This window comes from Salmo salar, chromosome ssa14 (assembly GCF_905237065.1).
Source record: "Salmo salar chromosome ssa14, Ssal_v3.1, whole genome shotgun sequence".
Taxonomy (NCBI): domain Eukaryota; kingdom Metazoa; phylum Chordata; class Actinopteri; order Salmoniformes; family Salmonidae; genus Salmo; species Salmo salar.
Window position 1 is genome coordinate 12,573,204 of NC_059455.1, and position 72,089 is coordinate 12,645,292.

Below are 72,089 nucleotides of genomic sequence, written 5' to 3' on the forward strand. Positions count from 1 at the left end.
TTTCATATTTCAAACCATGCCTTTTAAGCCATGGGGCTTTGAAATCTGTAATGTCAGGATTGGTTCCCTCCAAATATCTTATTAACTCTCATCAGAGGGTCTTCTGTGAGAGAAAATACTTCATCTTTCCTCAATCCAGCATATGTTTTCCTTTGGCGCAGACAAAAGCCCTGTATTTGTTACCAGGCTTGCCCATTCCTTTGGGTTCAAAGGTGAAGCCGGTCTCAGAGAGTAGCTGTCCCTGCAGGTCAAACGGTTTGAGCGCGATGAAAATGTCCCTCTCGTGTAACCACTGTGACGTCCATGATCAGTTTATATTAAAACCTAGTACTTTCCATATGCCGCTATGCTTGAGTTCACCGTCGCCAACACCCAGGGTTCGAATATCACATTGACTATTGGGAGTGCCTTAGGCTGGACCAGTGTTGCTATTTCCAACATTTACAGGGGTGTCCTGGTTTGTTGTGGGAGTGCGCAGAACCCATGTAATCTGAATCCCCACCAACACACCCCTGGACTCCTCTCATTAACCCACACCTACAACAACATCAAGTGAGCTATTTTGTGTGAAGAGTTTCTCTTGTCAAAACAAAGTAGAGCTCGCCTTACAACAAATGGAGCAAACTACAGTGGGGCAAAAAAGTATTTAGTCAGCCACCAATTGTGCAAGTTCTCCCACTTAAAAAGATGAGAGAGGCCTGTAATTTTCATCATAGGTACACGTCAACTATGACAGACAAAATGAGGGAAAAAAATCCAGAAAATCACATTGTAGGATTTTTAATGAATTTATTTGCAAATTATGGTGGAAAATAAGTATTTGGTCACCTACAAACAAGCAAGATTTCTGGCTCTCACAGACCTGTAACTTCTTCTTTAAGAGGCTCCTCTGTCCTCCACTCGTTACCTGTATTAATGGCACCTGTTTGAACTTGTTATCAGTTTAAAAGACACCTGTCCACAACCTCAAACAGTCACACTCCAAACTTCACTATGGCCAAGACCAAAGAGCTGTCAAAGGACACCAGAAACAAAATTGTAGACCTGCACCAGGCTGGGAAGACTGAATCTGCAATAGGTAAGCAGCTTGGTTTGAAGAAATCAACTGTGGGAGCAATTATTAGGAAATGGAAGACACTGATAATCTGCCTCGATCTGGGGCTCCACGCAAGATCTCACCCCGTGGGGTCAAAATGATCACAAGAACGGTGAGCAAAAATCCCAGAACCACACGGGGGGACCTAGTGAATGACCTGCAGAGAGCTGGGACCAAAGTAACAAAGCCTACCATCAGCAAGGGCATTGAAGATGAAACGTGGCTGGGTCTTTCAGCATGACAATGATCCCAAACACACCGCCCGGGCAACGAAGGAGTGGCTTCGTAAGAAGCATTTCAAGGTCCTGGAGTGGCCTAGCCAGTCTCCAGATCTCAACCCCATAGAAAATCTTTGGAGGGAGTTGAAAGTCCGTGTTGCCCAGCGACAGCCCCAAAACATCACTGCTCTGGAGGAGATCTGCATGGAGGAATGGGCCAAAATACCAGCAACAGTGTGTGAAAACCTTGTGAAGACTTACAGAAAATGTTTGACCTGTGTCATTGCCAACAAAGGGTATATAACAAAGTATTGAGATAAACTTTTGTTATTGCCCAAATACTTATTTTCCACCATAATTTGCTAATAAATTCATTAAAAATCCTACAATGTGATTTTCTGGATTATTTTTCTAATTTTGTCTGTCATAGTTGAAGTGTACCTATGATGAAAATTACAGGCCTCTCATCTTTTTAAGTGGGAGAACTTGCACAATTGGTGGCTGACTAAATACTTTTTTGCCCCACTGTATTTCTGGAAGGAAACCTCAGTCAGTTCTGTCCTCTTTCTTCAGCTAATGATCAGTCAGTGGTTTGATCTGCAATAATGGAATGAAGCCGCCATGCTACTCTGTATCTCAAACGACAGAGATCAAATGTATCGCTTAATATAGTACTACTCTCAATAGTACTATAATAACCTGCATGAGTGACTAATATCAGGTTACAATTAGTTGGAAAGCAATGTAATAGGTAACTAGGCCATACTACTACCACTGGGTAAGCACTGTGTGTGTGTGTGTGCATGCGTGTGTGATGTTTACGCCTGGCTGTCGGTTCAGTGTCAGTGGAGCTTGGCAGACATCATTGCAGACTTGCCTTACTGGACCCCTAGCAGTGAGCAACCACATTCCTGACTGGCAGTTCAAAGGTCAAATCACCCCACCCCCAATGCACACACACACACACATGCAGGCGCTCACACTCACTCACATGCACACACAAAGCATGTAAGCACTAAATAGATTCACACACTGACGCACGCACACACACACACACGCAAACACACAAACAAACCACATGAGTGCAGACACACTAACTCAAACACCAGAGACATACCAAACATCGAGTAAAGGCTAAATGTATCTCTTCAGCATTACCTTTTGATTTACAGCAGCTATCATTGATGTGACGGTTGAACAAGCACTCTTAGGAATGTACCAAGCCCTTGCTATAGTACAAGGCTGTTGGCTGGACAAACTGCTGCTGTGGAGGTTGAAGCCAGGAATAGTGGTTTTAACAGGCTTTTGCTAATGTAAAATATATGCTGGATTTGAAGAAAGGATTGTTATTTCATGAGGCAATTCGTGTAGCTCATCTCAAAAGGATTGGTCGTAATAACGGATCTTGAAAATGTTGTGGAAGAAAAGGAAGGTCAACACTTTGAATATCTTCGGCGCCCCCATCCCCCTCCACACACACTCCCACACATTATCCACTCCCACACACATTCACAAGGAGCCATTATTTGGGGAGGCTAATCTTGACCAACAATAGAGGTGACAATCAACAGATACACAGGCTTAATTAAAGGGACTTTCATTCACCTTAACACATCTCTGATGAACCATTAGCCACACAATGGCCAGGACAATGCTACACTGTCCCAGTGACACACACACGCACACACACACACACACACACACACACACACACACACACACACACACACACACACACACACACACACACACACACACACACACACACACACACACACACACACACACACACACACACACACACACACACACACACACACACAGCCAGGGGGAAGGGTTTGGGTTCAGGAATCTCTTTGAATTATTATGTTACACTGTCCTTATTATGCGACACCGTCCTTATTATGCTACACTGTCCTTATTATGCTACACTGTCCTTATTATGCTACACATTATCTGGATCTGAACAAGGAAAAAAGTGATGTTGGTGAAATTTTTTAGGTACTTGAGAACTTCTTTCTATAGCGGTAAAATATCAACTACTCAAATAACATCATAGTAATATGCCTGATCAGATTCATGACATGTTTTTCTGCACTCTTAGCCAGGATAGTTTTTCTTCTCTCCTGCCCTTGTTTCTTTATCTAGGATGACCCTGGGTTTCGCCAGGCAGGGGTGTGAAAGTCAGCGTGACCTTTGGGGCTAACCTCAGACACAAATCACCATGCGCTTCACAAAGCAAGGGAGCAACGGGACAGAAAACCTTTGTGAAATGGCGATGACCAAAATGTGGCATTTTTTTGTTGTTGTTGCACAATGAGATGGGTATTAAGCTGTCTATTCATGGGCCAGGGGCTAAGATCAAAGTGCAGGCAATATAATTTGCCAGGTTAATGCATTACACTTAGAAAACATTTGTAGGACTACTTCATATTACTGAAGTCAATGTTTGTAGAGGAATCTGTGTTTTGTTTCAGCTATGAAATGTAAAAATGTAATGTAGCGTATTGCGTAACCTGCCTGTGGGAACAGAGTAAACAAACAAGTAGCTTAACATTTTGCCATAAAAAGCCCACACAATGTGATGGGAGCTGATACAGAGCCATGATAAGAGGTGCCTTGTTTATTTGTCGGAGGGCTTCGAGTTGTTTGGCGTGGTCGGGGGTAACTATTGCCGTGTGCTTAGAGTCAGGCCTTGGGGTCATGCCTCTCTCCAAGGAGAGTGAACCTTCACATTATTTTTCTGTGTGTGTGCGTCAGCCCCACAGCACACTCTCTGCTCTTTGACTCCAATGTCCATATAAGGCAGCTGGTGCCATGGCAACCGTAGGGCTTGAATAGCAGTGTCAAATCCCTGAGCACACACATGACCCCCTCTCCCTCCCTCTCTCTCTTGCTCCCCCTTGTTCTCTTGCTCTCTCCTCTCTCTCTCTCTCTCTCTCTCTCTCTCTCTCTCTCTCTCTCACACACTCACACACACACACACACATAGGCTGAAGAAAACTGAGGGAGCGGGAGAAACACAGACACAGAGAGAGAGAGAGGATTGTCAGTGTGGCGGCTTGCAACACTGTCTAGAGCCTAGCCTTCTTTTTTAAAATCTTAATTACATTTGTGGACTCTGCAGCCAAAGGGAGGAGAGAAAGCCCTGTCCCTTCCCCCTTGCCTCAGCCACGGGAAGCACCCACACGGACTGAGCTCAGGGCTAGGCCACAAGTCATTAGTGCTAGGTGGGAAAGAACTGACAAAAGACTGGAGTGAGTGCTTAGAGTAGCTCCACTGACTTCTGAGGGGTGGAAAGGAGGCTTTTTGGATTTCTACCTCATCTGTGCTCTCTATTTTTGGAGGGTCTGAATCAGAGACTGGTCTAGCCACTACGACCGATGATATTGCTACAGCCTAGCCCTCTGCAACAACAAACAAGGAAGAGAGGGCACTTCCTTGAGCTGAAGATCATTTTGAAGAGAGCCAGAGAGACTGGTTGATTTAGTTAAACAGAGGGGGTAGATGTAACCACAGTTGAGACTTGATAGTAGTTTTCTGTGTGCCTTGATGATATTGCCACACAGTGAGCTGTGAAACATCAAGATGTTTTGCTAATGGTGACCTAGAAGAGCTCTTTGTCAACCAGAACGCTGTTGGTGCTCTGAGGATTGCTGGTAAACACATCTCTTGCCTCGCTCTGTCTGTACCCTCACTCCCGCCGTGGCTGTAAGAGTGATTTGGCAAAAACAAGACATTTATATGAATGTACTTCCAAAGGTAAGCATACAAGGCTTTTGTATTATTTCTCTCTAATGCCAGGATATAAGTAATATATTCCAGAAAGGCAGCAGGACTAGGTCTCTACATTAACACTATCAGAAAGGAAAACGGCATGAGGTATAAGGGGTGTGAGGGGTGGCCACTGCTTCGTCTCCAGGCATGTGCTAAGGACTAGCGAGGTTCTTTTTCAGCCATTATTCTTGCCAAAGAGAGAAGGGAGTGAGAGAGAATTTCCCTCTCTAATCATGTGCAAAGTGCTAGTGAATGCGTAACTCATTCATAGACGCTAACTACCTTCGGCAACTATTGAAGATAGTATCTTCTGTTCCGGGGAGTTTTGTTTAAGAGCTTCAATGCTTGTTCTGAACGTTAAAACGCATCGCTTGCGGTAAGGTTTTGGAAACGTAAGGACTAGCATGCTCAGAACACCTGTGTGTAAGCGTAACTGGGGAGGAAGTATATTTCGTCAACTGGAGGCACGCACAGCATATGGATGTGTGAGAAACTGCTACTGTAAGTGTATCTATTTTTATTTGAACGATTCTTTCTCGCTGATAGAAAGATATGGGGCATATGATATGTTTCGAAAACCGTTTCGCAAGTGATGATTATTGACATTTCTAAACGTTAAAACAAAGTGTCTGAATTGTAGTTCACACGCAGCCAACCGTGGGCGAAGCTAACCAGTGAAAACCCTACGGATAATAAGGGTTTTCGAGAGCTAGTGAATGGGGTGTGTTTTCGTCCGTTGTTGAAAATGTGTGTTTGATTCATTGTTTCCTGTGAAAGGTTCTGTTTCGACTTCTATAAGACAGCCGTCGGAGGACATGGGCCAAAGGAAAAAACACACAAAAAGAGTGAATAACTGAAAAAGGAGAAAGAAAAACAGGGGGCATTGGAAGCCACAGGCATGCAAAACAAAAGTTTCTAAAGTGAAAGGCTTAACTATTTCCGGATCATAGTGGAAGGGGAGGAGACAAAACAGCTCTATTGTTTTTTTGGGAGGACAAACATTCTACACCATTTACACTGTTCTAAAAATTTTAAAGAGGGTGTGGGTATTTTTCAGACAGAATATTTTATTTTCCAACACACTTTAAGGACCAAAAAGCCAAACAAATTATTAAATGAGAAGACAGAGAACCTTAAAATATTGAACTCTGAACAGCGGAGCACAAAAGAAAGTCAGGAAGTTTAGACGGCAGCTACCGAAAGCTTTGGCTGTCTCCCATTCCTTCTGTGGTCTGCTAATCAAACAATGGCCATGGTGAGTGGGGGCTGGGGAGATCCCAACGGGGGCACCAACGGGCTGGGGGAGAAAGGCTATCTGAGGGGAGAGGAGGAGGACGGTTCGCCCCAGGCAGGGGGCAGTGACATGGAGGCTGGGGACGAAGACAAGGCATGTGTGGTGGACTGTGTGGTGTGTGGGGACAAGTCCAGTGGGAAGCACTACGGTGTGTTCACCTGCGAGGGCTGCAAGAGCTTCTTCAAGAGAAGCATCCGTCGCAACCTCAACTATACCTGCAGGTGAGACTTAATTAATAATTGTGATAATTTAATTATGGATTCTCAAAGTGGATGGATAATTATAACAGAGCTGCATGTGTAACTTTTTGGGCGACCCAACCCTAGAAATTGTTGTTATAGATCTGTCATTCTCATTGAAAGCAAGTCTAAGATGTGGTAGATCTGTTCTATGTGCCCTATTTCTATGCTTCCTGTTCTCAAGTTTCATTTTTGAGTGTTTTACTTTCTGTTTTGTACACCAGCTTCAAACAGCTGAAAATACAATATTTTTGGTTATGGAAAATATATTTAACAACGGTTTAGATAGTACAATAATTCTCTAGACTATACTTGTTTGTTTTGTCACATAAACTGAAATTAGGCGAACTATTCGAATTTTAGCAACCAGGAAGTGGTCGGAGCGATTTCTGCATAGTGCATCTTTAAAGTGCTCAAAGTGATTTACATTGTAAGAGGAGAATTCACCTCTTTCTCAACCAAACTGTAGCATACACCTGTGTAATAGCTTTGTCACTGATCCTTTATTTCTGATCTCTTAGTTTGTCTGTTATGGATATCCCATTTGTACAAAGCAAATGGATGCAAATAGCTAGAATGAGTCATGCATTAATACATTGTTGACTGTGCAGAGCTGTTACAATTTCCCACAGCAGTGCGCATAATGGATTTGAGTCATCCCTCACTTAAAGGGATATTTGGGGAATTTGTTTCATTAGTCCACTGTTAATACAGTTCCAAAATGTTTGGTATGTCAGCAAAGTTTTCAAGATATAGAACTTTCAAAATACAGAAAGTGTCACAGTATGATGCGTTTTGTATCATATTTTGAAAGTTCTGTCTTGAAAACTTGAATGCTGACATGCAAAACATTTTGGGACTGTATCAACAGTGGACTAATGAAACAAATACCAAAAGACAGTTTTTGTGTGGTATTTTCCTTTAAGTGAGAGCCTTTCATGACATGAAAGGTCTCTGAAGAGAATAGCTGAATTAAACATTGTACACACCATTGTTTATTGGCAGATGTTTTGATTGTCCATATTATTGGTAGACAACAATATGCAACAATTGAGGGTTGAATATACACCTCTATTGAATTTAATTGTATTGTTCAGCTCTACATTGTGATATTTTGTAATGTACTGTGCTGTTTTGCGGTATGCTATTTATTGATTTACATTGTTTTCCCCATCTCCCAGAAGATATCATACAAATTCATAAGTTTTCTTCTACAAAACTGGTCTTGAAGTCAGATGATTGAATTTCTTCCCCACTGAGATTTAGTCATCCTTACATCAGCCAGTCTGCCCATATGAAAGATCCATGAGCAAGATGCAGTATTTAATGCCATGGATCATCTAAGGAAAGAGAGTGATTGTGTCATACAGTATATACACAGAAAATTGGCCAGTGTTACCTAGTGTTGATTTTGAAGTGTAACATTTCTAGTGTTGATTTAGAAGTTAAATTAACTCTGTAAGAGTAAAAATAACACTCAGTGGTGTAAAAATAACCCCAGTGTTGGTGTTAATAACCAGTGTTGAGTGTGATTGTGTCAGTTTTACAATGTGGAAAGTAAAACATTCCTTTCAAAACCACGCCCGTCATCATCAGATTTCCTGCAGGTAGATTTTTTTTGGTAACACTTCATTTTAAGGGGTCCTTATTACAGTGTCATTACATGTGTAATTATACTGTAACAAGTATTGTAGTTAATTGTAATAACTCATAGTTACACTGTAATAACAACCTGTAACTGGTTGTAATTGCGGTCAGTAATTACAGAGGCGTAACAACAAATGCATGTTACCATGCTTGTTAGAAATGAGCAAGTTTCCACTAAATTCACAAATGTAGTGTTTAGTTTCTTCTCAGCTGCATATGATTCAGTAATAACTGTCACAAGGATGTAATATTTTGTGGACAGATGCACTGGGTGTCCAAGATTACAAAGGTTGGAAGCTCAAAAGGCTCTATTTACCTACCCGTAAATGCGCACTCTTCAAAATCTACACTCAGTGTTGTCACAGAGTAATTGTAATATCTGCATAAGTACAATGTAATTACTAGGTGTTACACAGGATTTAGCTAGTTAAAATGAAGTGTATCTTGAGGTGCTTGTAATTATTGTGTACCTACAAAGTACGTTACCCATTCTGGCAATCTAATCATCAGCTTCTGAAAGCGCAATCCAAATGAGGAAATAAACACACTAGTGCATATCTGTAATATCTGAATAAGTACAAGATTGTCGATAGTTCTTACACAGGATTTAACTATTTAAAGTGAGGTGTAACTTTATAGTTACATGTGAGCAATTTCTATGTAATTACTTATTACTCATTACCAAGTGAAAATACTTACAAACCAAAAAAGAGCTTCTACTTTAGTCAACTTTGTTGCAACATGTAGAAATACCTTACATGTCTTTCAAAATAATAAGGATTTTATTGTTATATTAATAATTGTATTACTTAGATTAAACAAAGATATATATACACAGTGCCATGAAAAAGTATTTACCCCCCTTGGTGTTTTTCCTATTTTGTTGCATTACAACCTGTAATTTAAATTGATTTTTATTTGGATTTCATGTAATGGACATATACAAAATAGTCCAAATTGGTGAAGTGAAATGAAAACAATTTTTTTTCAAAAAATTATAAAAAATGGAAAAGAGGTGCGTGCGTATGTATTCACCCCCTTTGCTATGAAGCCCCTAAATAAGATCTGGTGCAACCAATTACCTTCAGAAGTCACATAATTAGTTAAATAAAGTCCACCTGTGTGCACTCTAAGTGTCACATGATCTGTCACATTATCTCAGTATATATACACACACACCTGTTCTGAAAGGCCCCAGAGTCTGCAACACCTTTAAGCAAGAGACAGCACCAAGCAAGTGGCACCATGAAGACCAAGGAGCTCTCCAAACAGGTCAGGGACAAAGTTGTGGCGAAGTACAGATCAGGGTTGGGTTATAAAAAAATATCAGAAACTTTGAACATCCCACGGAGCACCATTAAATGCATTGTTAAAAAATGGAAAGAATATGGCACCACAACAAACCTGTCAAGAGAGGGCTGCCCACCAAAACTCATGGACCAAGCAAGGAGGTCATTAATCAGAGATGCAACAAAGAGACCAAAGATAACCCTGAAGGAGCTGCAAAGCTCCACAGCGGAGATTGGAGTATCTGTCCATAGGACCACTTTAAGCCGTACATTCCACAGAGCTGGGCTTTACGGAAGAGTGGCCAGAAAAAAGCCATTGCTTAAAGAAAAAAATAAGCAAACACGTTTGGTGTTCGCCAAAAGGCATGTGGGAGACTCCCCAAACCTATGGAAGAAGGAACTCTGGTCAGATGAGACTAAAATTGAGCTTTTTGGCCATCAAGGAAAATGCTATATCTGGCGCAAACCCAACACCTCTCATCACCCAGAGAACACCATATCCACAGTGAAGCATGGTGGTGGCAGCATCATGCTGTGGGGATGTTTTTTGTCGGCAGGGACTGGGAAACTGGTCAGAATTGAAGGTATGATGGATGGTGCTAAGTACAGGGAAATTCTTGAGGGAAACCTGTTTCAGTCTTCAAGAGATTTGAGACTGGGACGAAGGTTCACCTTCCAGCAGGACAATGACCCTAAACATACTGCTAAAGCAACACTTGAGTGGTTAAAGGGGAAACATTTAAATGTCTTGGAATGGCCTAGTCAAAGGCCAGACCTCAATCCAATTGAAAATCTGTAATATGACTTAAAGATTGCTGTACATCAGCAGAACCCATCCAACTTAAAGGAGCTGGAGCAATTTTGCCTTGAAGACTGGGCAAAAATCCCAGTGGCTAGATGTGCCAAGCTTATAGAGACATACCCCAAGAGACTTGCAGCTGTAATTGCTGCAAAAGGTGGCTCTACAAATTATTGACTTGGGGGGGGGGTGGTGAAAACTTGAGCGTGCATAACTTTTCTTTTTTTGTTAGTCTTATTTGTTTAACAATAAAAAATATTTTGCATCTTCAAAGTGGTAGGCATGTTGTGTAAATCAAATGATACAACCCCCCCTCAAAAATCCATTTTAATTCCAGGTTGTAAGGCAACAAAATAGGAAAAATGCCAAGGGGGATGAATACTTACGCAAGCCACTGTATGTATATATATATATACAGGCCTACCCAATAACATAAACGTAACTATTTAAGTGGTGAATCAATCTGTATCCTTTAGTATGGTGAGTGGCCTAGATAGCTAGCTAATTTAGCAAAATGGGAGTGTCTTTCTCTGAACTTTTTAGCATTACAAGTGACAATGGAAATCGACAACTCTGTCTGACTGTATTCATCTGTTTGCTCCTTCTAAGCATCCTGGAGTCTGAGACCTTGTGGGAATCTGTGGTAGAGAAGAAGAATGTATGACAATTTATCATAGACACTAAACATTACCGCTAGTTATCATCATCATGATTTCTATACTTTAGGCGTATAGCTAGCTAACAATTTTTCCCCCAACATCGGACACTCCCTAACTTCGGAAACACTCTAGCGGTTAGACGTTTAAATCACCGCGAGCTCAACATTTAAATGGTCTAGAAAATAATGGTAAGTTTTGCGACTAAAGAGACTCTTCTAGCTAGCTGACCACCAATTTTCATTGCAGTTTATGTAAGTTAAGTTAGTTTTTTGAGAGTTTTCAAAGTATACACATTTTGTGGGACACGCTGTATATTGTAAAATTCGACCGCATGACAGACCACACATAATTTAATATACATATTTTACCTCTGAAATATAGCTAACGGATTTCAGGCAAGTATTCTTTTTTTTACCGGTAAGCTAGCCAACTAGTCAACTCTCTAGTAAACACTTCAGATACGAGGGTTGGTGTCTCTTTTTTGAACAAAATTAAACTGCTATATCTTGTAATTGAACAAAATAGTAAGGTGGCCAATAACGAGGGACCGTATACCGATAATAAGGGATGTATGTTTTTGCTAAATCGCTTATCAAAAAGCTGATAGTTGTATTTCCACTGAAATGTCAAACACCCTAATTGCTATTGGTGTTTTTACGACACCAATAATCACAAAACATTGATGGCTTGTTCACGAGATAACACTGTTGAAGGTAATATATTTCTTAAACGCTGTTGAATATGCCAATATTACAGGGTGCTACGCTAGGCCTAGCAAGTTGTTGTGTTATTCAGCTAGCAATAACAGTGCTTGTGTTGACATGAGTAGCTAGCTAGCTAACATGCTGGGTGTTTCACGTAATACCCTTGGGGTATGGATACCCTGTGAACAAGGTTCAGGGAAGATAAAGCCATCAAGCCCAGCTAACGTTATCTAGCTGGTTAGCTAGTGAGTAGCGACCATAGCATATTTGCCAGCTTTAGGTAGGTAGGTAGCTAGCTAGTCAAGGTTAAAAAACTAGCTAGCTAGCTAGAGTGCTAGCTAATCCCAAAAAACTCAAGAGATTGCATGGAAAGTATATTATGTATTGGTATCTAGCTAGCTAGCTTGCTTGCTAGCATATTTTTATTTGTAATTGTTCTATGTATTTTTAAAAAATTCAGACATTTTCAAAAATCAAAACAGGCAGAAGTCTGCAAGCTAGCGTAGTTGGTAGGCCCAACAAAAAACAACAAACCTCCCTATAGGCTGTCTCGTCATTGTCGGTGATCAGGCCTACCACTGTTGTGTCATTGGCAGACTTAATGATGGTGTTGGAGTCGTGCCTGGCTGTGCAGTCATGAGTGAACAGGGAGTACAGGAGGGGCATGAGCACGCAGCCCTGTGAGGGGGCTCCAGTGTTGAGGATCAGCGTGGCGGATGTGTTGTTACCTACCCCTACCACCTGGGGGTGGCCCGTTAGGAAGTCCAGGATCCAGTTGAAGAGGAAGATGTTTAGTCCCAGGATCCTTAGCTTATTGATGAGCTTTGAGGGCGCTATGGTGTTGAATGCTGAGCTGTAGTCAATGAATAGCATTCTCACATATGTGTTCCTTTGTCCAGATGGGAAAGGGCAGTGTGGAGTGCAATAGAGATTGCGTCATCTGGGATCTGTGGGGCGTATGCAAATTGGGGTGGGTCTAGGGTTTCTGGGCTAATGGTGTTGATGTGAGCCATGACCATCCTTTCAAAGCACTTCATGGCTACAGACGTGAGTGCTACGGGTCGGTAGTCATTTAGGCAGGTTACCTTAGTGTTCTTGGGCAGAATCACTATGGTGGTCTACTTAAAACATGTTGGTATTACAGACTCGGACAGGGACATGTTGAAAATGTCAGTGAAGACACTTGCCAGTTGGTCAGCGCACGCTTGCAGTACACATCCTGGTAATCCGTCTGGTCCTGCGGCCTTCTGAATCTTGACCTATTTAAAAGTCTTACTCACATCGGCTGCAGAGAGCGTGATCGCACAGTCTTCCGGAACAGCTTGTACTCTCATGCATGTTTCATTGTTATTTGCCTCGAAGCGAGCATAGAAGTAGTTTAGCTCGTCTGGTTGGCTCGTGTCACTGGGAAGCTCGTGGCTGTGCTTGCCTTTGTAGTCTGTAATGGTTTGCAAGCCCTGCCACATCCGACGAGCATCAGAGCCGGTGTAGTACAATTCGAACTTAGTCCTGTATTGACACTTTGCCTGTTTGATGGTTTGTCGGAGGACATAGCGGGATCTCTTATAAGAGTCCAGCTCCTTGAAAGCTGCAGCTCTAGCCTTTAGCTCAGTGTGGATGTTGCCTGTAATCCATGGCTTCTGGTTGGGGTATGTACGTACGGTCACTGCGTTGACATCATCAACGCACTTATTGATGAAGCCAATGACTGATATGGTGTACTCCTCAATGCCATCGTAGGAATCCCGGAACATATTCCAGTCTGTGCTAGCACAACAGTCCTGTAGTTTAGCATCTGCTTCATCTGACCACCTTTTTATTGATCTAGTCACTGGTGCTTCCTGCTTAAATGTTTTTCTTGTAAGCAGGAATCAGGAGGATAGAATTATGGTCAGATTTGCCAAATGGAGGGTGAGGGAGAGCTTTGTATGCATCTCTGTGTGTGGAGTAAAGGTGGTCCAGAGTTTTTTTTCCCTCTGGTTGCACATTTAACATGCTGATATAAATTTGGTAAGACAGATTTAAGTTTCCCTGCATTAAAGTCCCCGGCTACTAGGAGTGTCGCCTCTGGGTGAGTGTTTTCTTGTTTGCTTATGGCGGAATACAGCTCATTCAATGCTGTTTTAGTGCCAGCCTCTGACTGTGGTGGTATGTAAGCAGCTACGAAAAATACAGATGAAAACTCTCTAGATAGATAGTGTGGTCTACAGCTTATCGTGAGATACTCTACCTCAGGCGAGCAATAGCTTCCTTAGATATCGTGCACCAGCTGTTATTTACAAAAATACATAATCCGCCGCTCCTTGTCTTACCAGACGCCGCTGTTCTATCCTGCCGGTACAGCATATAACCAGCCAGCTGTATGTTGATAGTGTCTTCGTTCAGCCACGACTCCCTGAAGCATAAGATATTTCAGTTTTGAATGTCCCGTTGGTACTGTAATCTTGCTCGTAGGTCATCGATTTTATTCTCCAAAGATTGCACGTTTGCTAGCAGAATGGAAGGAAGTGGGGTTTTATTAGATCGCCTACAAATTCTCATAAGGCAGCCTGCCGTCTGGCCCCTTTTTCTCCACCTCCTCTTCACGCAAATCACGGGGATCTGGGCCTGTTCCCAAGAAAGCAGTATATCGTTCTCGTCGGGCTCGTCAGACTCGTTAAAGGATAAAAAGGATTCTGACAGCCCTTGGTGAGTAATCGCAGTCCTTATGTCTAGAAGTTATTTTCGGTCATAAGAGATGGTAGCGGCAACATTGTGTACAAAACAAGTAAAAAAATAAGTTACAAAAAACGCAAATAAACAAACAAAAAACTATCGGTTGGGGACACGTAAAACGCCTGCCTTCTTCTCCGGCACCATTGTAGTGTAATCAGCACACTTTTCAGTGTTAACTTAACATTGAAAAGTGTGGACCCCTGTAGACACTGGCCCAGTGTTAAGTTTAACACTGTCAGTGTTGATTTAAAGTGGAGAATTTGCTGTGCAATTATATAACCGGGTCTGTGAACCAGCTTATACCAAAATATATTTAAATAGAAGCTTATTTTGTATCACATCGTGTTTTATGCTTCAGCTTTTTACCTATAGTAATGTTATGCAATAATTTAGATATGGTCTGGTAACTCACAACTGCCTGGAAATGTTTTACATCACGTTGAAGTGACCTTCCTCCATTAAAGTGATATTACACATACTGTGTATGCTACTATAGATTTCTACCAAGGGTTATGTAGCTGTTCTAAGTGTCAGCTAAGCTAAATGTCCTTATCATTTGTGCATGGCATAGCAGTGATGACATGTTTTGATCTATATTTCAGGTCGAATCGAGAGTGCCAGATTGACCAACATCATCGTAACCAGTGCCAGTACTGTCGCCTGGAGAAGTGCTTTCGTGTAGGAATGCGCAAAGAAGGTACTTTTCCTGTCCACATACAATAGAACACCTGCATATCCATATTTCTGTGTAAATTCATGCAGAATATATTAATGTTGACTTAAGAGACATGAACTCCAGTCAAGAAGGGACTGTATCCATTGATTTCTGCCCTAAAAAAACAAGTTAACTTTTTTTACCATTACATGGCCCCCCACATGAAAAAATACTACAATTTATTATAGAATACTACAGTACTTACTATATAATTATATAGTAAACTGTAGTATACAGTTGAATACTATACTACACACTGTAGTATCCCTCTAATATGTGTAGTACTTACTATAGAATGTTGTTGTATACTATAGTAAATACTACAGTATTATCCTCCCAAAAAACACTGTAGTAAATACTACAGTAATGACTGTAGAAACAATATTTTTTTTTAAATGTAAGTAAATACTACAGTAATTCTTTTGCATATACCCTACCTATACCCCGCCCCCATATCACACTTTGTGCCACCCATAAGTGAGGAACATACTGTACATGCCAAGTATAGATCATATATTGTGTTCCCTACAGGTTGTAGAAAAGAGCAGGAGTGCAGACTTACCTGCAGGTTATGGAAAATTTGCTCTTTTAGTATTTTGCCAGTAGGTTTCTCAAGGAGAAAGTCCTCACTTCTGTGTCAAAGATAATACAACGAAAACACTATATTAAATTGTGCAGTAATTTCCACAAAAGCACAAGAGTAAATTCTACAGTATACGATAATCTGCAAAAACACTACATGAATTACTATAGTATATACTACAGATTTATTTTACTACAGTATTTATACTATAGTTAACTGTAAGTACATTTACATTTTAGTAATTTAGCAGACTCTCTTATCCAGAGCGACTTACAGTAGTGAATGCATACATTTTTTTTTCTTTCTTCTCTCCGTACTGGCCCCCCGTGGAAATCGAACCCACAACCCTGGCGTTGCAAACACCATGCTCTACCAACTGAGCCACACAGGACCTACAGTATCTGCAGACTTTAGTCCGCAAAAACAATACAGTGACTACTATAGTATTTATACCATAGTATTTATACTATAGTATTTTTTCATGTGGGCCATAGTCCATGTCACAAATAACTACCCTGGCCCTATCATAGCTAAGCTTGCCATGCTTACAGTCTCGATGCCATGCACTTTGTCATCAAATCGAGTGCCTCGCTTGAGTGAATGAGAGGGATACAGGAGCAAGCCACCTGCGCCCCTGAGCACCAGTCATTCACGCACATTGCTGTCTGTATCTCAACTGTAGCTATAGCCCCATAGTCATTTGAATATACAGTACCAGTCAAAAGGTTGGACACACCTATTTATTCAAGGATTTTTCTTAATTTTTTTTACTATTTTCTACATTGTAGAATAATAGTGAAGACATCAAAACTACTGTATGAAATAACCCATATGGAATCATGTAGTAACCAAAAACTGTTAAACAAATGAAAATATATTTTATATTTGAGAAGGTGAATGCACCAATTTGTAAGTCGCTCTGGATAAGAGCGTCTGCTAAATGACGTAAATGTAAAATGTAAAATTCTTCAAAGTAGCCACCCTTTGCCTTGACGACAGCTTTGCACACTCTTGGCATTCTCTCAACGAGCTTCATGAGGTTGTCACCTGGAATGCATTTCAATTAACAGGTGTGCCTTGTTAAAAGTTAATTTGTGGAATTTCTTTCCTTCTTAATACGTTTGAGCCAATCAGTTGTGTTGTGACAAGGTATGGGTGGTATACAGAAGATAGCCCTATTTGGTAAAAGACCAAGTCCATATTATGGCAAGAACAGCTCAAATAAGCAAAGAGAAATGACAGTCCATCATTACTTTAAGACATGAAGGTCAGTCAATGCGGAACATTTCAAGAACTTTAAAAGTTTCTTCAAGTGGATTCACAATAACCATGAAGAGCAATGATGAAACTGGCTCTCATGAGGACCGCCACAGGAAAGAAAGACCCAGAGTTACCTCTGATGCAGAGGACAAGTTCATTAGAGTTAACTTCACCTCAGATTGCAGCTCAAATAAATGCTTCACAGAGTTCAACAGACACATCTCAACATCAACTGTTCAGAGGAGACTGAGTGAATCAGGCCTTCATGGTCGAATTTCAGCAAAGAAACCACTACTAAAGGACACCAATAATAAGAAGAGACTTGCTTGGGCCAAGAAACACAAGCAATGGACATTAAACCAGTAGAAATCTGTCCTTTTGGTCTGATGAGTCCAAATTTGAGATTTTTGGATCCAACCGCCTTGTCTTTGTGAGAACCAGTGTAAGGAATGACGCTGGAGAATAGAAGCAGGTACGGGAAGTTGACATTTAATTAGGAACGGACATGCAACAGGACAGGAACAGCGTCAGAACTGGGAAACACAAAGACAGACGACAAACAATGCAGCAGTGGGGAACAGACCTGGGGACCTAACAAATACAGGGGAGGTAATAAACAGGAGATTGAGTTTTCCAATATCTCTGATGCGCGTGACGAGGGAAGGCAGGTGTGCGTAAATGATGGTAGCAGGAGTGCGTAATGCAGGGCAGCCTGGCGCCCTCGAGCGCCAGGGGAGAAGAACCGGAGCAGGCGTAACACCCAGAGTAGGTGAATGGATGATCTTCGCATGTGTGGTTCTCACCGTGAAGCATGAAGGAGGAGGTGTGATGGTGTGGGGGTGCTTTTCTGGTGACACTCTCAGTGATTTATTTAGAATTCAAGGCACACTTAACCAGCATGGCTACCACAGGATTCTGCAGCGATACACCATCCCATCTGGTTTGCGCTTAGTGGGACTATCATTTGTTTTTCAACAGTACAATGACCCAAAACATACCTCCAGGCTGTGTAAGGGCTATTTGACCAAGGAGGGTGATGGAGTGCTGCATCAGATGACCTGGCCTCCACAATCACCTGTCCTCAACCCGATTGAGATGGTTTGGGATGAGTTGGACCGCAGAGTGAAGGAAAGCAGCCAACAAGTGCTCAGGATATGTGGGAACTCCTTCAAAACGGTTGGAAAAGCCTTCCTCATGATGCTGGTTGAGAGAATGCCAAGAGTGTGCAAAGCTGTCATCAAGGCAAAGGGTGGCTAGTTTGAATTATCTCAAATATAAAATATGTTTTGATTTGTTTAACACTTTTTTTTGGTTACTACATGATTCCTTATGTGGTTATTCATAGTTTTGATATATTCACTATTATTCTGCAATGTAGAAAATAGTACAAATAAAGAAAAACCCTTGAATGAGTAGGTGTGTCCAAAGTTTTGACTGGTACTGTGTATGTATAACATTCTATCTGTCTGGTAGTAGTGATTGTTCCACCGTTACCATGGTTATATGCCATCTTATACTATAGCCTAATGAAGCCCTAAGTAAAATACAGTATCCCTATGCCGTTGATATAAGGCATTATTGTAGCCTAAGGTAAAGGGTCTGTAGCATGAAGCTCACAGTGATATTGCCCACAATGATTTACTTGAGCTGTTGCAGAAAATGTAGAGGAATTTAACTCTAAATGCTTCCTCTTCAGTCTAATATAGATGACTCTGCCTTCCGTTACCTGTGACCGACTGGCTCGATTTGGTCTTATGTAGCAACATTTGAAATTGTGCATTTTTTTTTCTTTACATTGGATAAAAGTAGAGACTCCGAGCTAGAAAATGGTATAACATACACTACAGTTGAGGAACAATGGGAAAGTAATTATGCTATGAAAGTTGATAAACTTGTAACCTCACTTTTGAGAAAATGGCCCTTGAATGTTTTGATACCTACTGGAGAGCTCTTCTTTGTCTACACGCATTCAGCATCGTTCACACCTTCCTAACTCCACCCATCTCTAAGGATTCATATGTTAGGCTATGTACTAAACAACCAAAGATTTCAAGACTAAAGGCTGGTTTATGCTACGGGTGTGTTCATAAATTTAATCTGGAGTACCAGTGTGCTCTGGGCATTCGTAAACTCAGAGCGTTGTCAGATTGTCCGTTCGTAAATTCAGAGCGCTTCGCTCTCGGAGCGTTCAGAGCGCACACTGGACACTCTGGCCAAGGAGTAGGGATGATCTGAGCGTTCTGACCTAACAACAGCAGTCAAGCACCCAAGCTAACTGGCTAACATTGGCTAGCTTGCTAGCTACTTCCAGACACAAATGAGATAACAGCTCACTGACCATTTTACTCACCCTAGCAGAGCTGGTTAGGCTGTTTTTATGATATCCAGAGCATTGGTGACTGCAACTATACTGCTGCTGGCAACAATTTTATAACGCTTTTTTTTTTGCCAACGTTTACTGACACCGGCCATATTCAACAGGTGTTGAGCGTTCATAAGTTAATCTGTTATTCTGTGCTCTCGCACACTCAGACAAGAGTGCTCTGAAATCGGAGTATATAGCCAGAGCAAATTTACCAGCTAAGTCTCTCGACAGTTGTTGCAGTGACATAAACATTCTATTGAAATAGTTACTTGCATAATGAAATCTTTTGTTTAGACATGTAGCTAGCTAACTAGCTAAACAATGAACCATAATCCCAACTCATAACGTTACTACCCTGCATGAATCTGCAGGTACCTAACCAACCAGGTTCAATGTTAGCTAGCTAACATTAGGTTATAACTAGCAATGCAAATGGATCTGAGATACAAATAATATTACTACAGAGATCATACACGCAATGTTAGCTAGCTAGCCAGTTAACGTTAGCTAGCTACCTAGCTAGCTAACAGTACACTTTAACTTGAAATGAAAACAACTTTCTGACAAAATTAGAAACGTGTAATATCTGAAAATGTAGCTAGCTAGACCATCTTGCCTGTATACATGGATGGACGCTTCTCCCTCTCTGTCAAATCAAATCAAATGTATTTATATAGCCCTTCGTACATCAGCTGATATCTCAAAGTGCTGTACAGAAACCCAGCCTAAAACCCCAAACAGCAAGCAATGCATGTGAAAGAAGCACGGTGGCTAGGAAAAACTCCCTAGGAAAAACTCCCTAGAAAGGCCAAAAACCTAGGAAGAAACCTAGAGAGGAACCAGGCTATGAGGGGTGGCCAGTCCTCTTCTGGCTGTGCAGGGTGGATATTATAACAGAACATGGTCAAGATGTTAAAATGTTCATAAATGACCAGCATGGTCAAATAATAATAATCATAGTAGTTGTCGAGGGTGCAACAAGCACATCCGGTGAACAGGTCAGGGTTCCATAGCCGCAGGCAGAACAGCTGAAACTGGAGCAGCAGCACGGCCAGGTGGACTGGGGACAGCAAGGAGTCATCATACCAGGTAGTCCTGAGGCATGGTCCTAGGGCTCAGGTCCTCCGAGAGAAAGACAGAAAGAGAGAAAGAGAGAATTAGAGAGAGCATATTTAAATTCACACAGGACACCGGATAAGACAAGAGAAATACTCCAGATGTAACAGACTGACCCTAGCCCCCCGACACATAAACTACTGCAGCATAAATACTGGAGGCTGAGACAGGAGGGATCAGAAGACACTGTAGCCCCATCCGATGATACCCCCCGGACAGGGCCAAACAGGCAGGATATAACCCCACCCACTTTGCCAAAGCACAGCCCCCACACCACTAGAGGGATGTCTCCAACCACCAACTTACCGTCCTAAGACAAGGCCGAGTATAGCCCACAACGATCTCCGTCATGGCACAACCCAAGGGGGGGGGCGCCAACCCAGACAGGAAGACCACGTCAGTGACTCAACCCACTCAAGTGACGCACCCCTCCCATGGACGGCATGGAAGAATACCAGTAAGCCAGTGACTCAGCCCCTGTAAAAGGGTTAGAGGCAGAGAATCCCAGTGGAAAGAGGGGAACCGGCAAGGCAGAGACAGCAAGGGCGGTTCGTTGCTCCAGCCTTTCCGTTCACCTTCACACTCCTGGGCCAGACTATACTTAATCATAGGACCTACTGAAGAGATAAGTCTTCAGTAAAGACTTAAAGGTTGAGACTGAGTCTGCGTCTCTCACATTGGTAGGCAGACCATTCCATAAAAATGGAGCTCTATAGGAGAAAGCCCTACCTCCAGCCGTTTGCTTAGAAATTCTAGGAACAATTAGGAGGCCTGCGTCTTGTGACCGTAGCGTACGTGTAGGTATGTACGGCAGGACCAAATCGGAAAGATAGGTAGGAGCAAGCCCATGTAATGCTTTGTAGGTTAGCAGTAAAACCTTGAAATCAGCCCTTGCCTTAACAGGAAGCCAGTGTAGGGAGGCTAGCACTGGAGTAATATGATCAAATGATGTCATGGTTGCCCTTAGTTTGAAGATGTAATCCGGAGACAGGTGTTTTATACAACAGTCTTCTGTGTGTTCTCTTTTCGACTCTGTCTGCATATTTGTAATCAAACCCCAGAACTTCATCTCTTTAGCTATCATACACTAATTCCACTGATTTCAAAACTCGGTCCTCCAGAAAGTGGAGAGCAACCCTGATGCAGTTCTACAATGTGATATCTTTTTAAAAAAGCAGCGTTAGAAAGGATTACCTACACATACTGACCAGCTCATACTGACCAGCTCATACTGACCAGCTCATACTGACCAGCTCATGTTATAGACAGAAGCGCGCTACATGGCAGACCAATCCGATCTCATCTCTCGGCATGTCCAGCCCACTCATTATCTCAGCCAATCATGGCTAGCGGGAAGGTTTCTGACTTTTTCCATGGCTAAACCAACTAGACTCTTAATTTAAAAATGTTATTCGTATTACAGATTGCGTACGAGTTTGTTATTAAGGCACATGAAAGTTCACATGTTCCAGAAGGCATTTCTGCCCCCCACATTTTGATAAAAAAAAAAATGGTGCTACTGTGAAGTAGTGCGCCTAGTTTCCTGAAACGAGTCACATAGGAGCATATTAGAGTGGAATTTTCAAGGTTAAATGACTCACCCAATGGCTTAATAAGTTAACTATGGTTGGGAGCTTTATAGCAGTATTTGATATAGCCACGCTCTATTTCATCCTTACAAAGAAGCAAAATAATTTCATTTTCTTTCTGAGAGCAATCAATTTGAAAACCAAGGCCATAATGTCATATTTTATCCCACTTTTGGTAATACAAATCTTTACATAGTAAAAAATGAACTCCAGGGGAGAATTAATTGGAGGAAATTACATTTTAATGGATAATTCTGCTGTCTTTTGTTTTATTCTTCGAGATAACCTTCAATTGGAGGATTCTCGAAGAATGCAAGTCCTCCATTTTGCCCTCTTTTATTGAGGAATCTGTCTGCGCCCCTTTGTGCCAGCTTTACTCAGGAATTAGATGGTCCTTATCTGGTCAAGACCGTCTGTTGTTAATCTGCCAAACCTCCTACTGTGAGAGAGCATGCCCGACTCATTTTCAACTTCTCCCCCCTGCCCTCCCTACTTTTCAACCCAAATCCTAATCCCTTTCGTCCTCCCCATTTCCCTGCCCCTTCTTACCCCCCCCCCCCCCCCAACCTCCCTTTGTGCCCCCATCCCCACCCCAGCAGTTCAGCGCGGACGTATCCCCCCCCCACACTCCAGCCTCAGCCCCACGGGCACCCCAGTAGGTGGCGGTAGTGGCGTAGGAGGGGCAGATTTCTACAACAACAATGGTGGGCAGCCTGTGTCAGAGCTAATCTCCCAGCTGCTGCGTGCCGAGCCCTACCCTAGCAGCCGTTACGGCCACCAGTACAACCAACAGGGCCAGGCCACTGGCGCAGGCGGGGCCGTCATGGGCATCGACAACATCTGCGAGCTGGCAGCTAGGCTGCTCTTCAGCACCATTGAGTGGGCCAGGAACATCCCTTACTTCCCGGAGCTGCCTGTGTCAGAGCAGGTGGCTCTCCTCAGGTTGAGCTGGAGCGAGTTGTTCATCCTGAACGCAGCCCAGTCCGCCCTGCCCCTCCACATGGCCCCACTGCTGGCCGCTGCGGGTTTCCACTCCTCACCCATGTCGGCCGAGCGGGTGGTGTCCTTCATGGACCAGGTGAGGGTGTTCCAGAACCAGGTGGAAAAGCTGAGCCGGCTCCAGGTGGACTCTGCCGAGTACAGCTGCCTTAAGGCCATCGTCCTCTTCTCGCCAGGTGAGATGTCTGTTTTATTTTATTCCCACATTGTACTGTATGCGGATTGAGTCTGTTGAGATTTGTTTTGACATGCTGATACTTTTTGACATGCATGTCAGACATTTCAACCTACATTCGGAGACTTTTTGGCATGCATGTCAGACTTTATGACCTATATGTCGACCTGCTACATTTTGAGACTTTTGACTACTGTACATACTTGCATATTCAAACTATTGACTTGCATGCTGTGACTTTTTACTAACATGCTGAAACTTTAACATATGCACTACATGACCAAAACTATGTGGACACCTGCTTGTCGAACATCTCATTCCAAAATCATGGGCATTAATATGGAGTTGGTCCCCCCTTTGCTGCTATAACAGCCTCCACTCTTCTGGGAAGGCATTCCACTAAATGTTGGAACATTGCTACGGGGACTTGCTTCCATTCAGCCACAAGAGCATTAGTGAGGTCGGGCACTGATGTTGGGCGATTATGCCTGTCTCACAGTTGGCGTTCCAATTCATCCCAAGGGTGTTCAATGGGGTTGAGGTCAGGACTTTGTGCAGGCCAGTGAAGTTCTTCCACACCGATCTTGACAAACTATTTCTGTATGGATCTCTTTTTGTGCCCGAGGACATTGTCATGCTGAAACAGGAAAGGGCCAGCCCCAAACTGTTGCCACAAAGTTGGAAATACAGAATTGTCTAGAATGTCGTTGAATGCTGTAGCGCTATGATTTCCCTTCACTAGAACTAAGGGGCCTAGCCCGAACCATGAATAATAGCCCCAGACCATTTTTCCTCCAACAAACTTTACAGTTGACACTATGCATTGGGGCAGGTAGCGTTCCCCTGGCATTCGTCCGTCAGATTGCCAGATGGTGAAGCGTGATTCATCACTCCAGAGAACGTGTTTCCACTGCTCCAGAGTCCAATGGCGGCGAGCTTTACACCACTCCAGCCGATGCTTAGCATAGCACATGGTGATCTTAGGCTTGTGTGCGGCTGCTCGGCCATGGAAACCCATTTCATGAAGCTCCCGACGAACAGTTCTTGTGCTGATGTTGCTTCCAGAGGCAGTTTGGAACTCGGTGTGAGTGTTGCAACCGAGGACAGATGATCTTTACGCACTTCAGCACTCGACGGTCCCGTTCTGTGGGCTTGTGTCCTACCACTTCGCGGCTGAGCCGTTGTTGCTCCTAGACATTTCCACTTCACAATAATAGCACTTACAGTTTATTGGGGCCATTCTAGCAGGGCCGAAATTTGACAAACTGACTTGTTAGAAAGGTGGCATCCTATGTCGGTGCCACGTTGAAAGACACTGAGCTCTTTAGGAAGGCCATTCTACTGCCATTGTTTGTCTATGGAGATTTACATGGCTGTGTGCTCGATTTTATACACCTGTCAGAAATGGGTGTGGCTGAAATGGTTGAATCCAGTAATTTGAAGGGGTGTCCACATACTTTTGTATATGTAGTGTATTTCTAATTGGAAAGCATATCACTCTATATCAGGGCTTTCCAAACCCTCTTCCTGGAGAGCTACAGTACAGTCCAATACATTTTTGCTCTTACCCTTATATAACGGACCTGATTCTAATAATTAGCTGGTTGATAAACTGAATCAGATTAGGTACAACCGGGGTTGGAGTAAAAACCTACGGGAGGTTTTCTCTCCAGGAACAGTGTTGGAGAGCACTGCTCTATGTTATGTAAGGACAACCAAGCACCTGTTGACTGAAATTACTATGACAAAGCCTGAACACGGTTATACTGGTAGACGTGAGGAGTGTGGTACCCTCTCCTGGCACAACAACGCAAGTGCAGAGTACAATCACAGGCCTTATGTAAATGTATGGTAGTGTGGTGTTTTTCAACTCCGGTCCTCGAGGAGCCTACCCAACGGCACACATTTATTGTAGCCCCGAACAAAAACACCTGATCGAGGATTTGATGATTAGTTGTCAAGTTGAATAGGGTGCCCCGTTTTTAAAATAAAAATGTTTAATTTTGGGGGTGCTCAAGGACGAGATGAGAAACTTTTGTAGTCGATATTGTAATTGAAAGGTCTGCACTGCACACTTACCCTGAGAATGTGATCACGCTCTCCATAGCCGACGTGAGTAAGACCTTTAAACAGGTCAACATACACAAGGCTGCGGGGCCAGACGGATTACCAGGACGTGTGCTCTGGGCATGTGCTGACCAACTGTTAGGTGTCTTCACTGACATTTTCAACATGTCCCTGATTGAGCCTGTAATACCAACATGTTTCAAGCAGACCACCATAGTCCCTGTGCCCAAGAACACAAAGGCAACCTGCCTAAATGACTACAGACCCGTAGCACTCACGTCCGTAGCCATGAAGTGCTTTGAAAGGCTGGTAATGGCTCACATCAACACCATTATCCCAGAAACTCTAGACCCACTCCAATTTGCATACCGCCCAAACAGATCCACAGATGATGCAATCTCTATTGCACTCCACACTGCCCTTTCCCATCTGGACAAAGGAACACCTACGTGAGAATGTTATTCATTGACTACAGCTCAGCGTTCAACACCATAGTACCCTCAAAGCTCATCACTAAGCTAAGGATCCTAGGACTAAACACCTCCCTCGGCAACTGGATCCTGGACTTCCTAACGGGCCACCCCCAGGTGGTAAGGGTAGGTAACAACACATCCGCCACGCTGATCCTCAACACTGGAGCCCCCTCACAGGGCTGCGTGCTCATGCCCCTCCTGTACTCCCTGTTCACTCATGACTGCACGGCCAGGCACGACTCCAACACCATCATTAAGTCTGCCAATGACACAACAGTGGTAGGCTTGATCACCGACAACGACAAGACAGCCTATAGGGAGGAGGTCAGAGACCTGGCCGGGTGGTGCCAGAATAACAACCGATCCCTCAACGTAACCAAGACTAAGGAGATGATTGTGGACTACAGGAAAAGGAGGACCGAGTATGCCCCCATTCTCATCGACGGGGCTGTAGTGGAGCAGGTTGACAGCTTCAAGTTCCTTGGTGTCCACATCACCAACAAACTAGAATGGTCCAAACACACCAAGATAGTCGTGAAGAGGGCACGACAAAGCCTATTCCCCCCCCAGGAAACTAAAACGATTTGGCATGGGTCCTGAGATCCTCAAAAGGTTCTACAGCTGCAACATTGAGAGCATCCTGACTGGTTGCATCACTGCCTGGTACGGCAATTGCTCGGCCTCTGACCACAAGGCACTACAAAGGGTAATGTGTATGGCCCAGTACATCACTGGGGCTAAGCTGCCTGCCATCCAGGACCTCTACACCAGGCGGTGTCAGAGGAAGGCCCAAAAAATTGTCAAAGACCCCAGCCACCCCAGTCATAGACTGTTCTCTCTGCTACCGCATGGCAAGCGGTACCGGAGTGCCAGGTCTAGGACAAAAAGGCTTCTCAACACTTTTTACCCCCAAGCCATAAGACTCCTGAACAGGTAATCAAATGGCTACCCGGAATATTTGCATTGTGTGCCCCTCCCCAACATCTCTTTTACACTGCTGCTACTCTCTGTTTATCAGATATGCACAGTCACTTTAACTATACATTTATGTACATACTACCTCAATAGGCCCGACCAACCAGTGCTCCCGCACATTGGCTAACCGGGCTATCTGCATTGTGTCCCACCACCCGCCAACCCCTCTTTACGCTACTGCTACTCTCTGTTTATTATATATGCATAGTAACTTTAACCATATCTACATGTACATACTACCTCAATCAGCCCGACTAACCGGTGTCTGTATGTAGCCTTGCCACTTTTGTAGCCTGGCTACTGTGTATAGCCTCGCTACTGTTTTTCACTGTCTTTTTACTGTTGTTTTTATTTCTTTACTTGCCTATTGTTCACCTAATACCTTATTTGCACTATTGGTTAGAGCATGTAAGTAAGCATTTCACAGTAAGGTTGTATTCGGCGCACTTGACAAATAAACTTTGATTTGATTTGAACATTTTGACATGTAAATTAAACAATTTTGCATTATCATGCTTGAATGACCAAAATCAAAAATGCAAAAACAAAAGATAGAAATTATACAATGTGTACAAAACGGGAAAACAGAAGAGAAAAAGATTCTAACCGACAACTAAAAAGGTTGGGTTGTACACCTAGGTTGTACACCTAACCTTTTTAGTTGTCGGTTAGAATCTTTTTCTTGTTGTTGCAAACCGAAAGTAACCCTTCATCTTCGTTTAGGGTCCCGTCTCATTTAAGTACTGCTCCCTCCCACTTTGTAATCACCTCAACAATCTCTTCCTCCCTTCTTCCATCTCAGATGCGTGTGGCCTGACAGACCCAGCCCATGTGGAGTCTCTGCAGGAGAAGGCCCAGGTGGCTCTGACAGAGTACGAGCGGATGCAGTACCCAGGTCAGCCCCAGCGCTTCGGCCGCCTGCTCCTCCGCCTGCCCGCCCTCCGCGCGGTGCCCGCCAACCTCATCTCCCAGCTCTTCTTCATGCGTCTGGTGGGCAAGACGCCCATCGAGACTCTCATCCGCGACATGCAGCTCTCCGGAAGCTCCATCAGCTGGCCCTACGTCCCTGGACAGTAACCCTGAAAGGAAGTCTCCGTCTGGGCAGTGACGACAAGGACCACAGGTTCCTCTGACTCATCCATCTGTGTGATCCTATGCTAGCACCAGCTGGACATCATACATGTTGCACTGCCTCCATGAACTGAGCTCTCCATACCAGCCTAGTGCCAGCTGGGTCTATTGCCAGCACACTGGTGCCAACACACCTACTGTGTGCCATTATGGCAACCCGAGTCAGCTATGCCATCCGCATGCCATAGTGACTTACATACACACATTAATGTCCTGTCAATAGAGGTCACTGGAACCATGCCTCATTTTCCACATCTCATTGCCTTTGGTGCAAAGACTTTCGACATCAACATCAGACCTTTGGTGGAGTTTCAAACCAAGACGGAGATCACACTTGGTGAAATTCTGGAGAATTCTGGTAGAAAAGCTTTATATATGCAAACACAGAAGTGGTAGAGGAAATGGAACTGGGACAAAACATTTCACCCAAATCTTCATCGTCCACAGAAATTTCACTCAAAACGTAATTGTCTTTAAAGCTAGAATCCTTACTTGCTACATCCAGTTTTGGACTTATAAATGAATTATATATACCTATTTATTCTTGAAGAATATAACATAAATAACTTAAAGTCTCAGAACATCGTTTTAACTACATTGTTAAACGTACATACAGTATCTCCAGGCCCATTCCTCAGCTTTTTACCAAAACTGAGGCGGGGTGCCCGCTTTGTTATTGTTTCAATTAAGGATTATAGCTTTAAAGAGGTTATAGATATGACATTTGAACTACTAAATCAGCCAGGCAGATAAAGTGGAGAGACTTACAGAGGGACTCAATGACTGTTTCCATGTATCACTCATAGGGCTCTTACGTGTTGTACTGGGCAACTTTTCCAACGCCACAGTCACACAAATATGGATCGATACCTCACAAGACAGCGGAATGCTATAGACGGATTTCTTCTAAAGGCAACCTCTCTGTCATTGTACAGTTGTTCACCACAAACCGCCTTCTTTTCAACGACTGCCTTTTCAATATGAATTCGGACACTGCAGTATGAGTAGATCATTCATCTGGACATATTCTTTAAGGTGAACAGTTTTTTTTTTTATACGGAATGATATTTAAACTACACCTGAATGCAGCTGATGTGAGTGACAGGCTGATTGTTGAAACAAGACTGTTCTCAAGTGACAAAAAAGTATTTAATCAAAAAGGTTGTGGCCAAATGGTTCACCTATGACCTGCGACCATACTGAAAACAAAGAGCATATACAGTTGGTACTTTCAAAATGCAGAGAAATCGCATCAGAACTAATTGTAAGTGTTAAGAAGTGTATATACTGTAGATTTAGGGAACCAAAGGTTGTCCTGCTGCATGTCACAATTTAGTTATTGATCTGTGTTTCATCTCTACGAAATGGGATTAGAAAGTAAAGTTCTTTTTTTTATGTTGAGTTCACAGTTTCTTTTTTAAACATGAACATTTTCATGTGAAAATACCTCTACCATTCCTCGATGTGTCAAAAAGATGTGATTCTCCATAGTGGTGAAAATGACACTACACTGGTGCAGAACAAGAGGCTACTCCTGAGCCAATTGTGTTGCCACCATAAAGCAATGCATTCCACTAGCTCAATGTAGAACACTTAGGCGATATGGGAGTTTGTTGTCATGGCTGTTTGGCGATGTGACTGCTGCAGCCAAAATGACAAGGTGAGTGTGTGGATCGTTTCTTTCCTTAGTTGTGTCAGTTACCTCCATAAGAATGTCAGTTAGATGTGGGCAAAATGTTTTGTACTCACAAGCTAATAAGAGATGAAATTAATGATTTGTATATACACTAGATGAGTTTTGGGGTGATGTGTTGAAGCCACAGTGCCTCCATCTTGGCACTCCCCCACCTTGTAAAACATATTTTGGAAGCTATAGAAATGCATTTATTAATGTCTACGTTTGTTTTTGCCATATTGATTCCATTACAGACACCTTAATTCATGCTTTTAAATTATATTATGTGAGGTAAGCAAAAATAAATAACGAAAAAAATATATCAACATTTTTTTGAGTATCATTTTTTGAGATGACTAATGTTACCGTCCCTACTACAACAAACAATACTTAGCTATATGTAATTTTGTCATTGGAACATTTCATTTAAATACTGTAGAATTCATTCATTCCTATGGAGGACTGCTCCTACTGGGGAGTACCAGTATGTATAGGCTTTCATCAAAGAAAAACTACTGTAAATGTTGTTGTTTTTTACAAATGTCGGGAAAGAATGTGTTGCTTGATCACATTGCAAAACATTATATTCTAGAATGATTTAGAATATTTAATTACAAAAAATATGTTAATTGTTATTCTTCATTAAAAACATTAAAGAGAATATTAGACAGCACAATAATGTGCAAAAGGTAATGCATACATTTTGTAGAATAGGTGAAAACAGCCTCATCATTTCAATCTACCTATTGTAAATCATTTTCCAAGAAAGAACCATTACACTGTTGCATCTTGCACCAGCGTGAGGCGACATCAGACAAAGTTACAATTGTTCATGCTCTTTACCTGTTGTCACCATCATACGATATTCCATGAGAGCATGAGTTGGTGTCTTTTGTCGAACTGCTGAAAAATATAGGGTAGTGCTTAATCCTTGATGTACAGTAACATGAGGTATGTCCCCCTAACGCAGTTTTCACTCACCCGCTTTAGGTCCTTTAGTCCGGTTGTATTCATCAGCCACTCCCTGAGATATAGAGGAGAATGCTAAAACATACTACTACAATCTTCGAAAAAAGGGTTGCAAAAGGCTTCTTTGGCTGTCCCCATAGGAGAACCCTTTTTGGTTCCAGGTAGAACTCTTTTGGGTTCCATGTAGAAGCCTCTGGTGTAAGGGTTCTACATGGAACCTAATAGGGTTCTACCTGGAACCAAAAGGCTTCTACCAGGAACCAAAAAATAGTTTTCAAAGGGTTCTCCTATGGGGACAGCTGAAGAACATTTTTAGGTTTTAGATAGCAGCACCTTTTTGTCTAAGAGTGTACTCAAAAGGGGTTATTCATAAAAGTTAGACAGTTTTTCCACAATTGTAGAGGAAACGTCACACAAATAAATGTTCCAACTCATAAGGCTGGTTACCAGGGCTTTTTATTATTTGCGTATCATTTAGCTGATTTATAAAGCTAAAGAGAAAGGTTAAAATACCACCTGCTCCTTAGTAGTACAAATTCTAGGTGAAAATATTGACTCCTTTTACTGTTTTTATTTTTATCATCTAATTTTGTTCTCAAAAAGTAGTTAGAAATATATTTTTAAAGTGTGTGTGTGTGTGCTATAATGGTGCTTGTTTCAATGAATCACTAAAAAGTTACTTTTCACATTTCTACACAAGTATCAGAATAGTGGACTGTAAGACAAAAAATAACCATGTTCTTTTTGGCCAAAAATCTAATAGCAGATGCTTTGTCGTGCTCACCTGCACCTGGTACTTCATCGTCCCATCCTCCAGGGTGTCCAGCTCTTGGCTCAGTTTTTGCATCTGGTCGCTGATGTCATCGATCTCGGCACACAGGCTCTTGTAGTTCGCCAGGTAGAACTCTTTCATATACTGTCTGCCTGTCTGATGCTATCTCGGGGTACTGAAGAGACACATTACACAGGAGAAAAGGAGACACAGGAAATGCCATTTTGATCAATACTGCAATTTTCTTGAATGCTATCTTGAATGTAGAACAAAATGGCTTTCTGTCATGCTTTCCCACTAGCATGTGACATTGCTGAAACAGCACACACAGCAGATATGGAATGCTGTCTGTTTGTTTTAATGTTTAATCTATTGCTCAATCACCTGTTCCATCCATCCACCCACCCATCAAATATGGCCCACCTATGCAAGTGGTCATTTTGGTCTTGGTCCAGTTCATTACCAGTGTCCCCACCAATGATGTAACCGGTCTCATATTGGGTCTCCTCCTGTGAAAGGGGGTTAGGGTTCTGTTCCCTCTCCCTGTGAACGGGGTCTTTCTCAGGCTCTCTGCCTCCATAGGCCATTGGTGTTATCATAGTAACTGGAGATAATATCAAACTGTCACTAAAGTCGTTAACTTTTTTAACATCCCTCTTTACGTTTGATTATTTATGCATATAAAAACTGAGGTTGGGGCTCCACTATTTTTCCTGTTGCTAATCAGACTTTACAGCTGTGGATGGGCACTAGGGTTGGGGTAATATTATTGTTACCAATACTATTGACAATACAACTTTGGTCTATTCAACTAGGCCAAGACTAAGCCGAAGCAATTCACCCCGGGTTGAAGCTATCCACTGTAGGTAGACACTATGGTAACTCACCCCCATTAGACTATCCACTCTACATCAAGACTATGGGAACTCACTTTGGGTCTAGACTATTCTCCCCAGACTAGCCTATTTACCTGGACTGGAATATTCATTTTAGGTCTATTGGTCACTGTAATTAAATTACACAAAAATATAAAAATATAAACGCAACATGCAAAAATTTCAACAATTTTACTGAGTTACAGTTCATATAAGGAACTCAATCAATTGAAATCAATTAATTAGGTCCTATTTTGTGGATTTCACATGACTGGGCAGGGGCGCAGCCATGGGTGGGCCTTGGAGGACATAGGCCCACCCACTTGGGAGCCAGGCCTACCCACTGGGGAGCCAGGCCCAGCCAATCAGAATGATTTTTTCCACACAAGAGGGCTTTATTACAGACAGAAATACTCCTTAGTTTCATCAACTTTCCAGGTGGCAGGTCTCAGACGATCCCGCAGGTGAATAAGCCGGATGTGGAGGTCCTGGGCTGGCGTGGTTACACGTGGTCTGCGGTTGTGAGGCCGGTTGGACATACTGGACATACTGCCGAATTCTCTAAAATGATGTTGGAGGTGGCTTATGGTAGAGAAATGTACATTACATTCTCTGGAAACGGTTCTGGTGGACATTCCTTCAGTCAGCATACCAGTTCCACGCTCCCTCAAAACTTGAGACATCTGTGTCTTTGTGTTGTGTGACAAAACTGCACCTGTGTCTTGATCATGCTGTTTAATAAGCTTCTTGATATGCCACATCTTTCAGGTGGATAGATTATCTTGGCAAAGGAGAAATGCTCACTAACAGGACTGTAAACAAATTTGTGCACAAGATTTGAGAGAAATAAGCTTTTGTGCGTATGGAACACTTCTGGGATCTTTTATTTCAGCTCGTGAAACATGGGACCAACACTTTACAACACTTTACATGTTGACTTCATATTTTTGTTCAGTATATACAGTATCAAGGCTTTTGACTCACACATTGCCATTGTAGGTCTCCTCACTGTAGATGCTGACTGTTTCGGCTCCGTCGGAGACAACACTGTTCTCTGTCCTAAGGTCAGGGACGGCCTTCTCTGATAGGACAACAGTAGTACTCTGCAACACAGTCCACCTGAAACAACATAATAACATTCATAATACATATTCATTGCTATGCAGACGACACACAATTAATCTTCTCCTTTCCCCCTTCTGACAACCAGGTGGCGAATCGCATCTCTGCATGTCTGGCAGACATATCAGTGTGGATGACGGATCACCACCTCAAGCTGAACCTCGGCAAGACGGAGCTGCTCTTCCTCCCGGGGAAGGACTGCCCGTTCCATGATCTCGCCATCACGGTTGACAACTCCCTTGTGTCCTCCTCCCAGAGTGCTAAGAGCCTTGGCGTGACCCTGGGCAACACCCTGTCGTTCTCCACCAACATCAAGGCGGTGACCCGATCCTGTAGGTTCATGCTCTACAACATTCGCAGAGTACGACCCTGCCTCACACAGGAAGCGGCGCAGGTCCTAATCCAGGCACTTGTCATCTCCCGTCTGGATTACTGCAACTCGCTGTTGGCTGGGCTCCCTGCCTGTGCCATTAAACCCCTACAACTCATCCAGAACGCCGCAGCCCGTCTGGTGTTCAACCTTCCCAAGTTCTCTCACGTCACCCCGCTCCTCCGCTCTCTCCACTGGCTTCCAGTCGAAGCTCGCATCCGCTACAAGACCATGGTGCTTGCCTCACGGAGCTGTGAGGGGAACGGCACCTCCGTACCTTCAGGCTCTGATCAGGCCCTACACCCAAACAAGGGCACTCCGTTCATCCACCTCTGGCCTGCTCGCCTCCCTACCTCTGAGGAAGCACAGTTCCCGCTCAGCCCAGTCAAAACTGTTCGCTGCTCTGGCACCCCAATGGTGGAACAAGCTCCCTCACGACGCCAGGACAGCGGAGTCAATCACCACCTTCCGGAGACACCTGAAACCCCACCTCTTCAAGGAATACCTGGGATAGGATAAAGTAATCCTTCTAACCCCCCCCTTAAAAGATTTAGATGCACTATTGTAAAGTGGTTGTTCCACTGGATATTATAGGTGAATGCACCAATTTGTAAGTCGCTCTGGATAAGAGCGTCTGCTAAATGACTAAAATGTAAAATATTTGTTTTTGTGCTTGTGAGGGTGTTTTGCCTAAAAATAAAATGCCATGTTGTTCAACACGAACGCTCTGAGACAGAACGTCTCAGTAGACATTCAAATGCGTCTTGATCATAATGTCAAGGGTTTTCTCATGAGGTCTTATGTCTCAGGTCTAAGCCTGTGCACCACTTATACACGACATGAGCAGTAGAGGGTAGAACTGGAGAGTAGGGCATGCGAGGTAACTTGTTTTTTTAATGGATGTTCAACAGTACACTGAACACACAACACAAGCCCTTTTCAATGAAAACACGCACACAGACATGCACACACAACTTCCCAAAACAGCCCAAGTCAAAGGGAAACATTCTGAGTGAAAATGAACTCCAACATCCATCAAACTCAGGGGACAAAAGTATCTTCCTCCAGTTGTCTGGGATGATCAGTGTCTTGCCTGGCAGCCTCTCTTTCCTTCTATTCTTAGAAGGGAAGTCACAGTCACAGGCACTCAGGGGGAAGGCGATGCACAGAAACCTGGATTGGAAATTCCCTGAACTGCTTTCTGCATGGATGGAAGGGTCGTGTGAGCGATAAAGGGATAGTGTTTTTCTGCATCACCAGGGGCAGAGAGAAGTGAAGTTGAAACTATTTTTGGCGTTGCCCAGAACCACTGAGTAAGCACGGAAGAGCATCAATCCAATTTATCTGATAAAATGAACAAATACAACAGGACCTTCTGATAACACTTTTTTGAAACACCTGTGTATAATGCTTTATAGACAGTACCTTCTAAGACTTGCTATAAGCAGTCATAAGAGTTGAAGGTCAAGCCTTCTTATAGGAACCTTTAATAAATTCAGAAAGGCTGTAAATAGATTCATAATGTCCACCATAGTTGTTCTTGGATGCCACAACCCAACATCACACATTTCCAGCAACAACCTACTTCTCCTAAACATAATCACTTGGAGCAGATAGCCTGAACAGTCTGTTGAGACTAGGAGTCTGTGACATGGATCAGATGGGCTGTGCGCCATTATTGTTCCCAACAGGGATATGTATAAAACCTCAAAGGCACTGTCTAGTGAAAGAAATCAAATTGTATTGGTTGCATAAACATATTAGCAGATGTTATTGCGGGTGTAGCGAAATGCTTGTATTCCTAGCTCCAAAAGTGCAGTAATATCTAACAATACACGCAAATCTTAAAAGTTAAACAATGGAACTAGGAAATATGGAAATACTAGGACGAGCAATGTCGGAGTCCGGAGTATAAATATAATGTGATGGAATGTATAGACAATATGGAAAATATATGGATAGAATATGTAGTATATCAAATCAAATCAAAGTTTATTTGTCACATGCGCCGAATACAACAGGTGTAGACTTTACAGTGAAATGCTTACTAACCAACAGCGCAAAAATTTATTAGGTGAACAATAGGTAAGTAAAGAAATAAAACAACAGTGAAAAATAACAGTAGCAAGGCTATATACATTAGCGAGGCTATAACAGTAGCGAGGCTACATACAGGCACCGGTTAGTCAGGCTGATTGAGGTAGTATGTACATGTAGATATGGTTAAAGTGACTATGCATATATCATAAACAGAGAGTAGCAGCAGCGTAAAAGAGGAGTTGGGGGGGTCATCTGCAAACTTGTGTCGTTTGCAAACGTAATGATGGTGTTGGAGTCGTGCCTGGCCATGCAGTCGTGGGTGAACAGGGAGTACAGGAGGGGACTGAACACGCACCCCTGGGGGGCTCCAGTGTTGAGGATCAGCGTGGCAGATGTGTTGCTACCTACCCTCACCACCTGGGAGCTGCCCGTCAGGATGTCCAGGATCCAGTTGCAGAGGGAGGTGTTTAGTCCCAGGATCCTTAGCTTAGTTTGAGGGTACTATGGTGTTGGACGCTGAGCTGTAGTCAATGAATAGCATTCTCACATATGTGTTCCTTTTGTCCAGGTGGGAAAGGGCAGTGTGGAGTGCAATAGAGATTGCATCATCTGTGGATCTGTTTGGGCGGTATGCAAATTGGAGTGGGTCTAGGGTTTCTGGGATAATGGTGTTGATGTGAGCCCTTACCAGCCTTTCAAAACACTTCATGGCTACGGACGTGAGTGATATGGGTCTGTAGTCATTTAGGCAGGTTGCCTTCGTGTTCTTGGGCACAGGGACTATGGTGGTCTGCTTGAACCGGTATTACAGACTCAATCAGTGACATGTTGAAAATGTCAGTGAAGACACCTGCCAGTTGGTCAGCACATGCCCAGAGCGCAAGTCCTGGTAATCCGTCTGGCCCCGCAGCCTTGTGAATGTTGACCTGTTTAAAAGTCTTACTCACGTCGGCTACGGAGAGCGTGATCACACAGTCGTCCGGAACAGCTGATGCTCTCATGCATGCCTCAGTGTTGCTTGCCTCGAAGCGAGCATAGAAGTGATTTAGCTCGTCTGGTAAGCTCGTGTCACTGGGCAGCTCGCGGCAGTCTGTAATAGTTCGCAAGACCTGCCACATAAGACGAGCGTCAGAGCCGGGGAGTACGATTCAATCTTAGTCCTGTATTGACGCTTTGCCTGTTTGATGGTTCGTCGGAGGGCATAGCAGGATTTCTTATAAGCTTCCGGGTTAGAGTCCCGCACCTTGAAAGCGGCAGCTCTACCCTTTAGCTCAGTGCGAATGTTGCCTGTAATCCATGGCTTCTGGTTGGGGTATGTACGTACAGTCACTGTGGGGACGACGTCCTTGATGCACTTATTGATAAAGCCAGTGACTGATGTGGTGTACTCCTCAATCCTCGGAAGAATCCTGGAACATGTTCTAGTCTGTGATAGCGAAACAATATCTGAAGAATAGTAAATGTACAGGAATACTTAAATAGGATAGGCCTTGACAAGAATAGAGTATACACAGTACCAGTCAAAAGTTGACACACCTACTCATTCAAGGGTTTTTCTTTATTTTTTAATATTTTCTACATTGTAGAATAATAGTGAAGTTATAAAAACTCTGAAATAACACATGGAATCATGTAGTAACCAAAATATTGTTAAACAAATCAAAATATATTTTAGATTTAGATTCTTCAAAGTAGCCACCCTTGCCTTGATGACAGCTTTGCACACTCTTGGCATTCTCTCAACCAGCACAATGAGGAATTATTTTCCAACAGTCTTGAAGGAGTTCCCACATATGCTGAGCACTTTTTGGCTGCTTTTCCTTCACTCTCTATTGGGTTGAGGTCAGGTGATTGTATAGGCCAGGTCATCTGATGCAGCACTCCTTCACTCTCCTTGGTCAAATAGCCCTTATACAGCCTGGAAGTGTGTTTTGGGTCATTGTCCTGTTGAAAAACAAATGATAGTCCCACTAAGCGCAAACCAGATGGGATGGCGTATCACTGCAGAATGCTGTGGTAGCCATGCTGGTTAAGTGTGCCTTGAATTATAAATAAATCACTGACAGTGTCACCAGCAAAGCACCCCCACACCATCACAACTCCTCTGGATGCTTCACAGTGGGAACCACACATGCGGAAATCATCTGTTCACCTACTCTGTTTCTCACAAAGACACGGCGGTTGGAACCAAAAATCTCAAATTTAGACTAATCAGACTAAAAGACAGTTTTACACTGGTCTAATGTCCATTGGTCGTGTTTCTTGGCCCAAGCAAGTGTCTCCTAATTGGTATCCTTTGGTCGTGGTTTCTTACAGCAATTCGACCATGAAGGCCTGATTCACGCAGTCTCCTCTGTGAAGCATTTATTTGGGATGCAATCTGAGGTGCAGTTAAATCTAATAAATGTATCCTCTGCAGCAGAGGTAACTCTGGGTTTTCCTTTCCTGTGGCGGTCCTCATGAGGGCACTTGACTGTTTTTGCGACTGCACTTGAAGAAACTTTCAAAGTCCTTGAAATGTTCCACATTGACTGACCTTCATGTTTTAAAGTAATGATTGACTGTCATTTCTCTTTGCTTATTTGAGCTGTTCTTGCCATAATATGGACTTTGTCTTTACCAAATAGGGCTATCTTCTGTATACCACCCCTAGCTTGTCACAACACAACTAATTGGCTCAAACGCATTAAGAAGGAAAGATATCCCACAAATACATGTTTAACATGGCACACCTGTTAATTGAAATGCCTTCCAGGTGTCTTCCTCATGAAGCTGGCTGAGAGAATGCCAAGAGTGTGCAAACCTGTCGTCAAGGCAAAGAGTGGCTGTTTTGAAGAATGTCAAACATAAAATATATATTTTACTACATGATTCCATATGTGTTATTTCATAGTTTTCATGTCTTCACTATTATTCTACAATGTAGAAAATATTCAAAATAAAGAAAAACCTTAGAATGAGTAGGTGTCCAAACTTTTGACTGGTATTGTAATTCAATGTCCACATGTGTAATGCGTGCCATACAAATTCAGAATTTCAGCAGATAAAACTGTTTTATGCGGACAGTTGAAGTCGGAAGTTAACATACACCTTAGCCAAATACATTTAAACTCAGTTTTTCACAATTCCTGACATTTAATCCTAGTAAAAATTCCATGTTTTAGGTCAGTTAGGATCACCCTTCATTTTAAGAATGTGAAATGTCAGAATAATAGAAGAGAGAATGATCTATTTCAGCTTTTATTTCTTTCATCACATTCCCAGTGGGTCAGAAGTTTACATACTCTCAATTAGTATTTGGTAGCATTGCCTTTAAATTGTTTAACTTGGGTCAAACGTTTCATGTAGCCTTCCACAAGCTTCTCACAATAAGTTGGGTGAATTTTGGCCCATTCCTCCTGACAGAGCTGGTGTACCTGAGTCAGGTTTGTAGGCCTCCTTGCTCACACACACTTTTTCAATTCTGCCCACAAATTTTCTATAGGATTGAGGTCAGGGCTTTGTGATGGCCACTCCAATACCTTGACTTTGTTGTCCTTAAGCCATTTTGCCACAACTTTGGAAGTATGCTTGGGGTCACTGTCTATTTGGAAGACCCATTTGCGACCAAGCTTTAACTTCCTGACTGATGTCTGAGATGTTGCTTCAATATATCCACTTAATTTTCTTTCCTCATGATGCCATCTATTTTGTGAAGTGCACCAGTCCCTCCTGCAGCAAAGCACCTCCACAACATGATGCTGCCACCCCCGTGCTTCACAGTTGGGATGGTGTTCTTCGGCTTGCAAGCCTCCCCCATTTTCCTCCAAACATAACAATGGTCATTATGGCCAAACAGTTATATTTTAGTTTTATCAGACCAGAGGACATTTCTCCAAAAAGTACAATTTTTGTTCCCATGTTCGGTTGAAAACCGTATTCTGGCTTTTTTATGGCTGTTATGGAGCAGTGGCTTCTTCCTTGCTGAGCGGCCTTTCAGGTTACGTCGATATAGGACTTGTTTTGTTGTTGATATAGATACTTTTGGACCGGTTTCCTCCAACATCTTCTCAATGTCCTTTGCTGTTGTTCTGGGATTGATTTGCACTTTTCGCACCAAAGTACGTTCATCTCTAGGAAACAGAACATGTCTCATTCCTGAGCGGTATGATGGCTGCGTGGTCCTTTGGTGTTTACACTTGCATACTATTGTTTGTACAGATGAACGTGGTACCTTCAGGCTTTTGGAAATTGCTCCCAAGGATGAACCAGACTTGTGGAGGTCTACAATATTTTTTCTGAGGTCTTGGCTGATTTCTTTTGATTTTCCCATGATGTCAAGCAGAGTTTGAAGGTAGGCCTTGAAATACATCCACAGGCATACCTCCAATTGACTCAAATTATGTCAATTAGCATATCAGAAGCTTCTAAAGCCATGACACCATTTTCTGGAATTTTCCAAGCTGTTTAAAGGCACAGTCAACTTAGTGTATGTAAACTTCTGACCCACTGGAATTGTGATACAGTGAATTATAAGTAAAATAATCTGTATGTAACCGACTTGCCAAAACTATAGTGTGTTAACAAGAAATTTGTGGAGTGGTTGAATAACGAGTTTTAATGACTCCAACCTAAGTGTATGTAAACTTCTGACTTCAAATGTATATTCCAATTCCAGTATTCCAGTGTGTTATTTTCTGACCTAGCAAAGTTTATTACGATGTGGAAAATAGTAAAAAATTAAGAAAAACCCTTGAATGAGTAGGTGTGTCCAAACTTTTGTCTTGTACTGTGCATATGAAGTTGGTTAAACAGTATGGAGACATTATTTAAAGTGACCAGTGTTCCATTATTAAAGTGACCAGTGTTCTATGACTTTGTATATAGGGCAGCAGCCTCTAAGGTGCATGGTACAGTAACCTGGTGGTAGACATCTAGTGACAGTGACTAAAGTTAAGGGCTGGGTACTGGACGGGGCCGGCTAGTGGTGACTATTTAACAGTCTTATTGCCTTGAGATAGAAGCTGTTTTTCAGTCTCTCGGTCGCAACTTATATCACCTCCACCGTACCCGACACCCACTGAAATTTGCATACTGCTCCAAAAGATCCACGGATGACACAATCACCATCGTACTGAACACTGCCCTATCCCATCTGGAAAAGAGAAATACTTATATAAGAATGATGTTCCTTGACTACAGCTCAGCCTTCAACACCATAGTACCCCTCCAAACTCATCATTAAGCTCAGGCCCTCAGCTTATTTTTACAGACACCATTTCCGTGAAATGAAGCTGTACTGTTGAGCCTTGCAGACTAAATGATTTTAATGAGTATACTGTAAAGGTTTGCCTCAACACCAAGGTAACTCAGTGCTTTAATACATTATACATGACACATACATTATACACCTTGCTAATATTGAGTTGCACCCCCGTTTGCCCTCAGAACAGCCTCAATTCGTCGGGGCTTGGTTTCAGGGTTTCGCAGGGATGCTGGCGCATGTTGACTCCAATGCTTCCCACGGCTGTGTCAAATTGGCTGGATGTCCTTTGGGTGGTGGACAATTCTTGACACACATGGGAAACTGTTGAACGTGAAAAACCCAGCAGCATTGCAGATCTTGACACACTCAAACCGATGGACCTAGCACCTACTATCATATATTGTTCAAAAGGGTCTTCCCTGTGGCTCAGTTAGTAGAGCATGGTTTTTGCAATGCCAGCATGGTGTGTGCAACGCCAGGGTTGTGGGTTCAATTCCCACGGGGGGCCAGTACAAAAACCAAAAAAATATGTATTTATAATGCATGAAATGTATGCATTCACTACTGTAAGTCGCTCTGGATAAGAGCGTCTGCTAAATTACTAAAATGTAAAAGCACTGAAATCTTTTGTCTTGCCCATTCACAAACTGAATGGCACACACACACACAATCCACGTCTCAATTGTCTCAAGGCATAAAAATCCTTCATTAACCTATCTCCTCCCCTTCATCTACACTGATTAAAGTGGATTTTACAGGTGACATCAATAAGGGATCATAGCTTTCACTTGGATTCACCTGGTCAGTCCATGTATGTAATGGAAAGAGCAGGTGTTCCTAATGTTTTATACACTTAGTGTACAATGCATTCAGAAAGTATTCTGACCCCTTTAATTTTTCCACATTTTGTTACGTTACAGCCTTATTCTAAAATGTATTAAATTGTTTTTTTCCCCCTCATCAATCTACACACGATACCCCATAATGACAAAGCATAAGCAGGTATTTAGAAATGAGTTCAAATGTATGTAAAAAAAAAATGGAAATATCATATTTACATAAGTATTCAGACCCTTTACTCAGTACTTTGTTGAAACACCTTGGGCAGCAATTACATCCTCGAGTCTTCTTGGGTATGACGCTACAAGCTCAGCACACTTGTATTTGGGGAGTTTCTCCCATTCTTCTCTGCAGATCCTCTCAAGCTCTGTCAGGTTGGATGGGGAGCGTCGCTGCACAGCTATTTGCAGGTCTCTTCAGAGATGTTCGATTGGGTTTAAGTCCAGGCTCTGGCTGGGCCACTCAAGGACATTCAGAGACTTGTCCCGAAGCCACTCCTGCATTGTCTTGGCTATGTGGTTAGGGTCATCGTCCTGTTGGAAGGTAAACATTCGTACCAGTCTGGGGTCCTGAGCGCTCTGGAGCAGGTTTTCATCAAGGATCTCTCTGTACTTTGCTCCGTTCATCTTTACCTCAATCCTGACTAGTCACCTGCCGCTAAAATAATATCTAAAATAATATCCCCACAGTATGATGATGCCACCACTTTGCTTCACCGTAGGGATGGTGCCAGGTTTCCTCCAGACATGACGCTTGGCATTCAGGCCTAAGAGTTCAATCTTGGTTTCATCAGACCAGAGAATCTTGTTTATCTTGGTCAGAGCCCTTAAGGTGCCTTTTGGCAAACGCCAAGCGGGCTGTCATGTGCCTTTTACTGAGGAGTGGCTTCCGTCTGGCCACTCTACCATAAAGGCCTGATTGGTGGCATGCTGCAAAGATGGTTGTCCTTCTGGAAGGTTGTTCCATCTCCACAGAGGAACTCTAGAGCTCTGTCAGAGCGACCACCGGGTCCTTCCTCCTGATGACCCAACGGCACCGCAGGGTGGAGCGGGCAGACGGGGGAGCAGAGGCGGATGCCTACCTCGGGGGCGAGGTCCGGCAGGCTGGTTCGATGAGGTCGTGGACTGACCCGACATACTGCGTCGAGGCTGATGTCCAGTGGGTCTGTTTGGGGGTCCACCCTGAGGTCGGGGAGAGGGACGTTCCGGACGGTTATGGTGAAATGCCTGAATCATCTTTGGGTCAAGGATGTCTTGGTCGGGGACCCAGGCCCATAACCTTCCCAGTCCACTAGGTAGTGGATGCGACCTCTCAGGAGTTTGGAATCAAGGATGGCCCATATGGTGTAGGCAGGTTCCTCTCCGATGTCCAACAGTGGGGGCGCACTGCGGGTAGCAACTGGAGGATGAAGAGGACTGTAGGTGACTGGTTTTAACAGAGACACATGGAAGGACGAGGAGATTTTATACTGACGCGGTAACTGGAGGCGGTACGTGACAGGGTTGATGCGATGGGTTATCTTGAAGGGACCAATGAAGCAAGGACAGAACTTTTTGCAGGGGAGGCGGAGCCGGATGTATCTGATAGAGAGACACACGCTGTCCGGGGTGAAAGAGTGGCGTAGGTCGGCAGCGTCTGTCGGCAAAGCGTTTCTGGGTATTAGAGGCTTCCTGCAGATGCTGGTGAGTGGTCTCCCATACCCGCTCACTACGCCGAAACCAGTCGTCGACAGCTGGGACAGTACCAGGCTCCGCCTCCCAGAGAAACATGGAGGGTTGATAACCAAGGACACTCTGAAATGGAGTAAGTTGGAGGGATGAGTGCATGAGTGAGTTCTGAGCGTATTCGACCCAGGCCATATACCGACTCCAGTTGTGTGGAGAGGCAGAACATAGTTGGCGGAGGTACTTCCCTATTTCTTGGTTCAGGCGTTCCGTCTGCCCATTGGTCTAGGGTTGGTACCCGGAGAAGAGGCTGAGGGCGACCCCCAGTCAGTCACAAAAGGCTCGCCACACCCGGGAGACAAACTGGGGCCCACAGTCAGAGACGATGTCCTCCAGAATTCCATACAGATGTAACACCTGCTGGAACATACACTCCGCAAATTTCATGGCGTTAGATAGATGAGGAAGAGGAATCAGACGACACATTTTTGAAAAACAGTCTACTATGACAAGGATGGTGGTGTTACCAGAGGATTCAGGAAGGTCTGTGATGAAGTCAACAGCTATGTGAGACCAGGGTCTGTGAGGGATTGGCAAAGGTTGAATTTTCTTGGAAGGGAGATGACGAGGGCTTTTGGTTTGGGCGCAGACTGGATAGGAGAGTACATTATCCCTTACGTCGGATGCCAGTGAGGACCACAAGAACTTCCGGGCTAGAAGTTTGGTGGTTTGTGTAATGCCCGAATGTCCTGACCCCAAGGACATGACACCATTCCGTCAGTTGGGGTCTAACAGCTGCTGGTACGTAACTCTTCCCAGCTGATGTCTCAGGAGGAGCTACGGTCTCTTGTATGGCAGAGTGAACCTCCCACTGTACCGGTCCATTAATGCAAGAAGATGGAAGAATGGGTGTAGGGTCTGAGTTACTGGTCAGAAGGTCAAACTGGCGGGAGAGCATCAGCTTTTAAATTTTTCTTTCCAGGGATGTAAGTAACATGAAAATGGAAGCGTGTGAAGAAGAGAGCCCAGCGGGCTTGTCTGGAGTTTAACCTCTTGGCCCCGCTGATATATTCCAGATTACGGTGATCTGTTTGTGACGAGAACGGGATGTTGTGCGCCCTCCAACCAGTGGCGCCACTCCTCGAGGGCCAGCTTGATGGCGAGGAGTTCTCTGTTCCCCACATCGTCATTCCTCTCAGAGGGGATAACTTCCTGGATAAGAAGGCACAGGGTTGTGATTTGTGAGGTGTTCCTACCCGCTGAGTGTATGGCTCCTACTCCTACTTCAGAGGCATCCACCTTCAGTGTGAAAGGAAGGGTCAGATCAGGTTGGCGAAGGACAGGAGCTGAGGTAAAGAGGCATTTCAAGTTGAACGCAGTCAGGGTGGTATCAGTCAATAGAAAGGTCCGGGTCTTTTGGCTGGTAAGGGCAGTGAGGGGAGCAGACGTAGAACTGAAGTTCCAAATGAACCGGCAATAGAAGTTGGAGAACCCAATGAAATGGAGTTCCTTGACAGTGGTGGGTTTGGGCCAGTTACTGACGGCGGTGACTTTGTTCTCATCCATGCTGACCTCTCCAGGTGTCAATACAAAGCCAAGGAAATGTACAGAGGTTACATGGAAGGCGCTCTTTTCAGTCTTCACATAAAGGTTATGGTCAAGGAGCCGTTGAAGAACCTTTTGCACATGCTGTATAGGTTCCTTCAGGGAGTAGAAGTAAATCAGGATGTCATCAATGTAGATGATGAGAAAGCGGTTGATCATATCCTGGAAAACCATAAAGGATTGGAAGATGGCGGGGGCGTTCATAAGACCGTAGGGCATGACCAGGTATTCGTAGTACCCTCGAGCGGTGATAAAGGCCGTCTTCCATTCATCGCCTTCGCGTATACAGACAAGGCTATATGCACTTCGCAGTTCGAGTTTAGTATAGATGTTGGCGCGGCCCACTTGTTCAAAGGTCGATGGGAATAGAGGAAGAGGGAAACAGTTCTTGACAGTGACATCATTCAGGGAACGATAATCAATAGATGGATGGAGACCACCATCCTTTTTTCCAACAAAGAAGAAGCCCGACGCAGCCGGAGAAGATTCATCAATGATTCATCAATGTAGTTCTCCATTGCCTTATTTTCAGGGATAGATAAGGGGTAAACATGGCCCTTTGGTGGGGACACTCCAGGGAGTAAGTCAATAGCACAGTCTCCTGGGCGATGTGGTGGCAGAGTGGAGGCCTTGGTTTTGCTGAAGACATTGCTGTACTAGGTGTATTCAAATGGTATGGTGGGTGGCACTGCCGAGGCAGAGTGCTCAATGGTGGTGGCTCTGCAGGGTAGGCTGAAACAACTGGAGAAGCAGGTCTTCTACCTGCTTCTCCAGTTGGGAGTGGTGACAGGTGTTAGATCAATGTCAAGCTCTTGTACTAGCTGGTGATAGATAAAATTACCTGCTGCTCCCGAATCTATCAAGCCTCCTACGTACTTGGTAACCCCCTTCACGGTTATCAATACTGGGACGGAGAATTGCTTCTGGGAGATATTTAGAAATAAGGACACGCCTACCTGCATGGCAGCGGGGGGACCCTTCTCATCTCTCCGTGGGGGGCGAACAGGGCAATGGCTGAGGGGCTGATCTTTCCCTCCACAGCATAGGCAGAGCCCTTCCTGGATACACTTTTGACTTTCGATACACGGGAGAGGGGCATGGCCCAACTGCATGGGCTCTGAAAGACTCGGACGGGATGACGGAATCATGGAAAGAGAAGGTTTCGGGTTCTTTGGTGGCAGAGTTCTTCAGCGGTCGGCGAAGAGGTGGTCGATGGAGATGAACATACAAATGTATTGATTTAAATCCTGAAGGTCACCTCTACAGGCCAGCTCCGTCTGAAGTTCCCTGTTGAGCCCTCCTCGGTAGACGGTAAGGAAAGCAGCCTCATTCCATCTACTCCCTGCAGCCATGGTGCGGAACTCGAGGGCATACTCGGCAGCTGAATTGCGTCCTTGTTGAAGTTCTATGAGGAGGTCTCCTATAGGACGAATGGAGGGTGAGTGATTAAATACCTCTTTGAAGAGGGTGTGGAAATGGGTCTCAGATCAGAGTTCTGTGCGGTTGGCAGTCCATATGGCATTGGCCCAATCCAGGGCTTTGCCTGTGAGTAGAGACACAACAAAATCCACCCTGCTCCTGTCGGTGGCGAAGGTAGTGGGGTTGTGCTCAATGTATTTGCTGCATTGCATCAGAAATCCCTGACATTTCCCAGGTGAACCGTCATATTTTCCAGGCATGGGTATGAACGAAGGAGGGCTATGGGTTACGATAGCTGGCATCGGAGGAGTAGGGATAGGCTGGCAGAGATGGCAGATTTCCTCCATAAGCTCCTCTTGCTGGGTTAGGCACCGCTGTAGCTCCGCTGAATCCATTCCATTTTTGGGTGAGGTATTCTGTAATGAATACCCAGGGAGAAAAAGGTGTAGATTCATGCGCAGAGCGCGGCAGATGTTTATTAAACCTTTGCAGAAGGCAGGAATCTTGGTCGCAGGCAATGGTCAAACACAGGTAGGCAGTCAAAAACAAACAATACCTCACAACCATACAAACAGAAAGAACTGAACTAAATAGGGAGCTGATGAGACCAGGTGAGAAACGAACACAGGTGAAATCAATGAACAAAAATGACAGACAGGGCTACCTTCCAGAACACAAAGAAACAGGGCTATGTTCCAGAACACAAAGAAAAAGAACACAGGGTTGACTAAGAAAAGAAAAGTAGAACCTTACAATGGTGAAATCCCTGAGTGGTTTCCTTCCTTATCTGCAACTGAGTTAGGAAGGACACCTGTATCTTTGTATTGACTGGGTCTATTCATACATTTTTACATTTTTAGTAATTTAGCAGACACTCTTATCCAGAGTGACTTACAGTAGTGAATACATACATTTCTTTTCTCCGTACTGGTCCCCCGTGGGAATAGAACCCATAACCCTGGCATTGCAAACACCATGCTCTACCAACTGAGCCACACCATCCGAAGTGTAATTAATAACTTCATCATACTCAAAAGGGATATTTAATGTCCGTTTAAATTGTTTTACCCATTAACCAATAGGTGCACCTCTTTGTGAGCTATTGGAAAACCTCCCTGGTCTCCATGGTTGAATCTGTTTTTGAAATTCATTGCTTGACTGAGGGACCTTACAGATAATTGTACGTGTGGGGTACAGAGATGAGGTAGTCATTCATAAATCATGTTAAACACTATTATTGCACACATAGTGAGCCCATTATTATGTGGACTCACTATGTGTGCAATAATTATGTGACTTGTTAAGCACATTTTTATCCATGAACATATTTAGGCTTGCCATAACAAAGCGATTGAATACTTATTGACTCAAGACAATTCAGCTTTTCATTTCAAATGAATTTGCAAAAATGTCTAAAAACATAATTCCACTTGACATTATGGGGTATTGTGTGTAGGCCATTGACAAAACATCTCCATTTAATCAATTGTATATTCAGTCACCAAAAAATGTGGAAAATGTCAAGGGGTGTGAACTTGATTAATGACATGAAAAACATTTTGGAACTGTATCAACAGTGGATTAATTAAACAAATACCAAAAGATAGTTTTTGAGTCGTATTTTCCTTTAAGTAGCTAAACCTGTAATTTCTACAACCTTGTGAAATTGACAAACTAACACATTTTTATTTTTGTCAAAACAACTTTATATCAAAGGAGTGCCTTCCATTTGACGGCCTGCACATGCATAGTCCGGTGCGACCCGACCATTAGACCCATTGTCAAGTCCTGACCAGTAAAGGGATCATTTGTCATTGTAGTATGGTCAGGGTGTGGCAGGGGGTGTTGTTTTTGTGTGTTTTGGGGTTGGTTTATTTTGAGGGGATTTGTTGTAGTTTTCATTTTCTAGGTTCGTTTTCTATGTGTGGCCGAGTATGGTTTCCAATCAGAGGCAGGTGTCTTTCGTTGTCTCTGATTGGAAGCCATACTTAGGCAGCCCTTTTTCCTTTGGGTTTGTGGGTGGTTGTTTTCTGTATAGCCGTGTGCCTTACGGAAATGTTTGGTTGTTTGTCTATTTTGTTTGAGTGTTCTCTCTAATAAAGAAAGAAGATGAGCACTATACCCGCTGCGCCTTGGTCTGTCCCTTACGACGCCTATGACACCCATGAAGTGTTTCTGCACATGAGCTATGCTAGCTAACGCCATGACATCTGCTACAAGTGTGATCAGGGATTTCTATTCAAGAAGCAGTTTCTGCATGTCTTCATACTGTTCTGTCTTTGGTCTTATCTTCCCTGAAACTTGTTCTCAGGGTATCCATACCCAAGGGTATTACATGAGACACACAGAACATATTAACATTAGCTAGCTAGCTAGCTAGCTACTTGTGAGTAACGTTAGTTCCTTTTTCAATGTAAACACTAGCTAGCTTATTAGTGTTAGAAAGCACCATTATTATAATGCTAGCTGGATAACACAACTACTAGCTATGCCTAGCTATAGGCCTAAAACCTTAAATTATAGACATCAAAATGATACCAGAGATATAGGATTAATGTTTCTATTCTGTCTCTGATGATAGCTAGTTGGCTAATAATAGAGTGTCTTTGCTAAATTGTCATATATTCTCCTTCTTTACCACAGATTCCCACAAGGTCTCAGACTCCAGGATGGGAAAATGCTTACAAGAAAGAAACAGATCAAGACACAGACGTTGTCGATTTCCATTGTTACTTGTAATGTTAAAAAGCTGAGAAAAAGACAATAGTGTTTTATCTTAATTAGCTAGCTAGCTAGGCTACTCACCATACTGTAGGCTGCAGATTTGAATGACCATTAAAATAGTTATTTACATTTTTTTTATGCATTTTTGTATTTATTCTTCATTTTACCAGGTGAGTTAACAGAGAATACATTCTCATTTATAGCAATGACCTGGGGAAAGTTACAAAGCACACTAATAATACATAGTTAACGTACTGTAACGGTTGTCGTTGGATAAAGTGGACCAAAACGCAGCAGGAATATGTGCACTCATCTTCTTTTATTAAGGAAAGAAGGAAAAACCTAAATAAACACGTACACCAAAAGAAACACAACGACAAATAAACAGTCCTGTAAGGCCATAAGCTATACATGGAACAATCTCCCACAAACTACAAAACAAAACACATACCTATATATAGGACTCTCAATCAGAGGCAACTAAAAACACCTGCCTCCAATTGAGAGTCCAACACCCAAACCTCGACATAGAAATACAAAGAACTAGAAAGAACATAGAAATACAAACATAGAACATAACCCAAAACCCCCCGGAATACATAAATCAAATACCCTACTAAACAAACCACCACCCCGAACCATACAAAACAAATACCCTTCTGCTACGTCCTGACCAAATACTAATACAATTACTCCCTCTGCTGGTCAGGACGTGACACATACAAAATATGTAAGCACTTATTGAGTAGGCCTATATCTTTGTTTAATTTAATTATTATTCCAACAATACAAATCGATATTATTTTGTAAGAAATGTAAAGTCTTTTTACATGCTGTAATAAAGTTGACGAAAGTAGAAGCTCGTCTTTTGTTTGTAGGTATTTTCACGTGGTAATGATGAGTACAGTGGTGGTCGGTGCCATTTAAGAATTTATTTTATGAGTATGGCCTAATTTCTATTACAGCGTATTGGATGACTGTCATTCATATTCCATTCACCCAGCTCAATGTAGCGTCAATTGGTTTAGGTAGCTACATGATACTCAGACTTTCCCTTTACCCCATCATGAGGTTATTACAAACTAGCCTATGAATATAAGCTTACAATGTCGGTGCACAGGTCAAGAGAAAAATGTGAGTAATCAAGGTGACAGACAGTGACACATTCAATACTGCCTTGAACGCTCTTGCCTGCATCTAGCTGATCTAGGGTGTAATTATTAGTCCAACAGTTGCAAACGAGTTTCTCTTGGACAAATTCAGGTATGTTTATCCCCGTTTCGGTCAGTTTGCTTCCATTTAAGGAACGTTTTTCAATAGAATCGTCGGAATGAATACACCCCTGATCACACGCAAACACAATTCACTTTCATAGCAGCCACATACAAGCAGCATGATCATTTTGCTCATTGTATAATTCCTTCTTGCATCTATGTGCTCTCCTACTCTCACCTTTTCCCTTAGCTTGTGGACTTCAGAGCACAATACACATCAGTTGTATGTGAGCAGGCGAAAAAACTTTTCTAAGCCAACCTTCATATCATGACCCCTAACCGCTACACACAGCCTACATCATTGTCACCATAGTAGCTAACGTCATAGTCAACATAGATACTGGAACTAAGAGGTTAGTAAACCTGCTACAATCATGCAGTACAGTGTACAGTCAGCAAGCAGTTTAGCAGCAGGCCCCGGTGGCAATAAACTAATAAAACCAAAAGCTTACCTTGACTTGGAATAGTTCCAGTTCTTGATAGCCATAGCCAGCTAGCTAACATGGCATCCCTCTCTGTTTGAGCCAGGTGTTTGAGTAGAATTAACTAGCTAGCTGCATTCGCTAGCTAAGTTAAAGTGAAAGTGAAAAAAATGCTAAATATCTCTCTCTCTCTCTCTCTCTTGCTTCTCCTTCATTTTTAAAGAAATGTATTTATTAAAAACGGTTGTCTTTCTCTCTCTTTGAGTCAACTACTCTCCACATGTTATGCACTGCAGTGCTAGCTAGCTGTAGCTTATGCTTTCAGTACTAGATTAATTCTCTGATCCTTTGATTCGGTGGACAACATGTCAGTTCATGCTGCAAGAGCTCTGATAGGTTGGAGGACATCCTCCAGAAGTTGTCATGATTACTGTGCAAGTCTATGAAATGGTGGTGAGAACCATGATCCTTCTAGGCTTTCTATTGAAGTCAGTGTACCCAGAGGAGGACGGAAACCAGCTGTCCTCCGGCTACACGATGGTGCTACCCTACAGAGCGCTGTTGAGGCTACTGTAGACCTTCATTCCAAAACAGTGTGGTTTAATTAATTATTTGGTAACCTGAATGTATTTAGTATAGTTTTATCTAAAAAAGATAACTTTTGTAATGTTTCACTACATTTATTTGTATGTAATTCACTGATGAGGATGGTCCTCCTCTTCCTCCTCTGAGGAGCTTTCACTGAATGAGTAGTACGTTTAAGGTAATTGCTCATAGGTACTATTTACAGTATTTAGGTAACGTACTATGTACTGTAGGTACACAATAATTACAAAAAGCCCTCAAGATACACTTCATTATAACTAGCTAAATCCTGTGTAACACCTAGTATTTGCATTTTACTTAGGCAGATATTACATATACTCTGTGTTGTACTAGTGTGTTTATCCTCCCACTTGGATAGTGCTTCCAGAAACTTTAAAATGAGGGCCAGGAAATTAGGATGGGTAATGTACACAAGTACACATTAATTACAAATAAGCACCCCTCAAGATACACTTCATTTTAGCTAGTTAAATCCTGTGTACCTAGTAATTGCATTGTACTTAGGCAGATATTACATGTTCTCTGTGTTGTACTAGTGTGTTCATCCTCCCACTTGGATGGTACTTTTGGAAACCTTCAAATGAGGACCAGGTTGTCAGCATGGGTAATGTACTATATATAAGTACACATTAATTACAAGTAATTGTGCCACTTGGATGCCAAGGAGGTCCAGGTTGTCATAATGGGTAACGTACACATTAATTATGAGTTAATTTTGTAATAATAATCTGGGATGACACCCGTATGAGGTTGACCTATATCTAAACTGTTTCTGTACACTCAACCAAGTTAACCCAGATGGTACACTTTTTGAGGGCAAGTGCTAGTTACAACATTGAGCGGAGATTTTGAAGAGTGCAGGGAGGTAATTAGAGTCTATTGAGACTCCAACCTTTGTAATCTTGAACCCAGCACATCTGTCCACGAGAGATGACAACCTTGTGACAGTTGGTTACTGAATCGAATGCAGCTGAGAAGAAACAGAACACTAAATTAGTGGAAACTTGCAGATTTATAACAAGTATGGTAACAAGCATTCGTTACTTGGTAACTTTGAGTTATTACAATCAACTTCAATATTTATTAAATGAAGTGTTACCCATGTCACTTATGAAACCAGCTCCTCCTCACAAGGAGATATTGCTACCGTATGCTGAACTATGAGCTTATAGTATCTCCGTGAATTGTTAGTGCTTAGAAATAGAATGTCTGAATAAGGGGATTTTTTTTCATTCCTCTGTTTTCATCTTTCTGTTTGAATTCGTGTTTTACAAACTGTCAATGTCTCTTTTAATTTAATGCACAAAAACATGTCCATGTGGTCAATGTGTGCCATTTAACTGTTTAAATAACTCAGTGCCAGGATTGGCCGAAACCATTTAGTGACTACACAGCCATGAAATTATTAATGGACTTTGTCATTGATATGTCTCATGTCTCAATAGGACCCCAGGTCCTTATATGGGTCAACAAAAAAGCCTGTTATCCGTTGGCTGGTTAATGATCAATCCGATTGAAACCAACTGTGCCATAGACAAACAACCGAGAGACAATGAAAAGAAGTCATGTGACTCTCCATAAACTACAGCCACTCAATGATCACAACACAAGGCCATGTTTATTCTTCAAACCACTATCTTGAGAGCTGATTTCACCTTGAAGTTATCCCCCAACTGGGACTTCATCCACCTTTTATATCTATTTAACTATCCAGGTGATTGGTTGAGACCTAAAAGGAATTAAGGCCAGGCACCACAGACTAAAATTGTATTTTTGCATGTACTTATCAATTTTGAGATTTTGGGGTATTTTGTTCCATTAATATTAGTATTTTCAAAAAGTAAAAATGAAATTGTCAAAAGGGTAATGAAAATGTATATTTGAGAGATTTCAAATATAGAGAGAATTCCAAGAGTGTACAAAGCTGTCATCAAGGCAAAGTGTGGCTACTTTGAAGAATCTCACATGTAAAATATATTTAGATTTGTTTAACACTTTTTTGGTTACTACATGATTCCTTATGTGTTATTCATTGTTTTGATGTCTTCGCTATTATTCTACAATGTAGACAATAGTACAAATAAAGGAAAATCCTTGAATGAGTAGGTGTGTCCAAAGTTTTGACTGGTACTGTATATACAGTAAATAAATAAAAAATGTTTTAACTATTATATTTATTTAGGTAAAAGTTGATTGTGATATGATTAATGGGAAAACATACAATTTTAGGGTGTGGTGTCTGGCCTTAAAGGGTAGGAAGCATGAGTTTTTACTCATCAACAACACAGCCTTCCCTATGGCTCAGTTGATAGAGCATGGTGTGTCCAACGCCAGGGTTGTGGTTTCGATTCCCACGGGGGACCAGTACAAAAAATAAATAAATAAAAATGCATAAAATGAAATGTATGTATTCACTACTGTAAGTCGCTCTGGATAAGAGCTTCTGCTAAATGACGTAAATGTGAGGCCAAAGACTTAGTAACTTAGTTGTAGTCTGGTTACCTGTAAGTACAAATATGTTATTGAAAATGTATTCAATTATTTCTCGATAACTTCTAAACTACCTCTAATGCACTCAACGTCATATGGAGGATCTACTCTGTGCTACCGAGTTCATATGCTAGCTCGGTAGCTAGCTCAAGCTGGCTACCATTAGCCACACCTCAGTTGTGTTATCTAGTGAGAACCCATTAGCCAACGGCTCAAAATGAAAGAGAAAATCATACCTACTTGCTCTAATTGTGTACTGTAGTACCTCGTCTGTTCTCCTTTTTGTTTTGTTAACCTTTTTTCATGTTCTCTGTGAAGTAGGCTACGGGAGTCATGTAACTTTTTCCACCTTGGCTTAGTGCTAGCCGCTAGCGGTCCGACATCTTGAATCTATCTATTTTGGATTTCAGCCCTGTGAAGCGCCACCCCTTCACTTTGGTACAGTAGCTAACTCAGTCTGCACTCTCTTTGCTTTTGATCTGCGGTTATGTTTAAGTTGTGTTTTGTTAGTTGTGTTGTCCCTGGTCTCCAGTAGTTGGGCTCTAGCTTGCTGACCATAACTGCGATAGTTGGCTAAGCTGGCTAGGCTAATAGCATGTTGGCTAAATAGTTAACGTTAACTGGCTAGCTAGCTTGCTGGCTAGAATAACTGCATATAGGTAACATTCCTTGATAACTGGTGAGATGGCATTATAAATTCCCCAAACTTTGGTTTACTTTAATGTAGCTGTAAACTAGGTGTTGATAGCAACTAGCTGACTCATTCAGTGCTAACGTTAGCAGGCTAGTAGGGCTAACGGTATCAGGCTTGTAGGGCTAGTTAGCTCGAAACTTTGCACGTTGATATGTAACAATACATTCTTAAAGTATTTACTTGTAAGTTGGCTGAAAATGTAATTGAAACCAGCAGTCATGAGTGCAAACTATTTGGTTTAATTTATATATTAAGATATTTCTGTTCTAGTTTACATTGTAGAGAATAGGCTGGCTTGCCGGGTCCTCCATATTGCATCAAACCCCGGAAAAACATGTTCTGATATGACTTCGGCATTCTTTGGAATGTTGATCGGTTTTGTAGTAACTCCAAAAATAGAAAAGTGAGGTGTATTGCACTATTGCAAATACCTACCCTTTAATTGTAGAGCACTGGGTCAAACATGACATTTTTGTGATGTAGGGAGTGATGCAATAAATGAGTTGCATACTGTATACTGAATAAAAATATAAACACAAACATGTGAAGTGTTGGTCCCATGTTTCATGAGCTGAAGTAAAAGATCCCAGAACTGTTCCATACGCACAAAAACACGTATTTCTCTCCGATTTTGTGCACAAACTTGTTTATATTCCTGTTAGTGAGCATTTCTCCTTTGCCAAGATAATCAATCCACCTGACAGGTGTGGCATATCAAGAAGCTGATTAAACAGCATGATCATTACACAGGTGCACCTTGTGCTGGGGACAATAAAAGGTCACTCTAACATGTGCAGTTTTGTCACACAACACAATGCCACAGATGTCTAAAATGTTGAGGGAGCATGCAATTGCCATGCTGACGGCAGGAATGTCCACCAGAGCTGTTACCAGATAATTGAAAGTTAATTTCTCTACCGTAAGCCGCCTCAAATGTTGTTTTAGAGAATTTGGCAGTATGTCCAACTGGCCTCACAACCACAGACCACGTATAACCACGCCAGCCCAGGACCGCCACATCCAGCTTCTTCTCCTGCGGGATCCTCTGAGACCAGCCACCCAGACAGCTGATGAAACTGAGGAGTATTTGTGTCTGTTATTGAGTACCACAGTATGAGTCATAATACCCATAAAACCTAGAGGTCAAACAAGGAAATGGTTCCATTTGTTTTTCCACCGTTCATTTTTCCCATAAGGGATTTTAGAAACACTTAAAATAAGGTCTGTGTTTCGTGTAGGCTTACCCTGTCGTGACGTTTTGATAACCGTATAAATCTCTCTGGGACAAGGGGACATTTATCAATATATTCGACTCTATTTACTCTCAGATTCAAAAATGTATTTACCCCCAAAAATGAAATGCTAATCAGCTGCTAATGTTTCCATCATAAAGAACTACAAATGCCATGATCTGGACGAGACTGCTGAATTTTTGCAAAGGTATGAATCTCTGGATTAACTATCTAATGTTAGCTAAAGTTTGTAATTAATAAATTGACTACATTTCTTTAAATGGACAATTCTGTGAACTGTCTTGTGCAAGTTTTAAATTGACACCATACCGGTTATCAAAGGTGTCAGCTAGAGATGACATGCAGGGATTTGTAGTCTTGCATGATGTCTACTTTGATATGCTAATTAGCATTTTTGAATCTGAGGGTAAATAGAGTCGAATATATTGATAAAAGTCACCTTGTCCCAGAGAGATTTAGATGGTTATCAAAATGTCATGCCAGGGTAAGCCTACATTTCTGTGTTTGATTGCTAGCTTTTATGGGTATTATGACACCTCCACTGTGGGGCTCTATAAAGCACTTATGTGGGGAAAAACGTATTCTGGTTGTCTGAGACTGGCTCCCCAGTGGGTGGGCCTAAGCACCTGCCCAGTCATGTGAAATCCATAGATTAGGGCGTAATTTATTTATTTTAATTGACTGATTATATGAATTGTAACTCAGTAAAACCGTTGAAATTGTTGAATGTTGCATTTATATTTTTGTTCAGTAGAGTTATACTAACCAACCACATTAAGGATTTCCTTGGCCAACATGGGAAGATATTATTGCAGGGAATTTCTGGCCCTATTTACCACAAGAAAATGAATTATCCACTTACCCAGTCCTGCACATTATGTTCCTCTGGTGGCCTGAGAAGTGACCGGTCCCAGATCATGTTGGGTTTGCCATGGTGCCTGATCTTACTGCGGGCTTTGTAGGCATAATAGGCAGCTACACACAGTGCCTCCACTACAAAGATCCCAAGCACCAGTGCCACAGCCTGAAACAGGATAGAGTAGATGGGTTTTTAATCACTACAGATTATACATTTAAGGTCAACAGTATTTGTACAGCATGTAGTAATAAACTATTAAGGTTTATAAAGCAAAGATGTATATAAAATTATAACTTTTGACTAGGGTTGTGACGGAGTTACACATTTGTTCCTCTGCTGTTTGGGGAGTGCATGCTCCTGTTGGTGTATAATCCATTGGAGGTAGTAGTGTAAGGAGGGCTACAGATGGATGGGCTGTCATAGTGCCGCGGCTCATTCATGATTAAAGAGAAAAGGGAGGCTTGTATCCTATTATAGTATCATAATAAATCTTAGCACAAATGATATAAATCCCATCATGATATCAAATGACATCACATACTATTACAACCAATTGGAATGACACATAGGCTAGATCTAGAATGTCTCTCTTCTCTCCATGTGTTCACCCAACCTACGGTATTCTCTTTAGGTTGGTTGCCAACGACGCTCCCTCTCTCTCTCAGTGAGCCACACAACTTATCACTCCACTACAACTTAACCCAGTGGACCTCAATAATTCAGACAGACATCAGAAGCCAGCTGGAGCAGGTGCAATCATGCATGCACAGCGAATTGGCCAGTGTTGATTTTTCAGTGTAACATTTCTAGTGTTGATTCAGGAGTTAAATTCACTATGTAAGAGTGAACCACCACCACTGTTGGTGTTAATAACCAGAGTTATTGTTTTACAAATTGGAGAGTAAAATGGTCCAATCAAAACCACACCCATCTCTATGGTATTTCCTAGCATGCCCTACTGCAGGTCGATTTTTTAGGATCGTTTTTAATATTTGTGTTTTTGCATGTGCATTGACTGATTGCGTTGTGGAAATTCTTACACAGGAACACTCAAAGTCAATCTTAATGAATCATTGTTTATTGTCAGCGCACTGGAGAGGTTCCAACCAACTCAATGCACCATAGTAAACATGTCAATCAGGAGCTTTGCCTGGGCAGACCTAGCAGTTGTCTTATATATGGCAATACACAGACAAGATATATTTGCATGATTTAGCATAATTAATTAATCGTTACCGTTTTGTTTCATTCATGTGACCGACTTATACTGGTTCATAACATGTGACAGACCAATACCTCAAGAGGCTTCTTTCTCTTTAAGCTGAAACCTCGAAACGGCGATATCTTTTGTTCGTTCTCAAAACACGGTCTGGGCGTACTGCCAAATTGCAGCTACTGATAGTGAGGATTTGTACAGTCAGCCACTTGCATGAACACAGAAATGTGTTATTAGAACAGCACATGAATAGAAGACAGGAATTAGTTATAAGAAAAGCACAAACATTAAAATCCCCATTACAATTTATTAATCTAATGCAACACAAAGATAAATAATATACATTTTTCTAAACTATGCAAATCAGTTAGTTAGATGTATTGCAACCGTTACTGAAATGGTTAAGGTAGTCTTTCTAACCCTGACAGTCACTCTGAATGCAGGTTGCAGATGAATACAAATTATAATTGTTGGTCATCGTAACTCTGGCTGGATTTCAATAGGAATTTACACAGCACTTTGCATGCCGGCATAATGTGACTTGCAGGCATGAGGTGGCCTATCAACCAGGAGTTCCTTAACACCACTGCATTTTAGGATAAAACTAGGCCATGAAAGTAAGGCCTTATGATTAACTGTATGTATTGTACTGTCATAGAGCTTACATTTAATGATGCATTTACCTAGGCACTCACTTGGTGAAAGCCACAGGCCTTAAAAAGGAAATGATTCAATAACCATGTCTCTGTCATAACAAATACAGTCATGGGTGGTAATTCTACAATTCAAAAGGCACCCTGGGAAATGTGCAAATTAGGCTTTACACCATACAGCGTTATAACAACACCCACATTATTTTACTGAAACATTTCAGGTGTTCATTTCCTACCCTCAGAAAGTCCAGTTTACTCTAAGTGTTATGTTTTACACTGTAGGCGTTGAGCATTACGCTACAGTAGAGCTATGCAAACACCACAATCAAGTTAATTTGAATACTTTGAATGCTTTGAACACTTTGAACTATTGAACGGTTTGGGATAGAGGGCCATTTTTCTACATTATATGGACACGGTAGAGCAAAACCAAGCCAGCCCATGCTCATGGTTCTTATAGGGCAAGTGAAATGATATGCTACAATGACGTTGCCCTATGGAGGACCAAATCTGCCGTAATTATAAATAAATAAATGCACCAATACAGTGCATTTGGAAAGTATTCAGACCCCTTCCCTTTTTCCACATTTTATTACATTACAGCCTTATTCTAAAATGCATAAAATACATTTTTTCTTATCAAAGTACACACAATAACCCATAATGACAAAGCTAAAACAGGTTTCTAGACATTTCTGCAAATGTATAAACTAAAAAACAAAATTATTTACATAAGTATTCAGACCCATTGCTATAAGACTCAAAATTGAGCTCAGGTGCATCCTGTTTCCATTGATCATCCTTGAGATGTTTCTACAACTTGGAGTCTACCTGTGGCAAATTCAATTGATTGGACATGATTTGGAAAGGCACACACCTGTCTATATAAGGTCCCACAATTGACAGTGCTTGTTGGAGCAAAAACCAAGCCATGAAGTCGAAGGAATTGTCCTTAGAGCTCCGAGACAGGATTGTGTTGAGGCACAGATCAGGGGAAGGGTACCAAAAAATGTCTGCATCCTTGAAGGTCCCCAAGAACACAGTGGCCTCCAACATTCTTAAATGGAAGAAGTTTGGAACCACCAAGACTGGCCAAGCTGGCTGCCCGGCCTAACTGAGCAATCGGGGGAGAAGTGCCTTGGTCAGGGAGGTGACCAAGAACCCGATGGTCACTCTGACAGAGCTCCAGAGTTCCTCTGTGGAGATGGGAGAACCTTCCAGAAGAACAACCATCTCTGCAGCACTCCACCAATCAAGCCTTTATGGTAGAGAGGCCAGACGAAAGCCACTCCTCAGTAAAAGGAACATGACAGCCCGCTTGGAGTTTGCCAAAAGGCACCTAAAGGACTCTCAGACCATGAGAAACAAGATTCTCAAGATTCCCTTCCAACAGGACAACGACCCTAAGCACACGCCCAAGACAACACAGGTGTGGCTTCGGAACAAGTCTCTGAATGTCCTTGAGTGGCCCTGCCAGAGCCCGGACTTAAACCCGAACATCTCTGGTGAGACCTGAATATAGCTTTGCAGCGACGCTCCCCATCCAACCTGACAGAGCTTGAGAGGATCTGCAGAGAAGAGTGGGAGAAACCCCCCAAATGCAGGTTTGCCAAGCTTGTAGCGTCATACCTAAGAAGACTCAAGGCTGTAATCGCTGCCAAAGGTTCTTCAACAAAGTACTGCGTAAAGGGTCTGAATACTTATGTAAATGTGATATTTCAATTTTATATTTTTAATACATTTGCAAACATTTCTAAAAACCTGTTTTTGCTTTGTCATTATGGCATATGAGTGAAAAAAATTATTTAATCACTTTTTGAATATTGCTGTAACGTCTGAATACTTTTTGAATGCACTGTAAATAGATAAATAAATTATTAAGATAAATGAATGCACAGATAAATACAAAATTATTTAAATAATTTATCCCACTTTCTTTCAATTTATTCATTTATATTATTTCTTTATTTATGTATTTCTTCCTCCAATCTGATTATGAGTGGGTGTCAAGCAAAAGTGTGTGGATGGTATCTAACACACCATTGGTTGATCAATGCCAAGGCACGTTGCTCGATTGCATTTGCCTGGGCTGCATTCAGTATGACAGAAGGGTGTTCAGCAAAGGCCATGTTTCACATTAGCACCCCCCAAACAATAATGTGTAGCGCATATAGTATGTGGTCCTGTGTGGCTCAGTTGGTAGAGCATGGTGTCTGCAACGCCAGGGTCGTGGGTTCAATTCCCACGGGGGACCAGTACGGAGATAAATGTATGAATTCACTACTGTTAGTTGCTCTGGATAAGAGCGTCTGCTAAAATGTAAATGTGCCGGTATGTCACCTTTTTTGGTTTGAAGATAAAATCAACAATATGCTGCTGTGCTGCATGCGCACCATAAAAACATACCAAAATAACAAATGGAACATTGTCCTTGCTTAACTTGTGAAAGGTTTTGGAACACTGAGCCATTGACTGTCTGGCTGCACCAGGTGGCTGTGTTACGAGTGTTTTTTGTTGTTGACAATAAGGCACCGGACAACAGCCACATAGTTTTGAACCTGGAAGACCAAGAGATGGGAGTAGGCAAGGATTCAACTGGGATTGGCTAGAAAGTCATGGTAAAGTAACATTACAGAGTGAGTTTCAAGGTAGCTAGCTTGGCTACAACTGATAAAGTTTTACAGCCAGACTCAGTTTTACACTAGCTAGATAATGAACTAAACTGAAATGATCATAAACCATTATTATCTAGTTAGTCTACGGTAGCTAAATATCTGTCAGATGTAATGGAAGCAGGACTGTGGCATTTGTCAGAAGCGATGCATGTTGATTAGCTCATGTTAGCTAGATCACTTATTAAGCAATAGAGTCAATACTAGCTAGCTACCTAGGCTAATTCTTGACATCATCCATCTTTGAAGCAGTTTGCTTGCAAAATTAGGTTTGAACAAGCACATGCATCTAAGCTGGCAGCTAGCTAACTACAGTCAAATAAGGAGGAGAATGATGTTATGGTGGAATAAGTCACTTATGTGAAGCTTGCCACAATACGGATTAGCCACAATAGTGGAATTAGCTTTTCCCCTTAGCAATTGTTTGTGAGATGAGACGTGATGCGATAGTATAAATAATAGCTTAGCTAGCTATACATTCACATGTGTGCAGCACAGTGGCGATATTAGCATGTACATCTTGTTGGGACAAACAACAAAAAATGTTGGGGTGATGCATGCCAGCAAAGCCAATACACAACACAACACAATACTAAACAATACATTAATTGCACTATACCGGTGACAAACGGTGCCCACAAACTGTTAGGGCCTACACCTTCCCACTGCTACACCTGGCTATAAGCGGAGCCTTGTCTGGCAGCGAAACAGTTTATTCAGCATCATTTATTGCCTTTTTATAAAAACATAGCAGATATTCTTTTTATTTAACTAGGCAAGTCAGTTAAGAACAAATTATTATTTTACAATGACGGTCTACTCCGGCCAAACCCTCCCCTAACCCGGACGACGCAGGGCCAATTGTGCACCGCCCCTATGGGACTCCCAATCACGGCCGGTTGTGTTTCAGCCCGGGATCAAAGCAGGGTCTGTAGTGACGCCTCTAGCAATGAGATGTAGTGCCTTAGACTGCTGTGCCACTTGGGAGCCCTGATATGGCTAACTTGCTTAAACAAATGTGGTTTCTACTGACAATTCAGATGTACAAACTTTGGCATAAGGGGACGACAAGCGGATAAGAGGCGATCCGTAATTTCAATTAAGACATTAATGAGCGAGCTAGGGTGGACGTAGTCAATATAACTATTTGTTCAACACTTTTTAAATATACAGCGACAGAATTCAGAACATGGGCCGTTCTTACAGTGTTCTCCCTGTACAGCAAGTCAGAACCATAAGATAAATAAAGGGGGCATATAAGCAGACAATGAAAGCTCTTATAACAGGTTATAGGCTACATGTGCACCACCAAGTCAGAACAGTAGGCAAAATTAAGAGGGGAAAATATACCAAATTATTAGGGACATGGGCTACTAACAGCTTACTACACAACATACACTTAGTATTACTTTCTTAGCTACAGTATACATATCTCCCTGGCATATTACATCATTTATGCAGCAGCGTACAATACATTTTTGGACTCACCTTGTTGTGCTGTGCTCACTTGAACGGGAAGGTGGCGCGGCGGTCCTTCGTGGGCAAATTTTGCCAGCAAACTTTGTCATCAAAGTCTGGCATTCTCTGGATTTCTGGTACTTTCAAGACAACTGAGAACTCTGAAAAAAACCAGGTCAAGTCATGATGATGTCAGTGATCTTCAGGTCGTAGATCTAGAAAGAGGCCAGAGTTCCCGACTTACAATTTCAAGCTGGATGACCGTTCAAAATGCATTTTCCTAGTCGGAGATCGTTTTTTCCTGAGTTCCCAGTTGTCTTGAACTAACTGAAGTCAGATATCCCAGTTCTGTGTTAACAGTTGTTTTGAGTGCAGCAGAAATCATGCTGGATTGACAGCATGGCCAATGTTGAATGTTTATCATTTTAAGCTTTGAAAGGAGATCCTTAAAACTTCTTCGGGATCGGTGTCCCTTCCACGGGATGGTTGAGCTAACGTAGGCTAATGCGATTAGCATGAGGTTGCAAGTAACAAGAACATTTCCCAGGACATAGACATATCTGATATTGGCAGAAAGCTTAAATTCTTGTTAATCCAATTTTAGATTTTGGCCACTGTCCATTTTACAGTAGCTATTACAGTGAAATAATACCATGCTATTGTTCGAGGACAGTGCACAATTTTTTAACATGAAAAACAAATCAGTCACATTTGGCCAATTTTGACACAGAATTTTGAACAGAAATACAATGGTTCATTGGATCAGTCTAAAACTTTGCACATACACTGCTGACATCTAGTGGCCAAATTCTAAATTGCACCTGGGCTTGAATAATACATTTTTGCCTTTCTCTTACATTTCAAAGATGATGGTACAAAAACATACAAAAGAACGGTTGGTTTTTTCTTTGTATTATCTTTTACCAGATCTATTGTGTTATATTCTCCTATATTCCTTTCACATTTGCACGAACTTCAAAGTGTTTCCTTTCAAATGGTACCAAATCTAACTGAGCTACAGGCAGTTAGATTTGGGTATGTAATTTTAGGCGAAAATTTGAAAAAAGGGGCGGATCCTTAAGAGGTATTAAACCAAGAATTGGGACCACACACCCACTTATTGTTGAATTTGCGATTTCCAACTTGTGTAATGTTTATGTCCAATGACCGATGAGCACCGATACGTTTTATCTATAATTTCTCTTCATATGACAAGAATTAAAAAGGATTTGCCAGTAGATTGTCGGCTTGATTCATGATTATGACTGCTAGCTAAGGGCCCGATTAATGCAGGGGCATACCCGGGCAGAAGCCCCTGGGCCCAAGCCCGTGGGGGGCCCAAGAGGCAGAAATAAAAACATATATACAGTATATATGTGTAGATATGTAGTAAATATGTTTTTTTTTGTTGACTGAACCACCAACCACAGGAGGATTCATTGTAGACAACCTGCTGCATCATAAGATGGGGGGAGGACAGGAGTAGGGGACCCACGTGGATAACTGTGGGCTCTGCCTTGATTAGGCAATTGATTAATAAAATACAATAAACTGCATAATAAATGTGACTGGTCAGTTGTGTGAGACATGGGCTGGGCCCAAGCCCACGGGGGCCCAATAGGCAAAAAAACAAAAACTATTACCTTTTTTCAAACCACAGGAGCCCACTTTCAATGTTTGAAATACATCAGAAAGCACAATTTAGCCACAGATGATCAAGAGTTAAAAAAAAATAACTGTGAATTACATTTTATCACAAGTAACTGCCAAAATAAAGGAAACATCTAAAGTGTCTTAAAACATAGTTGTGCCTATGCGCATTGGCATAGATTCTACAAGTGGACCTATAGAAAAAAAACTATGCCCTGGTGCCTATGATTTCTTAGTCCGGCCCTGGTGTCCATCCCTCTATCCCCAGGTGTGTCTGCTGGGCTATGTAACTTTAGAGCGGAGCATCAAAAAACCTGCCACCATGTTTTCAGCTGTCTGCAGACAGTTCAAAGGCTTTCAAGGCCACATTTTGTGCCTTGAAATGACTAAATGCAATAAAGTTTAATTTTTGTTTCAAAACAGTAACTTTTTCATAGTGTGAAGACCAACGTGACAAACATCCTATCTTTGACTAACTTCTGTGGTAACAAACACAAAGCACTTATCTTATAATTCAAAAGGATTAAAATAAATGCAACTCTCATGTCCAGGGTGAATACATGTTTATTCATGTATATCAGACACATCACACAGATGTGTCAACTAAAATATACTGTATATCCCAGACAAGAGTGAATGGGATAAGTGAATATAAGTCAGTGATTGTGTCCGTAGCAGTTTGTATGAATTTGAGCGGTTACATACAATACATGTTAACAGCAGTTGAGGCTTCTGAGGGGAGAATGGCTCATAATAATGACTGGAACAGAGCGAATGGAATGTCATCAAACACATGGAAACCATGTGTTTGATGTATTTGATACCATTGCACTTATACCACTCCAGCCATTGCGAGCCTGTCCTCCCCAGTTAAGGTGCCACCAACCTCCTGTGGTTGACAGAATGGCTGTGAATCAGAGAGAGAGAGAGTGTTGCTGTACTCCCAGGTAAGGCCCTTCCTTCCGGTACCACCGAAGGCCACAGTATTCAGTCAGGAACCTTGAAGATGTGTCACCATCCAGGCACATGTCACAGCATGCAGTGTACCTTTCATCACCAATGCCGTGCTAACTTTTACTGCACATGTTGAACAATTCAACTCATTGATATTAGCATCATTGATATTGTCACGCCCTGATCTGTTTCACCTGTCTCACCCCCCTCCAGGTGTCGCCCATTTTACCCTGTGTATTTATACCTGTATTATCTGTTTGTCTGTTGCCAGTTTGTTTTGTTTGTCAAGTCAATCAGCTCCTGCTTTCCCCAGACTCTCTTTTTCTCGCCCTCCTGGTTTTGACCCTTGCCTGTCTGGACTCTGAGCCTGCCTGACCACTCTGCCTACCCTGAGCCTGCCTGCCGTCCTGTACCGTTGCGCCTACTCAGGATTACCGACCTCTGCCTGACCTGACCTTGAGCCTGCCTGCCATCCTGTACCTTTGCCCCACCACTCTGGATTATCGACCCCTGCCTGCCTTGACCTGTCGTATGCCTGCCCATGTTGCTGTAATAAACATTATAACTTCAACACAGTCTGCACTTGGGTCTTACTTGAAACGTTATAGAAATATGGAAATTCACAAACAATATTCAGTTCATTAGCATTTACTAATAGGGGTAGGCAACCCTAGTCCTGGCCTGGCCTGTCAGCAATGCCACTCCACCTGAAATACAACAAAAAGATGAATAAGAATTATCTTACTCAGTCAGTAATTTAGCTAATTAGGTAATGAAACACACATAAATGTGCACAAGCCTAATCAGCCAAATTATATGAAAACAACACAGCCTATTTGCAGTGAAATTAGGAGGGGCATTTCTCTTGCCAACGTTCAGTCACCAATAAACAGGCAGGGGAACAAAGTAGTTTGACTTAAACTGTTGAATATTCAGTAAATAGCTGGTCTTTCATACACTGCTAAAAAAAATAAAGGGAACGCTAAAATAACACATCCTAGATCTGAATGAATGAAATAATCTTATTAAAAACTTTTTTCTTTACATAGTTGAATGTGCTGACAACAAAATCACACAAAAATAATCAATGGAAATCCAATTTATCAACCCATGGAGGTCTGGATTTGGAGTCACACTCAAAATTAAAGTGGAAAACCACACTACAGGCTGATCCAACTTTGACGTAATGTCCTTAAAACAAGTCAAAATGAGGCTCAGTAGTGTGTGTGGCCTCCACGTGTCTGTATGACCTCCCTACAACGCCTGGGCATGCTGATGAGGTGGCGGATGGTCTCCTGAGGGATCTCCTCCCAGACCTGGACTAAAGCATCCACCAACTCCTGGACAGTGTGGTGCAACGTGGCGTTGGTGGATGGAGCGAGACATGATGTCCCAGATGTGCTCAATTGGATTCAGGTCTGGGGAACGGGCGGGCCAGTCCATAGCATCAATGCCTTCCTCTTGCAGGAACTGCTGACACACTCCAGCCACATGAGGTCTAGCATTGTCTTGCATTAGGAGGAACCCAGGGCCAACCGCACCAGCATATGGTCTCACAAGGGGTCTGAGGATCTCATCTCGGTACCTAATGGCAGTCAGGCTACCTCTGGCAAGCACATGGAGGGCTGTGCGGCCCCCCAAAGAAATGCCACCCCACACCATGACTGACCCACCGCCAAACCGGTCATGCTGGAGGATGTTGCAGGCAGCAGAACGTTCTCCACGGCGTCTCCAGACTCTGTCACGTCTGTCACGTGCTCAGTGTGAACCTGCTTTCATCTGTGAAGAGCACAGGGCGCCAGAGGCGAATTTGTCAATCTTGGTGTTCTCTGTTAAATGCCAAACGTCCTGCACGGTGTTGGGCTGTAAGCACAACCCCCACCTGTGGACGTCGGGCCTTCATACCACCCTCATGGAGTCTGTTTCTGACCGTTTGAGCAGACACATGCACATTTGTGGCCTGCTGGAGGTCATTTTGCAGTGCTCCTGCTCCTCCTTGCACAAAGGCGGAGGTAGCGGTCCTGCTGCTGGGTTGTTGCCCTCCTACGGCCTCCTCCACGTCTCCTGATGTACTGGCCTGTCTCCTGGTAGCGCCTCCATGCTCTGGACACTACGCTGACAGACACAGCAAACCTTCTTGCCACAGCTCGCATTGATGTGCCATCCTGGATGAGCTGCACTACCTGAGCCACTTGTGTGGGTTGTAGACTCCGTCTCATGCTACCACTAGAGTGAAAGCACCGCCAGCATTCAAAAGTGACCAAAACATCAGCCAGGAAGCATAGGAACTGAGAAGTGGTCTGTGGTCACCACCTGCAGAACCACTCCTTTATTGGGGGTGTCTTGCTAATTGCCTATAATTTCCACCTGTTGTCTATTCCATTTGCACAACAGCATGTGAAATTTATTGTCAAATCAGTGTTGCTTCCTAAGTGGACAGTTTGATTTCACAGAAGTGTGATTGACTTGGCGTTACATTGTGTTGTTTAAGTGTTCCCTTTATTTTGAGCAGTGTATATAGCTAAAATATCAGCGCAACTTGCAACAATTACTTTTTTTTTACTGAGTTACAGCTCATAAAAGGAAATCAGTCAATTTAAATAAATTCATTAAGCCCTAATCTATGCCACTGGGGAGCCAGTCCCAGCCAATCAGAATTCGTTTTTTTCCACAAAAGGGCTTTATGACAGACAGAAATACTCCTCAGCACCCCACCTCGCCTCCCTTTTCACTCATCAATCTACACACAATACCCCATAACGACAAAGCAAATACAGGTTTTTAGACATTTTTGCATATTTATAAAAAATGGTATCACATTTACATAAGTATTCAGACACTTTACTCAGTACTTTGTTGAAGCACCTTTGGCAGGGATTGCAGCCTCAAGTCTTTTTGGGTATGATGCAACAAGCTTGGGACAACTGTATTTCTCCCATTCTTCTCTACAGATCCTTTTCAAGCTCTGTCAGGGTGGATGGGGAGCATCGCTGCACAGCTATTTTTATGTCTCTCCAGAGATGTTCGATCGGGTTTGGTCCTCCATATTGATCATGACGCATGCAGCAAATGATATCAACACCCTGAGTCCATTGGACACAACATATGAATACAAATGTAACTGTCACGTCCTGACCAGTCCGGCACAGCCAGAGTCGCCCGCCAGTCCGGCTCAGCCAGAGTCGCCCGCCAGTCCGGCACAACCAGAGTCGCCCCTCAGCCCTGAGCCTTCAGCAGGGGTGGACAGGTTAGAGTGGGGACTAAGGCCGGAACCAGAGCCACCTCCGTAGGGGGGAGTATTGGGGAAGGGGTGTTTCCACTGGAACCGTCGGTGACGGTGGCCACCCTCCCTTCCCTCCCTTTAGTTTTGGGTTTTTTGCTGTGGGTTGTTGTTGGTGTCTTATGGTTCAGGTGCATTCGGTGTCTGCACCTTTGGGGGTGCAGTTATTGTAGTTGGTCAGGACGTGGCTGGGGTGTGTTTGTTTTGTGTTGTTGGGTTTTTTGGGTTAGTTCTATGTTATGTATTTCTATGTTTGATTTTCTAGTATTTCTATTTCTATGTGGTATTGTTTGGGATTGGTCTCAGATTGGAGGAAGCTGTATCTCGTTGCCTCTGATTAGAGGCCATATTTAAGTAGGGGTTTTTGTCGGTGGTTGTTCCATGTATAGTTAGGTTACCTTACAGGACTGTCATTCGTTTTCTTGTTTTGTTTCAGTGTTCACGTTTAAATAAAAGTATAAGTATGGACACTTACCACGTTGCGTATTGGTCCAATATTTCTCCTCCTCAGAAGACGAAGCATATGACAGTAACAACAGCACAAGACAATAGATAAACAAGTTCCTTGAATTTCTTTTGCGGGTGCCTTTTCATTATAGGATAGACATTTGTGCTTTCTAGCTGCACCAGTCAAAGCATTGGAGCCTGTAGTGAAGCAAAACTTTAGTGGTTAAAAACATTAATGTCCCGCTCACATACTGAAATTGCAATTTTGTCCCCCCCAGTTTTATAATTGGAATGTGATACAAAACGAGGCAACGGTGTGCTTCAAGGCCATGCGGACGCCTCCGAGTGGTCGGGTAGGCTGTTTGGAGTGTTTATCCGACTGGATTAAAAAGAATAATAATATCATGTCCCCCCCACTTCTAAAACCAAAGCTGCACTCCTGGTCAGATGTATATAGATAAAGGCTTCATAAAGCGTTCAGTAAGGCTTCATAAGCACTACATAGAAGCTTCACAAATCATCTATAACCGTATATGATGCTCAATAAAGATTAAAAATGTGGCATAACTGTGTGACATAACCATCAATTTATTTTTTCACATTTATTAATCCTCTACAGAGCATGAAATACAGTTATAAATTATTTGTGGCTAATTTATGTAGTGCTTATGAAGTCAATCTCTAAAACGTATAACAGCAGAATTATAGCATTTGGGCAATTCCATGGTAACAGAGTGATGCTGAGACTCAGGTGTTTTTACTTAAAATGTATGTCAAACAAAAACAAATGATTGCAGGTAAACAAACCATACAATTACACAAATAATAAAGATGTTTTACTGTCACATTCACCAATAGGTACAGTGAAATGTGTTGTTTTACAGGGTCAGCCATAATAGTATGGCACCCCTGGAGCAAATTAGAGTTAAGTACCTTGCTCAACGGCACATACAGATTTTTCACCTTGTCGGCTCAAGTATTCAAACCAGTGACCTTTCTACTTTTTAATCTGAAAGCCCTTTATGCCAGGATCTGTTCCTATGGCCTCCGCCAGGGTTCTATGGCTAGCACAAAAAAGAGCAGGGAAAGTGAACAGCCTTGTCTACTACCTCTAAAGACTGGGAAAGTGGCTGACATCATGCCATTAGTGGTGATCTTGGCTTGCAGTTTATAGTATAAAGTCTTAACCCAGTTGACAAACGAAGGACCAAAGTTAAACTTAGCAAGGACCTTGAAAAGGTATGGCCACTCCAGCCTATCAAGGCTTTTTCAGCATCTAGAGATACTGCTATACTGTACTAGGATCGCTCCTCACACTGGCCATGTGAATTACGTTGAATAACCTGCAAATTATTTGTGCAGGATCTTTTCTGTATAAAGCCTGTTTAATTGGTGTTGGTCAGGTTTAGTCAACTTTTGGCCTAATCTATTCACAATCGCCTTAGAAATCGATTTATAGTCAGCATTGAGGAGCGAGATCGGCCTATAAGAAGAGCATTGTAGGGGGTCTTTATTTTTCTTATGTATAACTTTTATAATAGCCGTGGAAAAGGAGTCCGGTAGGCTCTGTGTCACAGCAGCTAAATTTAGAACATCCATCAAGAGAGTAATAAGCAAATCCTTAAACTCCTTATAAAACTCTGGGGGAAAGCTATTGTCTCCTGGTGATTTGCCCGATTTAAACTGGTTACTACTCTTGCCCAGAAACGAGAATATGCATATAATTAGTAGATTTGGATAGAAAACACTCTAAAGTTTCTAAAACTGTTTGAATGGTGTCTGTGAGTATAACAGAACTCATATGGCAGGCCAAAACCTGAGAAGATTCCATACAGGAAGTGCCCTGTCTGACAATTTGTTGACCTTCTGTTGCATCTCTATCAAAAATACAGCATCTGTGCTGTAACGTGACATTTTCTAAGGCTTCCATTGGCTCTCTAAAGCCGCCAGAAAGTGGAATGGGGTGTCTGCTGTCTCTGGGCAAAGAACAGCAGCAGAGTTTGTGAGTGGTCAGCCTGGGGACAGTGAGACTGAGATGCGTGTTCATGAGACTACTCAACTTTTTTCTTTCAGCCTTTGAATGAATACAACATTGCCTGGTTGGAATATTATCGCTATTTTACGAGAAAAATAGCATAAAAAATGATTTTAAACAGCGTTTGACATGCTTCGAAGTACGGTAATGGAATATTTTGAATTTCCTTTGGCACGAAATGCGCTCGCGCGTCACCCTTCGGATAGTGACCTGAACGCACGAACAAAACGGAGCTATTTGAATATAACTATGGATTATTTGGAACCAAAACAACATTTGTTGTTGAGTTAGAAGTCCTGGGAGTGCATTCTGACGAAGAACAGCAAAGGTAATCCAATTTTTCTAATAGTAATTCTGATTTTAGTGAGCCCCAAACTTGGTGGGTGTCAAAATAGCTAGCCGTGATGGCCGGGCTATGTACTCAGAATATTGCAAAATGTGCTTTCGCCGAAAAGCTATTTTAAAATCTGACACCGCGATTGCATAAAGGAGTTCTGTATCTATAATTCTTAAAATAATTGTTATGTATTTTGTCAACGTTTATCATGAGTAATTTAGTAAATTCACCGGAAGTTTTCGGTGGGTATGCTAGTTCTGAACATCACATGCTAATGTAAAAAGCTGTTTTTTTAATGTAAATATGAACTTGATTGAACAAAACATGCATGTATTGTATAACATAATGTACTAGGAGTGTCATCTGATGAAGATCATCAAAGGTTAGTGCTGCATTTAGCTGTGGTTTTGGTTTTTGTGACATGTATGCTTGCTTTGAAAATGGCTGTGTGATTATTTTTGCAGGGGACTCTCCTGACATAATCTAATGTTTTGCTTTCGCTGTAAAGCCTTTTTGAAATCGGACAATGTGGTTAGATTAACGAGAGTCTTGTCTTTAAAATGGTGTAAAATAGTCATATGTTT

At 42.5% G+C, this 72,089-nt stretch overlaps 2 protein-coding genes across 5 annotated transcripts; one reads left to right on the forward strand and one right to left on the reverse strand.

Moving 5' to 3' along the window:
* Nucleotides 1-4,264: 4,264 nt before the first annotated feature.
* Nucleotides 4,265-29,882, forward strand: LOC106568961 (nuclear receptor subfamily 2 group F member 6). 3 transcript variants are annotated; one of them, XM_014139854.2, is made up of 5 exons: nt 4,265-5,076; nt 5,869-6,606; nt 15,040-15,134; nt 22,665-23,240; nt 27,557-29,882. In XM_014139854.2, the coding sequence occupies exons 2-5, from the start codon at nt 6,338-6,340 to the stop codon at nt 27,829-27,831; spliced, it is 1,215 nt and encodes a 404-aa protein (XP_013995329.1). In that variant the 5' UTR covers nt 4,265-5,076; nt 5,869-6,337; the 3' UTR covers nt 27,832-29,882. The 3 variants fall into 3 exon arrangements, with proteins under 3 accessions (XP_013995329.1, XP_013995327.1, XP_013995328.1); XM_014139852.2 differs by having other exon boundaries at nt 4,266-5,076; nt 22,662-23,240; XM_014139853.2 differs by lacking the exon at nt 4,265-5,076 and adding an exon at nt 5,097-5,592 and having other exon boundaries at nt 22,662-23,240.
* LOC106568962 (occludin) lies at nt 20,369-54,748 on the reverse strand. 2 transcript variants are annotated; one of them, XM_014139857.2, is made up of 6 exons: nt 54,238-54,746; nt 33,161-33,295; nt 31,314-31,476; nt 30,542-30,584; nt 30,404-30,460; nt 20,369-20,482 (listed from the first exon to the last, which is right to left on the reverse strand). In XM_014139857.2, the coding sequence occupies exons 3-6, from the start codon at nt 31,440-31,442 to the stop codon at nt 20,469-20,471; spliced, it is 243 nt and encodes an 80-aa protein (XP_013995332.1). In that variant the 5' UTR covers nt 31,443-31,476; nt 33,161-33,295; nt 54,238-54,746; the 3' UTR covers nt 20,369-20,468. The 2 variants fall into 2 exon arrangements, with proteins under 2 accessions (XP_013995332.1, XP_013995331.1); XM_014139856.2 differs by having other exon boundaries at nt 20,428-20,482; nt 30,404-30,463; nt 54,238-54,748.
* Nucleotides 54,749-72,089: the final 17,341 nt, after the last annotated feature.

Bases quoted from the DNA above. Each gene is read 5' to 3' on its own strand.
- LOC106568961 (XM_014139852.2), top strand. From the start codon at position 6,338: ATGGCCATGGTGAGTGGGGGCTGGGGAGATCCCAACGGGGGCACCAAC. The intron at 15,135-22,661 runs GTACTTTTCCTG...TCCCCACCCCAG, and splicing joins TGTAGGAATGCGCAAAGAAG to CAGTTCAGCGCGGACGTATC. The intron at 23,241-27,556 runs GTGAGATGTCTG...CTTCCATCTCAG, and splicing joins CATCGTCCTCTTCTCGCCAG to ATGCGTGTGGCCTGACAGAC.
- LOC106568962 (XM_014139856.2), bottom strand. From the start codon at position 31,442: ATGAAAGAGTTCTACCTGGCGAACTACAAGAGCCTGTGTGCCGAGATC. The intron at 30,585-31,313 runs GTGAGCACGACA...TCTATATCTCAG, and splicing joins CGATGAAGTACCAGGTGCAG to GGAGTGGCTGATGAATACAA. The intron at 30,464-30,541 runs GTGAGTGAAAAC...TATATTTTTCAG, and splicing joins GACTAAAGGACCTAAAGCGG to CAGTTCGACAAAAGACACCA.